Source organism: Carex rostrata, chromosome 1 (assembly GCF_964058835.1).
Source record: "Carex rostrata chromosome 1, lpCarRost1.2, whole genome shotgun sequence".
Lineage (NCBI taxonomy): Eukaryota > Viridiplantae > Streptophyta > Magnoliopsida > Poales > Cyperaceae > Carex > Carex rostrata.
Genome location: NC_135918.1, coordinates 9,038,401 through 9,109,553, shown reverse-complemented (window position 1 = coordinate 9,109,553; position 71,153 = coordinate 9,038,401). Strand labels below are relative to the sequence as shown.

The window sequence follows — 71,153 nt, the reverse complement described above, 5'->3', positions numbered from 1 at the left end:
TTGTGTTGACTGGTACTGACATCATGCCATTTTAAGTGTACTAAATATTGAGCTTACAAGTCCTAACTATTGGGTTTGTTAGCAGGATGGCCTTGCAGTGGTTAACATTACCAGTACCCAGAATTCTCAGTCTTTGAAGAACTTTACCATTTGAAAGTGTGCACAACATCTACATATCTGACTAACATTAACAGTGTTATTTGTAGCAAACATGCAGTGTGATCCTCATTTCTTTGTAATGTACATGTAGTGCCATAGATACTTTCATTTTGTTATTCTTGTACTTGAATTCTTATGGCCTAGGTACTTATAAGGCTTGACAATGGGATAAAATAATCCAGCCTCGCAATTTTAACCTGATATAAATTGTTGCAGGAAAATTTAATCATTTTCTAACATGAATGAACTTGGTGTATGGCAGGTGTCTGTAAACCCAATAACAATCAAATACCCAAGTGGGCTAACAACTGAGACAGCACCCGCATTGGTTTACTCCACAGCCGAAGCAATGGGAGACCCAAATGTAACAAGTCCAGATTTTAACATTACGTGGGTTTTCACCGTGGACCCGACCTTTATATACCTTCTTCGCATGCACTTCTGTGACATAGTTAGTGAGGCGCTCAACATGTTGATCTTCAATGTGTACGTGAATTACGACATTGCCATTGAGAGCTTGGATCTCTCTTCTTTAAAAGGCGGCCTCTCGGTGCCATATTACAAAGATATCATCTCAAACTCTTCTAAGGGATCAACCACACTAACTGTTAGCATTGGAACCGATAATGTGTTGGATTTTAGTAATGCAATCTTAAATGGATTGGAGATAATGAAGATTAGCAATGAATTTATGGCCCTAGATGGTACTTTATCAGTACATGACATTTTGCCAGACTCGGTACCAGGTAAAGGTGTGAAACGGGTCCAGTTTATTGTGTCTCTTGCCTTTGGGTTACTTGTCATGGCATTAGTCTTGGTAGTTTTGAGATATTACTGTCTGACAGTTCGTCAGAGGAAGGCACTAAATTGTAGCAATCCATGGTTGCCTCTCCCTCTGATCGGTAGTGGCACCACACATACAATGAGCAGTAAAGTCTCCATGTTATCGAACAGAAGTGGTACAGCTAGTTGTATCTCTCTTGCCTCAACAAATTTCGGTCGGCTTTTCACATTTCAAGAGTTAATGTATGCCACTAACAATTTCAATGAAACCTTAGTCTTGGGCGTAGGTGGGTTCGGTAAGGTTTACAAAGGAACCCTGGAAGATGGTACAACCATTGCTGTCAAGAGGGGAAACCCTAGATCAGAACAAGGTCTAGCCGAGTTCCATACTGAAATACAAATGCTTTCTAAGCTCAGGCACCGTCATTTGGTATCATTAATTGGGTATTGCAATGAGCGATCAGAGATGATATTAGTGTACGAGTACATGGCAAATGGCCCATTAAGGAGCCACCTATATGGGTCGGATCTAAAACCTCTCTCTTGGAAGCAACGGTTGGAGATATGTATTGGTGCAGCAAGAGGCTTGCACTACCTGCATACAGGTGCAACCTGTAGTATAATACACCGAGATGTGAAGACTACAAATATTTTGTTGGACGAGAATTTTGTGGCCAAAGTTGCAGATTTCGGGTTGTCTAAAACTGGACCTGCTTTGGATCAAACCCATGTAAGCACAGCAGTGAAGGGCAGTTTTGGGTACTTGGATCCTGAATATTTTAGAAGGCAACAATTGACTGAGAAATCTGATGTATACTCTTTTGGGGTCGTATTATTGGAAGTGCTTTGTGCCCGACCTGTATTGAATCCAATTTTGCCAAGGGAGCAAGTCAACATTGCTGAGTGGGCGATGTCATGGCAGAAAAAGGGTCTGTTGGATCAGATCGTGGATCCTGCTTTGTCAGGAAAATTAAGTGCAGCTTCATTAAAGAAATATGGGGATACAGTTGAGAAATGTTTAGCGGATCACGGGTCAGACCGACCCGGAATGGGGGATGTGTTGTGGAATTTAGAGTATGCTCTTCAACTTGAAGAGTCCTCGGTGTCTCTTACAGGTGGGGATGAGAACAGTATTAATAGTGTTCATGGGACTGTTATGGAGGGCCATTTTGGGGATAAAAGTGTTAATGTTAGTTATATAGGTGATGCCTCAAGCTCGGTCTTCTCTCAAATAGTGAACCCAAAAGGGAGATGATGATATTGGTACCATACCAGTACTGCTAACAAGATTCCATGTTTGATGGCAGATGCACTGCTGCAAGGTTTTTTAATTACCTTTTTCGAAATGTTAGGAGGTTTATCATCTCACCTTTTCTGTTTTTATTATCTTATATTTTGCTTATTTTTATATACTTCCTTTTATGGCCTAATGGCTTTCTGTATTTGATCGGCGGTAATTGTAAGGAGACTAAACTTGTAGAAACATGAGTAGGGAGATCATGAGCACCAAATAAAAAGATCTGATCCTTTTCAAAACTTATAGAATAGAAACGTGGTGTTTAAAAAAGGAACTTTGCAATCCCTATCAGTAAAGAAGCAGAATCTGGTACTTCCAATTTTTTCAGTTTTGACTGGTAGAGTTATATGTGGACTTCTTTTGGCTTAATTAACACATGCATAGATCATGATTTGGCTGAATTAGGGATTAATTGTAACTCAATAGGAAAGATTAAGCATATGATATCTTCTGCTACATTTCAAACTGCTTATATAATTTATATATATTTATTTTCATGTATATTACTTTTTGTGCTACTGTTTCCTGAATTGATAACCTCTAAATAGTAAATACCACTGTTCTACTGTTGCTTTATGTTATGCATTATATTTTTATTTAATTTTCTCTCCATGATTTAAAAAAAAAAATATCATGTGTACAAAAATTTAATTGAATTTTTTTTTTTTTTATATAGTTCAGCTTCTCTCATAAAATATCAACTGTGTTTGTAGTTTAGTATAGAATTTCGTTTTATGGTTGTGGGAACTTGAGTTCCCGATTTTTTTATTTATATCCAAAAATTAAATTAAATTTCAAAAACTAACCGAACCGGCTGTCAAATTTTAAATCTACCCAAACCGGTTAACCGTTAACCGGACCAAATTTCCGGTTAACGGTTAACCGGACCCTTTGAAATGGTTCGGTTAACCGTTAACCGGACCCAAACCATGGGTCCGGTTAACGGTTAACCGGATTCGTTGGTTCGCTGAACCGTTAACCGAACCCAATTTTTTTTTATTTTTTTTTATTTTTTACTTTTTTTTAAAACAGAAAATTTTAAATTTTTTTTATTTTTCTATTGAAAATATACATGAAAATTCGTATTTAGATTTATCAAATTTACACCAAAAATTTTTGTAAATCAAATATGAAATTTAAAATTATAGAAAAATACACATACACATACACATACACATATACATATACATATACATATACATAAATAATATACGGTTACCAATTTTTTTTTTTTTTTACTTTTTTTTAAAACAGAAAATTTTAAATTTTTTTATTTTTCTATTGAAAATATACATGAAAATTCGTATTTAGATTTTTCAAATTTACACCAAAAATTTTTGTAAATCAAATATGAAATTTAAAATTATAGAAAAATACACATACACATACACATATACATATACATATACATAAATAATATACGGTTACCAATTTTTTTTTTTTTTTTACTTTTTTTAAAAAAAATTTTAAAAGAGAAAATTTTAATAAATCTAAATACGAATTTTCATGTATATTTTCAATAGAAAAATAAAAAATATTAAAATTTTCTGTTTAAAAAAAAGTAAAAAATAAATAAAAATTTGGTAACCGTATATTATTTATGTATATGTGTATGTATATGTGTATGTGTATGTGTATGTGTATGTGTATGTGTATGTGTATGTGTATTTTTCTATAATTTTAAATTTCATATTTGATTTACAAAAAATTTTGGTGTAAATTTGATAAATCTAAATACGAATTTTCATGTATATTTTCAATAGAAAAATAAAAAAATTTAAAATTTTCTGTTTTAAAAAAAAGTAAAAAAAAAAAAAATAATTGGTAACCGTATATTATTTATGTATATGTGTATGTATATGTGTATGTGTATGTGTATGTGTATGTGTATTTTTCTATAATTTTAAATTTCATATTTGATTTACAAAAATTTTTGGTGTAAATTTGATAAATCTAAATACGAATTTTCATGTATATTTTCAATAGAAAAATAAATAAAAATTAAAATTTTCTGTTTTAAAAAAAAGTAAAAAAAAAAAAAAAAAAAAAAAAATTGGGTTCGGTTAACGGTTCAGCGAACCAACGAATCCGGTTAACCGTTAACCGGACCCATGGTTTGGGTCCGGTTAACGGTTAACCGAACCATTTCAAAGGGTCCGGTTAACCGTTAACTGGAAATTTGGTCCGGTTAACGGTTAACCGGTTTGGGTAGATTTAAAATTTGACAGCCGGTTCGGTTAGTTTTTGAAATTTAATTTAATTTTTGGATATAAATAAAAAAATCGGCTTGAGTTCACACTCTAGTACCATCACAATATGCATGTACAGTTATACACGTATTATGCATTTTTACGTTTCAGCCTCCTTAATCTAAATTTTCTAGTTTTGGATCTGAGATTAAATATTTCTCTATGACTTGTGGAGTTGTCAATTCATGTGAATTGTGGTGATATATGCAAAACTAATCACTCCATTTTTCTGCTTATATATTGTCCCCTTTTGTTGCAATAACTTCTTTATTCTAGGGTAATTTGTTATACTTTTTTGTATTCTTATCGTACAAGACCAAACTCTTTCTATGTCATTGTGAAACGGGAAATGAGATACACTACAAATATGCCAACAGGTGGTTAAATTTTTTTTTTTGAGAAACTGATAGAAGCTATCAGTGAGTAGGTAGTTAGTTTTTTTAGTTTTACACAGACATTATTTCTGATATATCTATCATTTTACACCTTGTTTGGATGGAGAATAAAGAAGGAAAGGAGAGGTGAAGAATGGATTGGAATAGAAAAAAATATTAATATACTTAACATTTTTCGTGTTTGGATGATTAATGATGAAAAATAAATAAATAATAGTAACTTTCATTTCCGTCTTATTTCTTGTTTGGTTGATTAAAATTTAGAAGGTTAACGAGAAATTTGATAACTGTTATAGATTTGTGACAAAAAAACTTGTATGACGATTATACAAGTAAGATATAGTGTTAGATATTTGTGTTATTCTTTCTAAAAATATTTGCAACAAAAAAAATTTCCATCCGTTGCACCTCAAATTGGGAGGGAAACCAATTTTATTGATTATAGTGATACAAGTTAAATCTTTCACCTTCTATACCATTCACTTCCAACATAATTTTATCAACCAAATACGATACGACGGGAATTTTTCTTTTCTTTCCATTCCCTCTCTTCCTCTACTTTCCATCCAAACAAGGTGTTATACTATTTTTATCCTTTTGGGGTAATGTTTGTCTCCTTCATAAATCTTCTAGTTTTATTATTATAGTAATTAGTACTATAGTACTATTATATTATAGGAGGGCTCAAATGCTCCATTGCTTCATACTTCAATCGTTCCTCAACATATTTATCTTTAATTTCAAAGCTCAGACAGACGATTTGAACTGCTCAACATGATATCCACGTTAAAATATGATTGGAGACCAATTTTTTGAAACTTTTTTTACTATTTTTTAAAATAGATATAAAATCATTGTTTTAGATGGTCCATAATTTCCTAAAAAAACAGTGATTTATGCTTATCTTAAAAAAATAGTAAAAAAAATTCAAAAAATATAAAATTTGGTCTCTAGTCATATTTTAACGTAGATATTATGTTAAGTAGTTCGAATCATTTGTTTGAACTTTAAAATTGAAAATAAAAATGTTAAAGTGCGATTGAAGTATGAAACAATGGGACATTTGAGCCCTCCTCATTATATTAATGCATGTGAACGAGCATTGCTGTTAGGCTAAAGATGAAAGAGACCTAAGTTTGATTGTTTTGCTATTATATATCTACTAACATTTTCTGGGACCATTTTTATGCTTCGATTAAAGTAATGATGAGGTATCAATTATGAAAGTAAAAGAATAAAGGCCAAACAAAGCGCTGATAATGATGAGGAATCAAACTAAAAAAGGTAATGACTAAACAAATTAAGTGTTACTACAGAAAATGACAAAGCAACTAATATTTGCATCGGTACTGACAAGAGCAACTTATAAAGAGTAGAACTAGGGTGCTCTTAAGCTCACCAAAGTGTTTGGTGAGCTTGACTCTAAAATCCACCAAATCAATTTCAAATGACGAATCCGAACCGTTGAAACCCGCCTACCTTACGTGTGATGCGTCTACATGTGAAATTTTTAAACATTCGAATTAATTTAGTATAAAGTCAAGCGGTCAAAAAATGTTCAAAAAATGAATGCACTAAAATTAATTTATTAACCTTCTAATTTTGACCGATTGACTTTATACTAAACTAATTCGAATGTTTAAAAATTTCACATGTAGACGCATCACACGTAAGGTAGGCGGGTTTCAACGGTTCGGATTCGTCATTTAAAATCGATTTGATGGATTTTGGAGTCAAGCTCACCAAACACTTTGGTGAGCTTAAGAGCACCCTAGTTCTACTCACTTATAAAATGAAAGGCGTGAGAATATAGCAGGCACGAGGCGCAATTCCAAACGCTTCAATTATCCTATTCCAATTCCAATTCCAATTCCAATAGAATAACTGATCGAATAATTAACCACTAATCACTTTGCAAGAACATGGTATGAGATCCTTCTACTTCGAAATTTTTTTTTCTTTTAAGTAAAGGTCGGAAATTAAGCTATCCAACTATTTAATATTCACAAAATAATTCTGAATTTGCACTGATCAGTGATCATAGATAACTTTGAAATTTATTATAACTGTTTTTAGTATTCATTTTTGTGTGTTTATGAAAATGCATTAACTGTTAAATTCATGAAATATTAACATTCACTTGTCATTTGAGTTATTATATCATTAATTATTCTAGCTTATATTCAATTTTTATAGTAAATATATTGTATATATCTATAAAAATATTATTCAACTTCAAAAATTAACACTAAAAATGTGTACTAAAAAGTTAGATAGAACGTTCATTAAATTTGATTTAATTTGAAATTTAATTGGCTATTCATCAAAAAACCACTAAACCTTAACAGTCAAAAATTATGTTGTAAATTTGGACACTGTGAAGGGTGTTTATAAAATGAGAAGTAAAATATGAAATGGCTATCTGGTAGGTGCTGAGCTGGCGTCCAATAAGTGGGCCCCTTCTGTCAACCTTTGACAGCTCCATTGAGGCGCTGACAACTTCAACGGTGGACTGGGGGATTGATTCCTATAGAACCGAACCAAATTTGGTTTGAAGCGGAAACCATACATACTCTTATCTTCTCCGTTTGCTTACAAATTACAATGCAAAATGAAATCTCCAGTAGTCCAAGAAAAAACCGGACCGGACAAACTGTGGACCGGACCGTGTGAATTTGGACCATGGTCATAGCATGAATTTGAGCCAACTCCTCCAATTTGAACCCATCGGATCCAGACCGTGCCAACCTGTGGACCCGTTAGAACCATGGACCGTGAGAACCGTGGACCGGCCGAGTCCGGACCGGACCAGCCCATTTGCAATTCACCAGTCCAAGGTGCCAAAATTGTACCCATTTTTAATTTTGTAATAAATACAAATTCAAACTAAATCTTAAAGAGATATTAACAATTTCGTAAAAATGATTAACGCAGAATCTTCTTTATTTTAATCTTTTTTAAAAAAAAATTTAAGGTTAGTGACATCTTCCTAAATTTATAAATTCATTAAATATTTTTCTAATATTTTTATTTACAATTTATTCATAAAATTATACAACAACACGCAGTGTGGCAGTGAGTAACAGAGATATTAATTATGCATGGAACTGGAGAGGATGAATTAAGGAGTCAAGTCAACGCTAACTATGGCATCTGACCTTGCAAAGTTATGTTATCTCATATCTATTAAGGATAATTGGATAAAGAGTAAACTGTGTAGATTGAAATTGAACACATTTTATCTGAGGGGTGTAAATGATAAATATTTATTGTCATGAAAAAAAAATTTTTGTTATATGTACAAATAAAAAATATCATATTTAATTTTATATTTACGTATTATCTTATAGGATAATCTTGTCAGTATTCTTACTCGATAAGCAATTAATATTTTTTTGAATAATTATAACAAACCCCCCACTCCCATCCCCCCATTTTTCCCGCACTCTCTCTCTTCCTTAACTGCCATATATCCCCCCACTAATTTCCCTAAAAGTTTCCTTTTATCCCCCCACTAATTATAAGAACCCCCCACTTCCATCCCCGCATTAATTATGCATTCCTCTAATAACAATTCCCGCGTTAATTATTGCTTTAAAAACAATCTGCGCATTAATTATACTGTTATCTAATAACAATCACTGTTAATAAATGCTTATCTGTTAATTGATGTTCAAAAAAGTATTTATCATTATTTCTGAGAAGTATTTACCCTTGTAACATAGAATATTTATCCATGTAACATAGAGTATTTATCATTATGTCTGAAAGTATTTATCATTGATATTTTACTGTAAGTTGCAATTATGTCTGAGAAGTATTTATCTATGCAATACAAAGTATTTATCCATGTAACATAAAGTATTTATCATTATGCATGAGAGTATTTATCATTGATGTTTTACTGAAAGTTGCAAGTATGCCTGAGAAATATTTATCCATGTAACATAAAGTATTTATCCATATAATGTCAAGTATTTACCCATGTAACATAAATTATTTATCATTATGTCCCAGAGTATTTATCATTGGGTGAGAGGATTGTTTATTTAATGGTCTCCAGTTGTGCGGGGACGATTCAAAAAAAAAAGAAATTTTGTGCGGGAACAATTAATGGATTGATTTATTCTTTCATAAATAGAGATCATTGCATAGGGTTTAATACCTGATAAATTCAAGTTAAATACTTTGATGCTTCAAGTTAAATACTAACAGTTTTTTAAACGTTCATTAATGATTGAGTGGTCCCCCCATGTTTAATGGTCCCCAGTTGTGCGGGGACGATTCAAAAAAAAAGGAAATTTTGTGCGGGGACAATTAATGGATTGATTTATTCTTTCATAAATAGAGATCATTGCATAGGGTTTAATACCTGACAAATTCTAGGTAAATACTTTAATGCTTCAAGTTAAATACCCGCAGTTTTTTAAACGCTCATTAATGATTGGGCGGTCCCCCCATGTTTTTTTTGGCAGTATCTGCGGGGATAAATGCGGGGATAAACCTGTGGGGATTGTTATCACTGTCCTATTTTTTTATCCATATTCTTATTAATTGTGCTTTAAAAAAAAGATCATCCATATTCTTATTAATTGATACATGCACCGTATCTTCTTCCCAAATTTTTTATTAATAGAAAAAAAAAATTAAAATATCGAAATACGGTATAGGATTTGAATTTTGTCGAGAATTGAGTAGAACGGGTTATTATAGCCCGCCCCACCGGACGGTACTACACAACCAGTCCCGAAAATAATTAATGGTTAGCGTTAAACTCAACGGAGGAAAGGAAAAAAAAAATCCGGACGGTACTACACAACCCGTCCCGGGTCAAAAAAAGAAAAAAAGAAAAGAAAATCTGGACGGTACTACACAACCCGTCCCGGGTTTAAAAAAAAAAAATTGTCGGACGGGTTAAGTAATCCCGTCCCCTACCGATATTTTCCTTTCCCCTAGCCCGTCCCTTCCCTTCGCTCGGTCGCTCTCTCCTTCGCACATTTCAGCCGCTTCACACCGAGAGGTGCACAACACACCATCTCTTGGACGGAATAAAGAAACCCGTCCAGATCCGTGACCAGATCCGTAAATTTCGCCCCTGCCTCTGTCGGACCCGCTCCTCCCATCATCAATCAAGGTTTTTTTTTATATATAAAATAAAATAAAATTAGTGTAGAAATTAGTTAATTGATAAGAATTTCTAATTTGATTTCTTATCAAATTATTGATTATATTAAATTTCATTAATTTGTTACTCTTAATTTTAAAAGAATTGATAAATTAGGGTTTAAGATTTAGAAAAAAATATTTATTTTTAGACTCATTTGATGTGGTATAATTAGTTTCATTTAGTTAATTTATTTAAATTTGTCCATAGAATAAAATTAAGAGTATTGATAGCATTATTTTAATTATTGTTGAGATTAACTATCTAATTTCAATTATCAGTTGCAATTTATTAGATATGAATAATTCATAGTATTATTTTGACAATATTTTAGCTTAAAGTTCTTCAAACAAAATGAAGTAGATATTCTTTTTGGATTTTTGGTAATGCAAGTAATTTAGGTAATGTATGTACTTATTTTCTTAATCTATTATGAAAATGAATTGAATTAATTAGATTTCATTTTAATTAGGGTTTAAGCATAAAGTCCGGGTTTTTTTTTTTTTTTTGCGCCGGGACGGGACGCCTAAACCCGTCCGTCTTTTTTCTTTTTTTTTTGGGACGGGCCCTCTAAACCCGTCCGGGTTTCTCTTTTGTTTTTTTTTTACGGCGAAGTGGATTAACGGATTAAGCAAAGTGGATTAACTGATTAAGCAGGGATGTAACCCGGACGGGATAATTAGACCCGTCCGGTGGGACGGGTTTACACAACCCGTTCTACCTATATTTCGAAAAAAATCAAAAGTAATCCCGTATTTCGATATTTTTTTATTTTATTTCTATTAATAAAAAATTCAGTATCTTCTTCGACATTTATACCTTCTTTTCGGTGTCTTTGTGATTTTTGTATGTTATTTATGATTTCTGCACTATTTGCATATAACAGTTCTAACAAAAGAGATAAAAAAATTTAAAATTGACTGAGGCGTTAATCCAATTAATTAAGTTTTTGTAAATAAACTTTTTTTAATGAAAATTGTTATCGACGGTATTAATACCGCTGATCATAATAAAAAAATAAAAAATATACCTTATTTTTATTTTATTTTAAAAAAATGGACCTAGCCAACTTTGTCGGAAAATCTTCTAGTTTATCTGTTGGAAGATTCCTGTGTTTTTTTTTAATAAAGAAAATAAATAAAGACAGTTGTACCTCTTTGCTTAAGACTTAAGAGGGTCAAAAATCTGTTGATGATAAACAAATTATTTTAACATCATTAATATCATCACAATTTGGCTATTAAACTTTGATTTGTCCTCTTGAATGTCAGAACAACATAATTTTTTTAATTGTCATTAATCAAAATTAGCTGTGCTAGAAAAAACTTGTTATAAGATTCAGTTTTCAGTTCAGTAGCTAAGCACAGGGGCGGACCCAAGATATTCGTCAGGAGGGGCAAAAAAATATCGAATCGGGTTTAAATAGCTAATCGGATTTAAACACATTAACTAATTAGGTACTCGATAAAAAATAATGTTTTAACTTATACTTTCTAATACTCTGACTTGTGATTTCCGATTCTCTAACATATAATTCTAATTGCCAGTCATAATTCAAAAAAACAATTTTTATTTTAACTCTAAATTTAACTTGAATTACAAATTAAACATTCAAAGGGGAACAAAAAAAATTTAAGAGGGCAAAGTCGATCGAAACATTCCAATTCATACTAAAACTCAAAATCTAGAGGACCGCCTCTGGCTAAGCAATTCTTTTTATGCGAGATATCGCACATTTAGAATTTGAATGACTGGAATTCAATCTTCAACTTTTCTCAAAAAAAATAAATATTCTAAAAACATTTGGAATCTGAATGGCTGGAATTCGATCTTCAACTTTTCTCAAAAGAAATAAATATTCTAAAAACTCTCAATTCACATAAAAAATAAAAGCAGATTTCAATGAATGTAGAGATTATCATCTCATGAAAAAAAAAAAAAATACATACATGTTTTATTATTGATTGGAAGTAAGAGCTTGTCGTTTTGATACCACACCATAAAATTTTATGATTTATTTCATCAACTTATTCACATCACCTTAATTAATTTCCCGCAAAAAATTGAATATGCTGATTAATTGCCATTAAATGTCTGTATGGTAGATCCTCTAACGTAAAATTTTATTTTTAGCAAATTACTACTCGAGCAAGTTGAATAATTGAATAATTGAATTTTCAAACTTCCGATAATTAGACAACGGTCAAAATAATAATCTTGAATCAAACAAAAATTTATTTAGGATGCTAATAAAATTCGTTTATTTGCTTATCTGACCCGCGCTATATATAATAAAACATACAACAATACATTTTTTGTTAGCTTATCAAATTATCAAATAAAATATGGATAAAGAAAATTTCATTAGCTCACAGATAAGAATATTCCATACAATTCATAAATGCAAAATTATGTATAATAGTTCTTTTAATTATTTTTTAATTAACGCGACGTTTATAATTAGTCTTTCAGAATACAAAATCATATATTGATTTCCGTAACAATTCTATGTAATATTGTTTAATTACTAATTTATATTTTCTATACAACGTGACTAACAAATATACAAATTTATTATATTTTATATATCGTGTATATGTTTTAATTTAAAGCAGTATATTTGTTTGAATTTATTTAAATTATTACTTGTTATTTGTTTATTTCTGTTATAGACTTATAGGTAAAGATAAAATATAATAAATTATGAATACCAGGGATATAAAATAAAATATGTTTTAATGCGGTAGCCGTCTAGTTTGACCACATAAGGGTCAATGTTTAATAGTGTAAATAAATAATGTTCAAGGTTAAATAATTTTTACACTTTACAGGGATGTATGTACAAGTTTACCTAGGGAGAAATAATCAGACAAATCCAGCTATTCTTCTCTCTTTTCGCATACGGCCAAGTCCCAACGCGCGATTCCTCTCTACCTCCACCCCTCTCTCTCTCTCTCTCTCTGTATCTCCTCTCTCCCTCTCTCCGCTGCGCCGCCTTAGAAGACGTCGGATCAGCTCGTCTGGGAAAGGTTGGAGTTTTTTCTCGATTTCTTTTGTTGTTCATTTATAATTTTTTTAGTTTTGCAAACTTTATCGGGAGCCGTGCTAAATGGTTTGGTGTTGTCGATCGAGAAACACAGATCCTGATCTCAATTTTAAGTGATCTGCTTAGGGATGTCAATTTTTTGTTTGATATCGAGTAGAAAACAAAACAGAAAAATAAAATAGAGGAATTATAGCAGAAGATGTGATTATTTCCTATGGTTTCACATTTCGCTAGGAAAGCTATTGTTTCTAAAGCTAGATCCTCCCATTTCAATAACATTTCTGTAATCCTTTTAGGAAGAAATGCTTTTCACATGGGATCTGTAGTAGAACTAAAACCAGGGCTGTATGCAGAAAGTGACGTAATAAATTCTTATACAGGAGCAATTTCTGATAAAGACCCATAAAAGCACAAATAGCTCAAAATGTTCTTGTAAAACCATCCCAATTTTCATGCCTAACATACAAAATGACCGGTTAAACTGGAGAACTATCAGGAGCCTTTGCTAAGATGCACCAAGGACCAGCTCAGCACATCGATTATTTTGGGAAGACTGAGAAATTACTTTATTTCATTCCTTTATTTTTTTTTTTTTGTAGGCGTAAGGAGAGAGGATTATGGGTTGCTTTTCTTCAAAGGAGCAACACAATGGTACCATCACTGTTAACCTTCTTCTAAATATTTGTAATACTTGGCTGTTGCCGCATGTTTTCAAACTTTTAGGTTCTGTTCCAGTTCAGATGGTATTGCATCAGTTAGATTATGCCGGGCTGCTCAGTTCAGGCAGTTGCACACTAACCAATTCTGTTACCCAGTACTGGATGCAAGTAGTGCAGTTCTAGATGATACCAGAATTGCATCTGTTGATATGATATGGTCGCATTAAAACTCAAAACCATCTGACAATACAAAACATGACCATAAGCATATGCACCAGTACTCCACCTACTGTGGTACTGGACGTAAAGTGTTAAAATCAGCACAATATTACTAAAGCACCCAGAACTGATAGTCTGGTAATCTGGTATATTTGTGTCGGTTTTACCATTCCAACTGGTTGTAGCATCTACAGGTACTGTTTCATATTAATTCTGTGTTCATTCAATATTTATGTATTCGGATGTTTGTGCCGCAGATGATGCACAGAGAGTGAAGAGACCCGAGCCGGTTCGAGACCATAATCCTGGTAATTTATGTTGTTTTGCACAATTGCGTACATACAGCAAGAACCAAAAGAAAAATAAAAGAACTGTGTAAAACAGCGAGTGAAGTAGACAATAAGTAGGCCTAATATGCCGAGAAGAAAAAAAACATTGAAGAGTTGTTGAAAAGGCTGGGATCAAATTGTGACTCATTGCTTCACATGTACCCTGTAGCATGTAAGAAACAACCAAATTGAAAGACCACTTTTAAAATGATAAAATAATAAAAAAAAATCCCAAATTATAACAAATACAAAAGAATAAAGATATTCATTATAATTTGCTTGGAAGATGCACATAGAACCTATTTTTGGTTAATATCTAACTACATCTCTGAAGTGATATTTATGTTTACACCTTCCTTACATTTTGGAATATGACTCAGGATATAACGGTGGTCCGAATCGCCCATCAGGAGGACATCCAGGTGGCCCACCAGCTCGGGTGCAGCCAATAGCGGTACCGTCTTTGTCTCTAGATGAGATAAGAGAGGTGACGCGAAATTACAGCAATGAGAGTTTGATTGGAGAGGGATCGTATGCAAGGGTGTATTATGGTGCTCTGAGAAATGGCAGAAAAGCTGCCATAAAGAAACTCGATACGAGTAAACAGCCTGATCAGGAATTTCTTGCTCAGGTTAATCATTTGTTTATCTATATTTTTCTTGTGCAATGTTTATCCTCAGGGTATGAAATTTGAGAGAGTTAGTTTAGGTACTTCGGGGAAAAATGAATGGAGATGAGGGTTTCTTTGGGAAAAAGTTTATGGGTGCATTTGGCATGGAACGTGGCGTATGCTGAAAAATGTGACAAGACATTGCGGTTAAGTTGGAAATCCAAAGTAAAGTCAAATAGTGTTTGTGACAAAGGGCTTAGCCTAAAAAGTTGTAATGTTCATTTTTATAACAAACGAGACCAAGCCTTAAGCCGGTTCGAGGGACTAAGATATGGCTGCCTGAACTCTGACCAAGACTAACTTGAAATAATTTACATGACTAAGCTGTGGTGCGTCTGGAAGGCTTTGTCCCTCAAGCTGAGAGTAAATCAGATTTAGGCTAATGCCAAATGCACCCTCTGATATTTGAGCATCATATCATGTCTATGAGAAGTGAGAGATCACATTTGCTTCTGGATCTCCCCCCATCCCCTACAGTGATGCTTGCTATATTTTATTTTATTTTATTGTTTTGCTTTACATGTGAAATAGGTATCGATGGTATCAAGATTGAAACATGAAAATGTGGTAGAGCTTCTTGGATATTATGTAGATGGAAGCCAACGGGTGCTTGCTTATGAGTTTGCTACAATGGGTTCCCTTCATGACATTCTTCATGGTACTTTTACTGTCATATCTATTATTTTTTTTTTTTGAAGAATGGTTGAATTCATAAGCTTTATCATAGTTCTGGCATGGGTGGCATAGATTTTCATTTGCAACGCATAAGTTTTACCGAGTAATAAGCATTGATTCCCACATTACCTTTTACAGTTTTTTAATTTGTTCTGTACAAAACCTTAAAGTGTTATTTATACTTGTGCAAAACAAGAACTGTGTAATATGCCATGCGCTGATAAAGCATGGTAAAATCACCTACAGCTCTTACTTTATCTCCTAATTTCTGTTCATTATACTTGTAGTTCCCTTTCTCCATTATCTATACAAATAAAAATGATTTGGAGGAGGCTTTTGGACGAAATTACAAAAGAGTATAGATGAAAATAGTATCATTTCTATGCTTAAAAAGGTCATACATGACACATTTCTTGTCTTGAATGGGTCGGCATGATAATTTGTGATCTTGTTGGGGTGGACTCTGATATTTGAGGTTTTGCATGGGTACACATGACATAATTCGAGAATGAATTTAAAAGGGCTAGTAGCTTAATAAGCAGCAGCAAAAACTAAGCACCGTAAAGGGATGTTGGAGCTTTATAAGCAAGTATGCTACCGAGAAAAATATATATTTGACGTATATCAGTTGAAAGAATTATGGGAAGATATAATAATTAACAGAAATGTATATCAGTGACTCAAGAAAGGAATTATATTACAAAAGAGGCGTGCTTAAATTAAAATAATTGTACATCATATTAAAGAAGTTTTTATGGGTTAGTCTTTGTAAAGCTACTCTTACTCTCTTATTATTTTTATCTGAATCAGGTAGAAAAGGTGTAAAGGGAGCGCAACCAGGCCCGCTTTTGTCGTGGATTCAACGGGTCAAAATTGCTGTGGGGGCTGCTCGGGGGCTCGAGTACTTGCATGAGAAGGCACAACCACATGTAATACACAGAGATATAAAGTCGAGCAATATATTACTTTTTGAGGACGACGTTGCTAAGATTGCCGACTTTGACTTGTCGAACCAGGCTCCTGACATGGCCGCTCGCCTCCACTCTACCCGTGTCCTTGGCACATTTGGTTATCATGCCCCTGAGTATGTTTTGTAACAGTTTCTTTATCTTTGCAATCGTGGTTTTAAGTTAACGGAAATTTGCCTTATGATTATGCCAACACTTCTCAATTTTAGCCTTTATTAGTTGAGGCTTTCAAGCAAAGAAAATAAAATGAAAGCAAAAGACTACATGAAATTTGAATAAAATGATTTTAGAAATTAGTTATGCTTATACAATAATCTTGTATGTAATTGCCTCAATTGGGAATTGTAGGTATGCAATGACTGGGCAGCTCAGTCCAAAGAGTGATGTGTATAGTTTCGGGGTTGTACTTTTGGAGCTATTAACAGGCCGCAAACCTGTGGACCACACATTGCCACGTGGCCAGCAAAGCCTTGTCACCTGGGTATGCCGTTTCTATATTATTGTTGTTGTTATCAAATAATAGTAATAATAATTATTTTTATTATGTACATTAATAATCATCATCGATTATCTATGAACGTGGTTGTATACTGGCTTGTACTGAGTCAACTTAATATTAGTTGGTTCATTGTTTTTGGTTCCTAATACAGAGCTAGTGATACTTTATAACTGCACAAGCTAACTGATAATCCTTTTTGTGGCCAGTCTGACCACTCTCTTTCCAATATATAGTTTTTCTGGTCTATTTTTTTTCTCCAAGAGAAAAATGACAAAATGACAACTCTTTCTTGTGACATGTCAGTAAAACACCTTTTTTTTGCATCAGTAATTCAATTTTCAAATTTCAAGTGACAAGACCCAAATTGTTGATGTTGTTCTATGTTACAAAAATACTTGGCAGACCATAACTTAATTCCAATGTACAGTTTATTTTCCCACTTCTTGATCTTGTACTAAATGCAGTCTAAAAATTGTAATTGTCGATTTGTCGATGGCATATGCATTGCTTGTGACTTCAAACACATCAGTCCAGACTTTTATAATGGATGCAATAAAGAGTGTTACTTTGTTGTATCACTGAAAAGCTTTTCCAATATAACTAACCTCATTCTGTTTATTGATTTCTTACCACAAAGCACTTCTTATTTCTCTTTTAAACCAAATTAGACTTTCTATTGCACATCCCTTTTTCCTGTGTGCTACATCTACATTCAAGTTATACATTTCTGCCAGCACCTAGTTTCTTATGTTCTCTATTTTCCGCAATACTTGAGTTCCCAATTGAACAGAGCAACTGCAGTGCAAGAGACATTTTATCTTGGAAATAGTTACCTGTCTTTAGTTTTTAAAAGGATACAATATTAGTTAAAGGGAATAATTATATGGTGTTGGTTTGAAATAGGCCACACCAAGGCTTAGTGAAGATAAGGTAAGGCAATGTGTTGATCAAAGGCTCGGAGGCGAATATCCTCCCAAATCTGTTGCAAAGGTACTTATTTTATTTTATTTCTTACTTTAGTTCTATATGTTTCATTTACATAGCCTTGCAATAGGTGCAATTTGTTGTATTACTTTCGAAGCCCTTCCAATTGAACTAATATGACTTTACGATTGCAAATCAATATGTTTGTTCAATGGGTTCCAATCTGCTGCCATAGTTGGCAAAGACACCGGATGCCATTGAGGCACTGAAACACGGCCCTGCTATGTGGCATTTGGGGCTTATCCATCATGGACCAAACAGAGACCCAATGGCACCCGTGACACTACCATCTATGGCATCAGATTTGAATCTGATGTCCAATTGAGTTTGCAATGTGCATATTATTGTTGGAATTTTTTGTTCCATTTTGATCACTCTCAGTCCATGAATCCTGTGTTTGCTGTTGCGGATTCTGTGCAAGCCCCTCTTACAAATTACTGGTGGAAGGTTCTTACCAGCATCCAAAGGAGGCTATCCATAAGAAAAGGCTGGTGGGGCCTTCCCGGAGTGACTTGTATCAGACTCTGTTCTTGGAAGAAACTGGTCTCCTTTCTCTGAGTTTGAGATCTAATAATGTTTCTTTAATATCTCAAACTTGTGAACAGTTTGCAGCAGTTGCAGCATTGTGCGTGCAATATGAAGCCGATTTTCGTCCCAACATGAGCATTGTTGTGAAGGCACTACAACCTTTACTGAACCCAAGAGGGGGGACACGTGGTGGTGAGGCAGCCGGGCTTTAAAAATAAGATGAAAATATTGTTTAAATAACATATAACCTATTTGTTGATTTGTGAGCTGAGTTCCCCTTATGCAAAATTAGTTTCAAATGAAATTTACCTGATTGGGTTGGGTTTTTCTCGCAGCTTGTCATTTTCTTGGTTAGTACTAAATTGTAAAATTACTTCTGGTTGTTATATTGGCTGGCTGTGGTTTCTGTATCATGCTGAAATGGTATATTATGGCGCCTGTCACCTGTGTATTTATATCCCTTTGTATATTGTTTTATTTCTGCTGCTTGCTTTTCATTTTTGGCATGACGATTGTTGGGGAAAACATATTATATTTAATAATGCGTTATATATCAGAGGATCCTCTAAGATTTGTCAAAATTCTTACGCAATAACACTGGTAGTTTGCATGCGTTCTCTTTCCGTGTTGAAACTATGTACAAGTGAAGCTATATTATTACTATATACTTTGTTTATCTTATTCTGTATTTTGTTTGTTTTTGTGATAATTAGTGCTTGAAAACATGGAGAGTTTGGGAAGTAGGATAGATAAATCAAATGGACTCAATAATCACTCTCAAGAACACTTTTAAGCTCCCTCCCTTTTCTCTCCCTCGCCTCAAATCCAGTGAGAAAAATCAAAGCTTGGACACCTTTACAATAAATGTATTTTTTTTATAATTATTAATTTAAATACACAAACAATGAAACAAGTTCCCACATATTTCATAGCTTTACAAGTCCTAATACTATATACACACACACATAACAAGCGAGAATAAATCAAACCCTAGGCATTTAAAAAAAAAAGGAAGAGATAAAATGATTAAATGGGAATCTGGCAATTTGTTGTAAACATCAATGAAAAGAATTATAAACAAATAAAGATGTTACATTAATGCAAATTGCGTAGGAAGTCTGCCACCTCAGTTTCTCCGTTGACTGGTGGGTTTCGAATCAGAATTATCGCTCTTGTCAGTGTCTGAACCCTCTCTCTGAGAGTCGAATTCATTGCTCCCTTTCCTATTGTGACGGCGCCTCCGATCCTATAAAATATTTAAACAGAAATTAAAATAGATATAAAGAACTAATACACAATACATCATCTTTTTCTACTACAAAAAAAGGGAGGTTGGTCTAAAGGCTGTGCTAAAACCAAAACGGGAATCATTGTCCTATTTTTATGCAGAATCTTATTAATTCATAACTTCATTTTACATCTGCCCTTACAAAACACTAAAATATGAAATATAATACCACACATTCTTGAAAACCATTGAAAACATAACCTGGTTCTTATCATACCCCTCTAGCTCTATAATTATTTTAGCACAGGAGGATAGTTTTTTTGTCTTTTGAAAAAAATAAGGAACCCAAGGTCATGAAAACATGATTGTAGAATATCTTCCATATGATAATCTCAATAAGCAGCAGTACTTGTGAAATTCTAAGTTTTGGAGGGTTACATGAAGTAGCTTCTTCCTGTGGGAATGAATTTCCATTTTGTGAATTCCTGAAATTTGTGCTGAAATTGAAAAATAATTCATGCTTTGCTTTGTTTTTTTAACTTTTAGCACCTTTAACTATCAGAAGATTCACACAAATATATCTCATAAGATAGACACATAGAAAAACAGTGGGTTGGAGTACATATATTCTTGATAGTGTAGGCCATTTTGCAGACTGATCTAAAATAAAATTCATCAGAAATTACTGATAGCATAGTTCCATGTACAGGAACAGATCGTAATCCGAAGCTCTGCTAGCACAGCAAATCTAATCTTGATTAATTAATACACAAAACAGGACAAAAGAAAAGAAAAGAAAAGCAGAGGAAAGTAGCTAGTAGGCTGGGATGAATTAAATGTTTTGAACTGAGCCAGGTTGATTAACAGGAAAAAAGAAAAGAACAAAATTAGTATGTGCATAAATGGAACGTACCGAACGACGGATAGGTTCATCAGCGTCAAGCATGCGTACCACCTGACCCATTTTTGGTCTCTTGTCGGCATCTGGATCAACACATCTCAAAGCAGTCAAAAGTGCCCTTTTGAGTGCCCTAGTAGATGGTTTCGTTTCTATGGTGGAGTCCACCACCTCATCCGACCGCCTACTCGCTACCATCACCTTTAACCAATCCACCAAATTTACCTATATCACCCGCAAGGAAAAAGAATCACAGAACTTAAAAACATCAGGGAAAAAGAAAATATTTAATTAATTCCACTGCCATCAGCACCTGGTCAGGCAAAGTCTGACTTGATCAATAGCAGCAGGTATGGAAAACAATTTTGAGTTTCAGAAAACAACATGCAGTGAGAAGAACAGAAAGAACTAAGAAGGTAATGTACCTCATTTTCAGGACGGCCGTAATCAACAGGATCGCGGCCCGTGATAACTTCCAGAAGAACAACACCAAAACTGTATACATCGCTCTTTTCATTTAATAGCCCTGTATTTGCATACTCTGGGGCTACATATCTACCATTGTTTTCAAGAAAATAAAATAAAATAGCATAAGCCAGCAGATCATGTAGGAAACAGTCAAAAGTTGAGTTCTTCTGGGTATATTTATACCCCCCCCCCCCCCCCCCCCCCCCCCCACTGTATACATGGCATTAGAATTAATATGTTCAGCCCCCAACAAATATATTGATAGCAACTGGAATATACTGCACAGTAAAAGGAAAGTCACTGACCCAAATGTGCCCATAACACGAGTGGTGATGTGGCTTTTACCAGCACCTAGTAGCTTGGCCAGACCAAAATCTGATATTCTCGCATTAAATTCTTCATCTAGCAAAATATTACTTGATTTGATGTCTCGGTGTACCACTTTTGGCTCTATAGCCTCATGCAGATACGCAAGTCTAGAAATCAAAAGGAAAATAACACGTCAAGGCCCTGTTACCTGGATGCAATAAGATGGGTACTTGCAAGGCCTGATTAGCAATGGTGGGATAATAAAGTCACAGGTCAATGGGGTCAATTGTACACTGGATAAGAGAGGTTCACAACTTTTAATTAAAGTATTATACAGACACCAATGAAGCTACTCCTCTTCATCTCTCTCCGTACTGCAGTATAGCAAACTTATACAGGTGCACACCAGCTGATGCTCAGAAGCATTGAATTAAGGGTGCAAAAGCAAACATTTCATGTACGCAAAATGAAAGAAGTCTCTTAGTACAGAATAAATGATGCTTACGCTCTTGCGGTGCCAAGAAGGATTTTGATCCGTGCCTCCCAGGTAAGAGCTCCGTGGTGCCTCATTGCACCATGTAGCCATTGCTCAAGGTTTCCATTATTTACATACTCGTAGACCAGAATTCTGAAGTTTTTGTTTTGAAAAGATGTTAAAGAAACAAGATTCCAGAGAGATGAGCAATGATAACAAACTAAAATATTGTTGTCGTGGATATTTAACCGGGGACCACAGAAATACATTTACTCTTTAATAAAAAAAAAAAGGAGTGACCTTTGAGTACCCTCAACACAGTAACCAAGTAGGCGCACCAGATTCTTGTGGCGAACATGGCCTATTGCCTCCACCTCTACTCTGAACTCTTTTTCGGCTTGTCCCCTATGATAACACAATTTCACATCTCATATAAGTTTACCATGCTTTTGCATATTGCACCACATATATTACCTTATCTGCAGATAACACCCGAGATATTTCATGGTCACTACTGATGCCCTTGACTTTTTTACGCTACTTTATTTGCCAAATAAAATCTATGCTTCGAAAGTCAAGTTAAGCCAAGCAAAGTGACTAGCTTTATTTTCTTCAAAGTGTGTTGACCATATCTATGATATAAGCTCTAGGGACCCAACGTTTACATTCATTATTCATGATTGTAGTTCAATGTGTTTAGCGAAAAGAACTACTACTTAGTTTGTGAAAGAATTGCGACCATCAGGGTAAAAGAATACTTGGCCTTAGTTGGAAAATTGAGACATGATTGGTGCTATTTGCAAATATATTAACATTTTTTTAGCTTCCATTGCCTGTAGGCTGAATATACTAAAATAGTTGGTGCAGCTATTTGGATCCATGAATAAGTGCCAGATTGACTGATAGTGATACAGCAGCGAAATCTTGGAATGAAACCTTGAAAATGTTACTTACAAGTTATTTAGAAGCTTCTTGACAGCAACTTGCGTACCATTTATGAGTTGGCCCTGGTACACAACCCCATACCCGCCTTCTCCAAGCACATTCTCCTTTGAAAACTGGTTTGTTGCCACCTCTAAATCTCTTAATGTGAACCAGTGGCCCCATCCAAGATATGACATCTCGGGCAACCCAGTAAGAGGAGATTGTACTGGCATCTGGTATGCATGACCCTTTTCACCTTCTTTTCCATTGGACCTAAATGAGCCCGAGTGAGACTCTGTATCAGTACCTCCTTCAACATCACAGTTCAAGTTCTTTTCTTTCACGTCTGAGCTGTTCGGTGCTACTGGATGCGGTATCAGCACTGGCGCGTTGAAATCAACCCGTACCTCTTTTATTTCCTTTGAGATGGGAGGGATTTGTATGAGGTGGCTCAAAGTGGGACTCCTTCTGACGCGTCTCTTGGGACGGAAATTGATGCACACAACTACAATTAGAAATGATGCTAAAATGAAGATACCAACTAAAATTGTGATTAAGACCCATAATTTGAGGCCAATAAATGTTGATTCAGAGAGGTGATCTTTCAGAGATGACATTTCTTTGTTCTTTTCTTCTTTCCAATACTTGAAATCCTGCATGTCAAAATAAAAGAATTACCAAATTAGAATGTGCATTACAAATGTTCGAATTTTACACATTTTATGAGAGAAAATTCAATATTTAATTTGACCATTGGATCTAATAAGTATAAGTATGGAATGTTTGCTTTGCTTTTAAGCATAGTCCCTGAATTTTAGTACGAAAGTATTCACTAATAAACATTGATTATAACAAAACTACCTATTTTGCGTTGTCAATTGATTTAGAAAACCTCAATAACATTAACATAACATAACCATCCAATCAAATAAATACGAACCAAATTCACCTTAAAAATTCACTAAAAAGTAAAAATTTATAAATCAATATATAATGCACGTGAATTTAACATGCTGGACTGAACAGTACACTCAATTCACCTAAGTTTTAATTTTGTAGTATTGATAGAGCATATAAATCAATTTAATGAAGCAATTAAGAGGTTGTATTATCAAGCGACAGACAGGCGTAACAAAACCGACTTGAACTTGATTCTCGCTTAATTGCATGAATAAATCCATCACTATTCACCTGAAATGAACGAGATCTCAATTGGTGAAGAACGGAAGCTTCAAATGTGGGTCCCCGGGTGGGGAGTAAACCCTAACGGGACATGTCAGAGAGAAGTAGAGAGAGAGAGAGAGAGAGAGCGAAGCGGTTGGTGGCGCTTCGAAAAGAGATCAGAGAAGATTGTAACTTGTTTGAGTAGGGAAAGAAATAGAAAACGACAAAAAGGAGAGTGGTACATGTGATGTGAGATGAGATCAGTGCGAAGTAAGAAGAATAACAAATTCTACAACTATTCAGAAAAGCCCCTTAAAAATTAAAAATTGACTATTAGCTGTATTTTTACGGCCGGAAATGAACTCTTATTTTTTTTAATATGGCATGCTTAATTCTGAAATTTTTATTAATATCTAAAAAAAATTAATTTCAAACCCTATCCAACTTTACATCGGAAATCCAAAAATGGTCAAACCGGTCAAATAATAGCCGGATAACTCATAACTTGCACAAGCCAAGCCATTACTTTGTCTCAACACACGCTGTTATTGCCTTCTCACAAGGCTATCTTTTTTCGAGCTTCACTATTTAGGGGTATGTTTGATGGCAATCTCAAAATAGCAAGAATAATATAATTAACGTCTGTCTTATTAAAATAGTTTGTTTTAATTTTTTATGAGAATAGTAAAACAAACGAGTTCGATTTTCTATTCTTGCTATTTTAATACAATCAAATGCTGAATAGTTTGTTTTGAATAACTTATTTAAAAAAAAAAAATTATTCTCAATCCAACCAAATATATCCTAGATGCTCAACAGTGCACTTCTATTTTTTTTGAGAAATTTAGATATATACCCATCATAACTTTATCAATTAGATATTTACCCATAAAAAACACAAAATTAGTTATTTACCCATCCAAATTCACTTATATTATTAATATACCCATTTGTTGTTGTAATCAATTTAAAATACTAATTAATATTAACAACATAATAAAATGACTTTTTTACCCTTACCTTTTAACGGTCTCTCTCCCTCTCTCCTTCTTTGATTATCAATCTCAAATTTTCAACATCTTCACCGTTCTCTTTCTTAATTTTCCAGCACCTCCGTTCCACACTAAGTTCTATTCTCTCTCTCTCTCTCTCTCTCAGTTCTTTTGGTGACATGGGATCTATTTATAAAAGTAGATGAATATTGATTCCCTATAACATTGTTTAAAGCGGTATTGTACTTGCAATTTCTATGGAGATTATCTTTTCAATTTGTAGATTATGTTTTAACTTTGAACATGTAGCTATAAATTCATGCTGGAATTAAAAGAAGATTAATGGAATTACATTAGATATATCTTTCAAGAGTGGGTCATGAATCATGATACGTTGATCTAAATTTTGAAAGCTGGATATATCTCTTAAGAATGGATACAACTCACCAAACAAACTAAAGTATTTTCTTGTTAATTGTATAATGAAAGATACGTTGACTCTAAATTAAGGATTCATTGATATAACTTAAATTATAAATTCTCATAATTGAAAACGAGGAATGTATATTTACAAAAAAAAAAAAAAAAATAGGAGTATCAACGCAGTATTGTTTCGAAATATCAGGGTTAACACTGGCATGAAAAATTAGGAGTATCAGTTCTGATTCTTTTAAATGAACAAAAGGTTATAATGAAATTCAAAATTTTGCTATCATACTGGTACAAATCAATTTTATGGCACAAATAAATTTTAATGTTGTGTTCATCACATATTCATACATGTCATCCTAATTAGTATGAAAATATCAGAATTTGAATTGTCAAGATGAAAATATCCTAAACCATTGACTAATGACCCTTTTATGTTTCCCATAAACTTCAACTTCTTACGAGTTGGTACTTTTGTTCCTTTTTACCATGGACCATCGATCAATACAACAAGAGATGAAACTTGACTTTCTAAACACTTATTGGATGATTATTTCACGGTCTACAAGACATCATCTGGTTTATAGCAAGATCTTGGAGGAGAGTACTGTGCAAGAAGTTGAGAGAGAGTAGGAATCACAAAAGGAAGTTGCAGGGAAAGAGAAAAAATGAAGGGACCAGTAATTCATCAAGAGAAGGGAAGGGCAAAAGAGTCATTTTATTATTTTGTTTATATTAATCTGTATTTTAAATTGATTAAATCAACAAATGGGTATATTAATAATATAAGTGAATTTGGATGGGTAAATAACTAATTTTATATTTTTGATGGGCAAATATCTAATTGATGAAGTTATGATGGGTATATATCTAAATTTCTCTTTTTTTTTTGACCGGCTTGTGCAAGTTTGCAATTCAGACATGACCAAACCATGTAAAGCAAATTCCCTTGAGAATCTCATCGCCTATATAAAGCAAATTAGATTAGCCAAATGGATTACGTACGTAATTTCATTCTAAATTGAGATAAATTGTCAAAGAGGGTAGCAACAGCTATAAATTCCTTCCATTTCAATAAAATAATTCGATTGTTAATTACTTGTTATTTCTCATCTCTGACTGTGTCTTAATTAAGATCGTCACAGAAAGAGAGAAAGAGAGGGAGACAGGTACGATACTAGTAGTAGTCTAGTAGAGAGGATTTAATGGAGACGACCCTTGAGCTTCCGATTAAGAGGGCGTGTGAGGAGATCGGTTCGGACTCTGGCTCGGGTTTGGAGGCGTCGAAGAAAGCAAAAGCGGACACTGAAAGTGGTGAGTATTCATCTTTTCGTACGTTCGACGAATTCTGCGATCATTATGGTGATAGCTTGGAAGATCCCTTGACAAAATGGAGGGAAAGCCTGCACATTTTGAAGAACAAATGCAAAATCGATGAAATTAAGCTTTATCTTGTGAGTCACTTCCCCTCCTTCCTTCCTTATCAATTCTCAGTCAGTCACCAGATAGATAAATATTTTGCTTTATTGATTTTTTAGATTTCTAAAGGGCAAGAGGATGCTGCAAAAAAGATTCAATCTTTCCAAGATGATCTTGCCTGTAGTATAAAATCTAACCCTGAGTTCACAAACAAGGGATGGATCCTGCGCCCAAATCCGGGCCCTTATGACAACTACCAACGCCTATATGTTGGAGATTTTGTAATTACACTTCTCAACTCCTTTGGTTCATGTGGTTACCTCATTTAGTGGCCTATTCTGTTTGTTTTAGTATAGTGGGTTCAAAATTCATCCATTGCTCCCTAGAATTGGTTGGTATTTGATACGGATCAAGTCCCGGAGAACGAGACCGTAAGGGTTTGGTGGTTTCGGCAGCTCGACTCGTCCCAACCCCGAAGAGCTTGGTACGAGTCTCGCGATGGGAACTTGGGGTAATTATGGAGGTACTCGTACTCTAACCTGTTGGTACCTTTAATTGTCCAAAGGTTCAGCCCCTAATACCTCGGGATTTGGGGCTTATATAGATTATTCTCTGACAATCATTCCGCGTTGTCAGAATTGTCAGAGTCCGCATATCGTTCTTCGTGGCGTCCCTGCGGACGCCCATAGGGTGAGCCAGCCGAAGAGGCCTTCCGACCGGGTCAGTTTTGGGCTCGTCTAGCTTCGTTTGGGACTGCCCTGGATAGGTCTCGGGCCTTGGTTATGCCGAGCAGGCTTGACTGGAGATGAGGGTCTTATTCTTAGTCCCGGCCTGGCCCATTCCGGAATCCGAGACCGGGTTATTCATGACCCAAATCCATTCTTCTAAGGCCTTGTGTACATGGGCCTATCATTAGCCCCCCAAGCCGAGATGCATTCGAGTAAGGAGCATCCGAGCGAGAGGCATTTTGGCTTGAAAATGTCATCTATATCGACGTTGTATACCTGTCGGAGACTAAGTTCTTTGCAATTCATCAGAAAAAGCGGGTCATAAGATAGCATAATTTTAAATGAGTTTCTAGTACATCTCGTGACATGACTTATAATAGATTTTGGATGATACATGAGATATTATAACTAAGCGAGACTGTTGTTCATTGTCTTGCGAGACCGTTGTGTGTGTCCTTTAGTCGGAATCAGAATGCCACAGTTGCGGGCGCTTCTTTGGGTATGTTTCTCGTCTGTATTTCTCGATAGCGCACGCTGGACATGTAAAATACTTAAACCTCCAGTCTTCGTGTGTTTTTGGTGGATAGTCTGAGATGCAGGGTGGGTGAAATGCTTCTATACACTCCATGCATGTGAACATCTGGTGTCGCTTGCCGAATTTTTGGCACTTCGGGCAAAAGTCAACTTTCTCTTGTAGGCGATGCGTGTCGCTGGCTATTTTCATGTGTCTCGCTTGTGATGGAGTTGGATCGTCGTTCATGTTTTAAGATTAGATATTTGGTAGAGGCGGATGAGAGGGTCCTATTCCACCGTGTGGCTTGTTATATATAGCTGTTTGTTAGCACTATGGGTGTCGGTCGTTACGTCGAGCCTCTTTGTTAGCACTATAGCTGTTTTTTTTTTTTTTTTTTTTTTTTTTTTTTTTTTTTTGCGAAACGATTAGCGTAAAATTCTGCAATACATGTCGTTTTCATCGTTTGGTTATTTGATATTACTTTATCGAGAATATAGGTACTTGGTCAGTAAGTCGATCAAATGTCGTATGGTGAAATTACATAATGCGAGTAGCGAGTGGACTGGACATGTAAATAATGCGGAACAATATCAATCCATAGGCAACAATACTAAAAATTATCGGAAAACAGTCATTGAAACATTAATGCAAAGTAAGGAAAACTAAAGTTGGAAACTAGAAAGGCTTGCGACGAAACGTTTCTGGCGTCGGTGTGGAACGCTTAGGCGGAAAGGGCACATCTTGTTAAGCCGGGATCTTGTAGTCAGGTTCCATCTCGGAGTCTGTATCCTCGTAGTGGTCATCCTGTTCGATGGCGGCCTTGGACCTGTAAGTGAATTCATAGCCGGGGTCTATTTTAGGGTCGGGTTTGCATTGTGGGCAGAGCCAGAAACTGAAGTATGGATCTTTGCGGCCGTCTCGTTCGGGCTCGTCGGCACACCAAGTGTGGTACCAATACCCGCACTTGCGGCACCTGACCATATCATCCTTGTGGCCGAAATTGTTGCATGTGATGCAGTGGCGAATAGAGACGGTTTCGTCCTCCGTCTCATCGTCGGTCGGCGGCTGATAGTTATCTCGGAGGAGATCGTCGAAATGGTGGTCATCGAGGGCTTTTCTAGGTGTGGGAGGCCGGGCAGCTTCTTCCGCTAAGACCCGGTCAATGAAGTCGCCAATTTTGGTCTCGTTATTGTGCATGAACCAGTAGATTTCCGATGCGGAGAACCGTCGGGCGAGGTGGTGCCACTCCTCCGGGGTGAACGTGCGCATGGGGTGTACTTGTTGTGGAACGGGTGGGTTACTGGATTCACCTCTGGCGAGACGGGGTTTTTTGCTTTTGTAAGCAATACGCTTGAAATATTTGGGAGGCATGTTTGTGATGTTTCTGGTCGGTCCTTTCTATGATGTTTGTGGGTGTATTTATAGCGAAATTTACTGGCACTGGTAGGCCCCACGTTGCCGTATGATACTGTGACGATGTGAAAGGGATTGAGTACATTAGAACACCGGAGTGTGAGTGACGTGACGAGTTCAGCAAAAGGTAACAAGTTATAATAATTAAATCGGGCAGCATTTTAAAATATGTTCCGCGTACCCTTCATGCAGAGAAACACAAGATAAATGTTAACAAATTCATGAAACAACAAAAGATGGTGGGCAAAACGACTTGCGACGACTACTTATGGTGGTAATGTTGTTGAAACGAAAATATATAAGAGGGCGGAGTTATTCGGTGAAGTCGTCATCTTCGGAGTCTTCACTGTAACTCGCCTCGTCTGACTCATCTGTGAGAAGGTGACAGGCGGCCAAGTCGGAGCAGATAGAGCCGTCGCGATCAGAACTGTCAACATCACTGTCGGGGGGCGGGAAGTCATTGGGACTGGGCTCATCATCTTCATCCTCCGTTTGAGTAAGTAAAAAGGCCGGGATGGTGATGGTGTGGTCGAGGTGGATGACATGTTTTGTCGTGCCTGTGGTGTTATCCTCGTCGCTGGCGTCATCCTCGTCTTCATCATGGAGGGAAAAATCATCCATGTGAATCCAGATGTCGAGGAGTTTTTTGTCAACAGGGTCATTGGATAATAGCAGTTCCTTGACATCTTCGGCGGAGGCCTCCTCGAGTAACCGCTGGAGGTGTGATTGGGGAATGGTGTTCAAGATGTCAGTTGTTTCGATGCGGGTTGAACATTGTGTTGTGTTCAGTAGCTGTGTCGGGGGGTGTTCCGGGAGCGACTCCGTGGACAATATATGTGAACGGGTATCGGGAACCGTAGGGTTAGTAGGAAGGGGCATTGGTCCCTTGGTAGTGTCGGGTGGTGTGTTGTTTTGTATCTGTGTGAGAGAGGCCATGATAAGGAAGTGGTGGGCTTGAACTACCAGGATGCGTATAGTTTGCACAGATAGGGCGACAGATCGAAAATGGAAAGGCGACTGTTGTATTTATAAGTTATGCCGTAATAAATGCTACTGACTACCAGTCAGGAGGTATTAATGACATCAGTCGAGACAAATGCCTGGGGCGATCGAGACAAACATATGGTTGGTACTTTATGAGATAGGTAGGTTTCATACATGACATAGCGTAATTGATGTAAAAATATTCATTACAACCGACATCAGACATAATCATGTAGGATATGATGGTATTCCTACTAATCCTACCCTAAAAAGAGATGTTGCTGCTTGGCGCAGGTGGGGCACATATAACTTCGGAAGCGGCGGTCTTGAGTGCTTTTGGGAAGGCGCCGAGAGACACACTTGGGGTGGAAGCTTTCTTCGCAGCTGTCGCAGGTGAACATGCGTGATGTATGATCACGGGTGTCGCAGACGGGACAGAGGTCCAGGGCCAATCCATTAGTTGACGTGTCGAGTACTTCCGAGGGCGAGACAGTTGTTGAGGAAAACTGGCCAGGGGTGATAGCGTCGCTTCGGGGTTGGCCAAAAAATTGGTGTGTGGCCTCTGCTGCCAAGGCTGTCTTGGTGGGATCATTGGATGTTCGATACCGAAGTACCGGGTGGTTTGCTATCGTTCCGGTCGCGTTTGGTTTGGTCAGGTCCATCGCGTGTACGCCAGTCTTGCCACGTGACGGTAAAAACTAGGTATATATATACGCTTGCCTCGGAGTACGTGATCGGACGCGACGGTTGGAGACCGTTTTGCTGAAGTCTACGATTTTTTACGCACCGTTGAAAAGGCGTACGCAGGGGCGATTCGTGGGAAAATCTTGACTATGTGGCACCGACAAACTGTTTACGTCAGACTACGAGCGCCTATATAAGCGCGGTCGATACAGTAACGCCGTATCGCATTTTCATTTACCGTGTTCAGAAAGGTAACTTGTGACTTTGCTCAAAGAAAGCTTCGTTTCCGAAGTCATCAACACACTTCGTCAATTGAAAAAAGGTAAAAATTCATCTTGGGGGACGCTATCGTCTCGTAATAACTTTGTATGAATTGTAGTGGAATCATTATACTTTACGAGACGGTGTCTCGTATATACATATCTAAAAATGCATAGTCAGATCAGCACGCTTGGGTAAGACATCGGCATGCACTGTGTGTTGGCAGTCTTTAGTGGTCCTAAATAACAACTGACATATGGAACGTTTCGTAGGTTGTCTGGGATGTCGGGGGAAAAACCTGTAGAAAGAGTAATGAATCAAATGCCGGACATAGGTGAGGTTACAGGTACCGCAGGGGCTGTCAGTGTGGTGGACGTCTTAACATGTCCTCTGGAAGATATTAATTGGAGCGTGGTGGAGTCTGGGTTTGAACTTCCTAACATTGTCTCTCCTCTTCAACTCAGGTTTGAACAAATTCTTGATACGATGTCGAGAGGAGACGTAAGGGATTCGTTATCCCCATCTAACCCTCAATATTATACAACTGGCGATGACAGGACTCCTTCAGAGGACGCGGCGTCGGGATCACATTTGGGTGAGCAGGAGCAAGGGCCCTCGGCGTCGAGCCTTTTGTCACGAGAGAGGGAACCACAAAGCGAGGTGGTCTCTCCCATGAAAGATGGCGCACGGGGGAAGAAACGGAAGAAGTCAAACTTGACTATCCAAGCAGAGAAACGTAAGCGGAAGAAGGTGATAAAAGATGAAGATCTCGTTTTGCGGGCGCCAGATACGGTGTATGACTTGGGCGAGAAGAGACTGTGGCCACATATTGGTGAGACGAAGTCGTATTGTCCAAAGAAACAACCATCATATTGGGAGGACACATTTTACACAGAGTTAGTGTCGAAGGGCAATCGAGACGAAATCCCCATTGACCGTTTGGGGTTTGTGAAATCTACCGAGACGGATCGTGCACACGATTGGGCAAAAGGCTTGTGCCTGTATTGGCAGATGCCGAAATGTGGATTTAAGCTCCCTTTGTCTGACTTCTTGGCATCATTTTTGAAGACTGTGAACCTGACGCCGGCCCAAATTACAGCGTCTGGGTGGTGCTACTTGTCTAGCTTTGACAGAATTTTCTCAGATTTCGGAGATGTCTTCAAGGGTTACCAGCCGACAGTGGCGTTGTTTTCGAAGTTTTTTAACTTGTGCAGATCGAAGGACTGGTTAAATGTCAAGAAGAAAACAGAATATACATTGTTCGATATTGAGAATACCCCTTCGCTGAAGAAAATTACGGACTGGAACAGATGTTGGGTTTATGTGTCGGGTTACCGGGACGTCCCTTCATTGAAGGATCTGCGCGTCACGTGGCTATGCTTGGAAGCCGACAAGTATCCCAACTTATCAGGCTATAAATTGAGCGCAGCGGACGAGCTAGCAGCGGAGAGATTGTTACAGTTGATTGGTATATTTTCGCCCCTTTCCCCACTATATTCCGATCGACTTGCCCTTATTCGTGTTATGTTTGTATTTTTTGCAGGAGAAAAACGCATCATGTCGTTCAGCTACAAAGGTACAAAAGCTGCTAGCGAGCCGATCGCCTTGCTCGAAAAAAGGGGGCCGACAGCGAAGCCTAAACCTGCGAAGGTGGAGCAGGGAGCACCGGAGACATCAGATGCCGAGAGGACGCGAAAAAAACTGAAAACCAGCGCGGTGGAGGAAGCAAGTGAAGTCATACTAACGGGGGCTGACGAAGGAGTGTCGGCGGAAAAAGCCGAGACGGTCTTACTCGTTGGTGGAGGCCCTGCTAGTCCCGAGAATGAAGAGGTTCCGTCAGATGTGGTGATGACGGATGTTCATACCGAGATAATCCCCATCTTGGCATCTGTGGGGGAACAGAGGTTGTCAGTATTGGTAGGCCCATTGTGAATGAACCAACCATGACCTACAAATTCCAAACATTTCAATGGTCATCGTACATAATCCCAATTTTAATTCTCCCATTGAGTGTGTGCGTCTTAAACAACTAGTAGGAGTCTTGCTTGTTGTGCCGGCCCTAATACTTTTCTTTTAAGGTCCTTCTTGCTTTAGAATATAGTATAGAAGATCTTATTCAAACGCTGATCGAGACTCCTCTCTATGTTTGAACCAAACATCTCTCCATCAAAACTTACTCTTCCCTTAAAAGTACAGAACAAAACTGAAATGGAATAGAAAACTTCCATTTTGATCGAAGCAGAATTTTAAAAGTCGTGCTATAATATAATTAGTAATTGTAGGAGAACAAAAAATAGCTCCATATGATATGTATAAGGGATATTAGCAATAATTCCCGTCCGTTTCCTGTTCACCTTTTTTCAGTATGACATTGAAGAAATGACAGGTGATTATTACTGTTTTTTCTCGACATATAGTGCTGACCTTGCTTTCCTGGAACTTTTCAAGGAGCTACAATCCTCAATCAGGACTCCTATAATAGCACCTTGGTATAAAAGGGACTGAATGGTGTATCTGTCCAGAGACGATCTCAGCCTTTCATTTATCAGATCCAACTATTCTAAATCATTGTGTTAAATATGAGATATTATATATGTATTCTATGTATCTATTTGTGTACAAGTTTGAAATTAATTATAACCCAACGTGCTACATACAAAACCACACGGTTTCTCCCTTCCTCGCGAATCCTCTTCCCTTACACGCGAAGCGGATCTTCTTCCGAAATATTTTTTCTCTTCTCTCGGCTGGCGCCGCATCCTCTTTTCTCTCTTCTGAATCTTCTTTTCTCCCTTCTCCGTTTGCATCGCGCCCGATGCCTAAACCTTCGCTGCCAGATGCGTAAATCTAGATGCCGCTCTCTCTCCCTCTCTTTCACTTCTCTTCTCCTTCTCTTTTTGCCTCCAGTCATGCCCCACCACCGATCTGATCTGCCTCCGCTATCAGTCCTCCGCCACGAAGCCACCAGTCCCGCCCTCACAGCCGATCTGCCTCGCTCTTCCATCAGGTTAGTTTACTCCCTATGTGTTATGTTTTCTTACGCGATTTTTGTGCGATATGTTTGCATGAAACCCCCCTCTTTCCCCTTTTAATTTTGCTCAAATCAGGTTAGGGTTTCCTTAGATCCTTCGTTTCTTGTATAGCCATGGTGATTACTTCTTTTTCTATGAAAATAGAAATTAAATCAACAATTTTGTTTCTAAATGTTGTTGTAGTTCGGATGCTATAAGTAGATCAAGGCAGATTGGTGCTATGATGTCTGAAAAAATGAAGTGTATTGAGTGAGAAATGGTATATCAGGGGTAATTTCGGTATGCTTTGTGCTTATTTTTTTGTCCTAATTATCTGCATTTAATTTAATAAAATTTCAGTTTTGGCAGAAGCGGTTTCCATTTCTTCTTCTGTTTTTGGGGATTATGCGATGGTTTCGGTTGAGTACCCAAGTATGTCTTTTTGATCCGTGCCACTTTGCTGGTATTCTGGAGAGATATGTTGTGCCCTTGTTCAGGTTTCTTCAGTTGTTTTGTAGGAATATATAGTGATATATTATCTTGAATGGTTTCTTAATATGATTGTGCTGAGCAAAGATTGTTGTGTTTATGATGTTAACACAAAATTTTACCCAGCATATTTTGGTACTGTCATCCTCACAAATTATTCATTCAGCATAGTAATGATTGATGTGTCTGTTGGAGTGGGTAATGTGATAGTGTAGCCTACTTTAACAATTGAGTATTTTACAAGCTACAAATAAATTTGAGACCTATTTTGATAGGTTTCAAAGTGTTAATCTAATATTAAATCAGATTAAAGGAAGCTTAGATGTAAATAAACTTGTGGAAATAATGCATCTGGATTCCTCAGGATAACATCTATTTTTGCCATGACAGGACTTCCATCATCTCCACCAAGTTTATCAGAGCCGTCCATAGGAGCGGGTCCCACCAGCAGTAGAGGCATTAACCAGCAGCCACATACAACAGACGTTGGGGATACTTCCAAATCCCAGAAACTGAACACTTGGATAATTGCCGTGATAACAGTTTCTTCATGCTTTCCTGTGTTACTCAGCATTGGTGTGGTCGTTTTCGTGTTGAGGTGGCGCAATCTCAGACAACATGGGAGAGTTCTATAGGCCTTGCAACTACAATGCCTACCACCAAAAGATCTGGTAAGAACAACCTATTACAGTTTTCAATAATTGGAATTTTGTAGTTAAACAATTTGCCCTTTATATAGTAAGTTAGAGTGGAAATGAATGGGAGATTGAAGGTCCAGTAATTGCCAGCTTGATTCCCTCCATTGGCATATGCGTCCGTTCTTCTTTTGCTGGTAGTTTCGATCAATTTATCGTTGACACAACACCGAGTGACATCGGATCAGATGACCCTGGAGAAGATCCTGATGGTATTGTTGAATTTCCCTTTCTTTTAGTTTTTTCTGTAATGTTAGTTCACTTTGGTTTACACGTATTGGCATTGCAGTTTATTATATATGGTGATAATAATCTCTTTGTTTCGCTGCTTATGATTTTTATGTAGTAATTGGTTTAGTTTAAGAGAAGACATTTAAATTAATCGGATCCTAGAGCATGGCTTCAATAGCAGGTCTCCTTAAATAATTAAATCTGACCCAAAGGTTGAGAACGAGGATATCAAAGTGCGGCTTATACACTGACAACAAATTGTGGGATTATAAGGGGTTTACATATCCGCCGTTGTTTAAGGATAGCTTTTAAATAAATTTTAGGGAATCTTTATATTTACAATCAAACATGTGTATCTCAAAATAAATGTAAGCTTACGGTCATTTGAATGCAAACAAAAAAAAGGAAAAAACTTGGGAATGTTTACAACGTGTCTCCTTATTTATCTATGTAATTACATTTAATATTTATGTAATTTCTTTGTTAAATTTAATGGTGACTTTCTGTCACGATTAACCACAAGAAAAGAAGTAAAAAAAAAACAGCATATATGTGAGATAATTAATAAATCACATGCAACAGTATAAATTCAAAATAAGATAATTAAATTTAACAAAATATTTATTAAAGTACAAACGTCACATTTAAAGAAAATGATCAAAACATATTTTTAATTTTCACGGCAACGCGTGGCTGGCACTTACTAGTTAAGGTAAATGCTTCTACTTTAGCAAATCTTTTGAAAAATTGTTGGGAAAAAGAAGGAAACACACAAATCAATCATGAATTGCGTGCAAATCTACAAACTCTGCTTTTCGAGTTTATATTATGTACCATGTCAATTTTCTTTTGGGTGTTGATTTTACCAATCAATTTATTTGTGCAAATAATATGTTGAATCAATCTGAATTTGCTACGAGTTGTTCTTCCAAATGGGGAAAAGAAACAAACTCTCACCTCTTTCTGATTGCTTGTTTGCATAAATGGTTGGTTTTGACTTGCTATGTTTTATTTTTATTTTTTGCCTTGATTTCATTTGCTCTAGCATGCAAGTTTCTCACAAATTCAATTGCTTTTCATGGTTCAGTGGGATATAAGTGCATCAGAGTTAAAGAGAACACACTATGAAGCTTCAATGAGATACAACAGCATCCTTTCATCTTTATTTGTGGAGATTATCACTGGGGTTCATCTCTTTTCTTGTTAATATTTCTTGGCATCCTATACTTTGTGGAAATAATGTTCATTTGTCTGTCTCAGGAAATACATTTTTTGAAGAAAGCAGAACAAAACGCGAAAGAGTGGGTATCATTATGTACTAAGTTCAGGCATGAAGTAGCACAATCGGAGGTTCTGTTTTCAATCCCCTGGATCTTTTTTTTTTGTTTTATGCTTTTCTAGGGCTTGATTTAAGCTAATCAAATGAATGTACTTCCGTTTAGAGGGATTATATGGAAGTGTTGATTGATATGAAAAAGAAAGATGTAACCTCCTTTCCCTTCATAAAAAATGGAAACCACGACAGTATAGTACATACCGTAAGCTTTTTTGGGTTTCTTTATTTATATTTAAACCTCAATTGTAAACTTTTAAGTCTCATAATCTAACATGGGAGGCTGACTCTTTGTTGCATGATCTTTTCAAGCTTAAAAACGTCATGAAATACATCAATTCTGCTACCAAGGTATATTGTTGTTACCTGTATTTTTCTTATCCTTTTCATATGAACAAATTGTTATGCTTGTAATTCTATTTTCTTCTTATTTTTCGTTCCTATGCAGGGGGAATATTCGGAAGAGGAGCTTATAGTCAGATATTTCAGTCGGGTGATTTAAAAAATCTTATGTAGTTTTTTAATATTTTTGTTATGAGAAATCTTCGATGAATGACACTGATTTTTCATTAGGATGGACCATTATTTGTCTCGCTCATACCGGATACATATGCTGACTACCTTAAAGAGAAGATAAAAATCGCTTAAAGAGAAGATAAAAATCGCTAAGAATTTGGGCCTCATTAATGAGAGATCGGTATTGATAAAAAAACAGTTTTTGGATTAAATTTTTGATGGAAGTTTTTGTTTATTTATGGTCTTATGGTTTGTCTTTTCCTGATTTGCTATGATATCATTTCCAGAAGTTAAGAAGCCGTGGTGATTTGGCAACAACCTGGTCTCCACCAATTGATAAACTTCCCTTGAAACCATGCACTCGTTAAAGATGTGAGTTGTTGTTTCAATATTCGCACGACACAAGTAACATATACTCACCAAACTAAAACCTCTTTTGTTTAGATTTTCAGTCGTCAAGATCCTATTTAATAGAACCAACCATCCAAAGATTCTGAAACGAGGTGGGGCTTTGAGCTTCCAAATTAGTGGAAGAACCGATTTGATCCTAGGACCATTTTTCAGTGCAAAGTAGGCTGATTTCACAGAGAAAATACCCACTGATTGAGCTGTCCATATTGCATCATCCCGATCATCATTTCTTAACATCCGTCTTACGCCTTGGACTACCCCGCACATATCCGATAGTTGTTGCCGTGCAGTCCTTGATAAAACTGGTCTGAATAGATCAGACAGATCGTGCTGCAGCAAAATTTCTTCCAAAGTGACATCCTTTGACCATACAAACGTGTACAGCTCAGAATATTTTTGCTTCATTACGCCACAACCCCAATTCTCATGCCAAAACTCAATTTCTTTTCCATTACCCACAACTCTGTGTATAAATGCTTGAGAAAAAGGTAGTAGTGTTTTCAATTGATTATTGAATAAGTATGAGTGGTTGATATTGCCCCCCGGCCTTGTGTACAGCTCTTGAAAAATTGATTTCCATAGTTTCTGATGCTTTGAATCCCATTGCCAGATCCATTTGACTAATAATGCCAAGTTTAACATTTTGAGATCGAGTACGCCTAAACCTCCAAGTTCCTTAGGTGTACAAACTAAATCCCAATTGACTAGATGAATTTTCTTCTGACCTTCTTGAACACCATGCCAAAGGAACCGCTTCCTGATTTTGTCGATTTCAAAGATAACCCATGAAGGCAGTTTGAATACCGACATAAAATAAATCGGTATAGAGGACAAAACCGTATTTGTAAGTAGAACCCTGCCGGCTATCGAGAGAAATTTAGCAGCCCAACCTGACAATCTGTTTGCAATCTTTTGGATCAAAGGTAAGAAAGCCGTCTTTGGCAGTCGGCCATTTGTCAGTGGTAGACCCAAATAACAGAAGGGAAATGTGCCTGTTTTGCAACCCATGATTGTAGTTAATGTTTGAGATAGCTGTTCTGTTACTCCCGATATCAATATCTCAGATTTCATCATGTTAACATGCAGACCCGAGATTGAGGCAAATGTTAGAAGCACAACTTTTAGTAATTGGATTTGTTGAACTTCAGGTTTCACAAAAAATAACACATCATCCGCATAAAGCAAACACGGATGCATCCGTCGTATAGGTAATCTTATTGCATCTAGAACCTGAAGCCTCGATAGCCACCTTGGAAGGAAATCAATCGCCATGATAAACAAAAAAGGTGAGAGAGGATCTCCTTGACGGACACCTCTCTTGAGAATGATCTTTTTTCCGAGTAATCCATTTACTAAGACTTGAGATGATCCCTTTAGAACCAAATGTTATTATCTTCGGATGTTGTATTATCTATTCTAAAACGTTATTTGCTTCCAAAATGTGCCACCTAAGTCAGCTAGGAATATCATAGTCTTAACAACTTATTTGGTGGTTTATTGAACAGACAATAAGAGGAATTAAGCACAAAACTGGATGCCAGATGAGGAAGAAGCAATAGAATCAATTCCACTGAGAGTTTGGATGCCCGGGAAGTAGTATTGGGGATTAAAAGCATTTCGCTAGATCTTGTATTATATGTGAAATTAATGTGGACCTTCTGTTTTCCTTAGTTTCTAAACTGATGGGATCCCAAGTAATGATAGAAGGTGTGCCCATTTAGTAGCTTAGGTGCATTTTTTTAATTATTATTTTAAGTTGCAAAATCTGTTGTAACTTGCTATGGTATTTTATATAAAGTAAAAGCAGTCATGCTGTAGAATAAATATATTTGCATCTAAACTTGGAAGGTGAATATGCGCAACAGGCAGTTATTTTTTTTATTTTTATATTCTTTTAGGGTAATGTTATAATAATGCCTGTAATTTTCTTTTTGGGCATAATCGCATGTATTGAAAGAAGTGAAATTTTTTAACAACCGTCAATATTTTTTATTTCATTTTTTTTTTTGGAAAAAAGACACGACACTGAACCAGCATTAGACAAATTGCCACAATGTAATTATTTATTTTTTAACCTTTCGTGTCATTGCCTAACTGCCTATAAATCCAAACAAAAATATATTTCATTTTTTATCTTCTCTAATTTAGTATTGCTCAGGCCTTTATCTTGTGTGTGGTTCTCTAAGTGCAAATCTAATTGTGACTTTTAAGTGACTACTTTCAATTCGCATCGATTTAATGTGGCACCATGATTGATCGCTAATGGGTTAATTTACTGCTTATGCAACAAGGTCGGCAATCGATTTAGAGATGCGTGGTTTGAAGTAGGACTGGCAAAAAAGCTCGTGGCTCGTGGTCCGCTTGGTATTTGCCCGTGACTCGATCGGTAACAGCTCGTTCGTTAGTGGATCGAGTTAAAATTAGCTCGCTCGCTACATACTCGAGCCAAAATTAATGAGTTTGAGTTTGGCCTGGCTCGGCACGAGCCAGCTCGGTCGTTAACGAGCTATTTAATATACATAGTTTAATAGTTTAATCGGATCCGTTCACTTCAGATTAGAGATATTATGATTTATGAATGTTATAGCCAATGTTATGACAATTGCACTTTGGACTGTGTTTAAGTTTATTGGTAATTTTGTATGGAATATGTGTGAATTAATTATAAGCAATTAAGTTAATTTGTATGAATTTGTTTGATTTGGTATCCATAAATTTATTCTGTGAATATGTTTGTATGAATTTAGGATTTTGATATATTTGTATGCATGAATTTAGCTGTAAAGTTAATTTATAGTAGTTAATTTGCTTAATTACAATTGAATTAAGAGTATTCCTCAATAATTAGTCATATAAATATTATTTTGTTTTAGCCATAATTGATAAGATGTGTTATGAAAAATTAAGATATAGCAGGAAAAAAAATATACAAATTTATAAATATGCCAAGTTAGTAACGAGCTAGCTCGGCTCGCTCGGACAAGCCACGAGTCGGTCTTGAGCAATAGTTTTAGCTCGGGACCTGAAATTCAAACTTGCTCGCTCAGCTTGATACACCAACAAGCCGAGTTTGAGTGTGACCTAGCTCGTTGCCACCCCTAGTTTGAAGGATTGTGAGTTAACGAGTTACCACTATTTTGTTTTCCTTAAAGATATGGACGCGTGGTCTGAAGGATTATGCCAAACATCCTATAAGAACATAATAAATAGTACTTGTTTTTTCTTTGTTTCATCATGTTAGGTTCCACTTGCTATCAGAATTTGACCAAGGCAAGCGCAGTTGTTGACATCGCATGGCAGGGCACAATGAGTGACACCGAAAGCTTCCTTCTGGGCCATTCTCTCGTACAAGACCATTCTCGCCATTCTTCCATGGTTAGAATCTCTTTTTAGCTTTTTTTTTTTTTTTTTCTGAATTCTTTGACATATAGATTTTAGACACAAATATCATTTCCATATCTTGAGTTTGGATCATTCTGACATGATGTTTTGTTATTTTTGTGTAGAACAGATCATAGATTCAAATTGGATGTTTTCTTGTGTCTAAAATTTCAGGAAGTCATGATTTACACCCACAATTAATTTCAACTCACTGTATTGCCTAGAGCTATGCCAAATTTATGGTTTTCTCAAATCAGTTTTGGTTGTACCAGATTTTATTTTATGACAAACAATTTTGTATAATTTGTACAAGACAAACTATAACTCCAAATTGAGTGTTCTTAGTACTGAAATTCTCAGGATATTAAGATCTTTCACCATGATTTATTTCACATTTTTACGAATTTTCTAAGTTAAATTTGGGGTTTTTGTATAGAGAAGATTTGCAGCAGCAGCACTATTGTACCTGTTTTTTGCATTTTCAGAAGCTAAACTTTGAGAATTCATTATAAATCATAGAAAATTTCAAAAATGAAAAAGTTTGTTTATGTTATAAGACAGTAACCGTCTTGTATTATTTTTTGAAATGTTGTACCAGTAATTACAAATTTTCATTTGACTTTTGTAAGAATTGTCTACTTTCAAGTTGAAGATATCAATATCATAATTTGTTTAATTTATTAATTTATTTTACGTGGATAGGTGGATGTTACAATCTTGCCAGAATATAATTCTTGTATTGAAGTGATATTGAGGTGTCTGGTTGTAGAAGGCGACAACATAGGCTTTCATGAAGCAAATGATGGAGGCCTCTTAGCCACTGTTATAGTGTTATGGCTGATGGTTTCGAAGGTTATATAGTCTTTATTATTTCCTTTTTAGCCTTTGTGGAGATTTTTCCAGTCAAGGCCATATGTACTTCCATATAAAACATATGGCTCCTTAATTTCTCCCCTCTTTTAAATAAAAAGTTTAGGAAACAACTGTTGATCCTTTACTCTATCCCTTTACATATGAAGGAAAAATGAATGGGGTCAGTTTTAGTTAATTTTTGAAGAAAAAGTATTGATATTGATAAATTATGTAGTCACAAGTATTTTTTCCTCTTATTTGACAATTTATGAAATCTTAAATAATGCAGGTGGGCTGAATCAGTTTCAATTTGGAGTTACTATGGAGATCTCGAGAATTGATGCTCGGTATACTGACAATTACTGCTTGGCGAGACCCCCTGCTACATATGTTGTAAGAGGACTTTTCCGGCGCTGTTGCATACCAGAAACTATTCTTTGTTGTATGCAAGTGAGATTCAGATTGAGATGGTACCATTGGTTAAGCTAGGGACTCCAAATATCAAACCTTGTAAATCAGATCACACAATTAAAATATCAACCATCAATGCATATCTTGCAATCCATTGACAATGAATTAACTTTACAATATTGACAATTATCAGATTGCCTTTTCTAACCACATAATTATAATATCAACCATTAAATGCCTTTTCTAACATTTTCCTATTTTGTGTTTTTGTTTTGTAACAGGTGTTTACACAAGAGTCATTTAAAGAAAGATCTTATGTATTGCTTGCATTTGTCAAAATGTTTTTTTTTTTATCAAAATTAAATAGATTGGCTAAGTTCAAAGAGCAAAAATTATGTTTTCAATTAAATGTTTCATTTTAAATATCTTAATTAAATACTGCTTGCTGATGTCATTCTAAACTTGTCACACCCCAAACCAGGAATTTTGGATTAAGGTGTGATCAACCTCGCCTCGTGTTTAATTAGTCATTAAGCACGCAAGGCTAATCATCAATAATAAATCAAACAGCAGCGGAAGCAAAATAATATAAATATCAAGCATCAGTCATATAGCAAATAAATAAACATACACATACATAACATATAATTCGATCCATCTCGGATCCAAATCACACCATCTATAGAAGGGGATACATGATCTATCGAGCCCGTATATATATAACACAGAAAATACGGGACTCGTAAACCTAATCAAAAGCATAATCCTAACTAGGTCAAGTGGTGTGGCCCTCGGGGACAGCTCCTGACATCTTCTGCTGCGGACCGCCAGAACCTGTACCTAAAACCCACGAAACAACTTGTGGGTGAGCGACGAATCGCCCAGTATGTGACCCAGAATTATCCCCTCAAGGATCCTCTACGGTCAAAGCACTTTTATTTATAAAATGAATACAATTAAAATATGCACATGTGTGAACCTATATTAATAACTAATAGAATTTATAATATTTTTGAATGATGTCATGATGCGATTATTCTATTATGCCAACATGCGAAATAAACCCAAAATAAAATCAAGGTGTAATATCGGATATAAATCAAGTCGGAATCCAGTACTCCTTGCACTGTGTGCCCAAATACAATAATAATAATAATAATATGGATAAAGTAATCACCCCGTGCCGTGCCAATAGGATCAAAAAGATCCAAACAATATAATCCAAGGACTGTGATCAGAGTGCAATGATACACGTTGCCTAGTGACATCGAGCATTGCTCCACAAGATAATAGCACACTAGCCGATGGTTATATCAAATCCAATGTGTCATCTCACCTAACGATTCATCACCCAAACATATCCAATAGGAGAAATCATACAATGCAAGTCGTAAAAAGTTAATCTCTTCCCTCATGAGCAGGAGAGAACTCTACCGTCCGGCCAGACCAATAGGATCAGGGGCTCGTCGACCCCGTGCATCAAGGCTCGTCGACCCCGTGCATCAAGGCTCGTCGACCTTATGCACTTGCACATCATTCCTCAAGGCCTGCATTGGACTTGGGAACTTCCGTTCTAGGCAAAGTAGCTCCTAATGTAGGGAAGGAATAAATTCCCGAATCGTATCGTGCCACAGAACTCGAGATCGGAACTGCTCACGTCAAATAGTAAAATGATCGAAAATGATATATAATCAAGTTTATACATATAATATAAATCCTAAAGCCATCCAAGGATCAAGTAACCCTCAGCTCAGTGGCTGTCGGGCCGTCCCATGCCAAGTGACACCAAGACGGAACGAAGTCACTCGGCTCTGCTCAGCTCTCACCAATGCATGCGTATGCACGTAATATAATAATAATATATTGTCTCCACGAGAAGAAGACAAACTAGTATCCTAATATTCTAATAATATAAATATAGTATTATTTAATTACTCTACTCCTACAATACAGTAAATTCAGGTTTTTTTCGGGGCTTATGCAATTCTACCTATAGTGCAGAAAATGATAAACATGCTCTACAGTTTTAATGCAACTACTTAAAAATAAAGTGCGGATGTCAGGTCAGATGGATCGACTGGTAAGAGTACGCCCACGAAAAAGATAATTCAGATATCCCACACCTGAGGGGGCTGGAGTCTCTGTCGCTAAAAATCAACGTGCTCCACGTATGCTCCGATCTGCGGGTCAGTCGGATCGGCCCACGGGTCGGACTCGTACGGAGTTGACTGATCTGTGATCACGTGATTTAAACTAATTAAAATCTATGCTAATTTATTATAACTCTCGTCCCAGTTAATGTGCAATTCAATTTCTCGATTAGTTCGATTTTATAAAATTACCGATTCAGTCAGTCTGACCGATCCGGTTAGGCATATATTAATTATTTAATTTCATGTCATCGAGCTTAGCGTTAATCTTAATTTCTTTATAAGTTCGTTAGATATTGATCATTCACTTTGATCTAATTTAATCTAATTTAATCCTAAATTAATTTATATATTTAATAATTTAATTTGAAGATATATTGCTTGTAGAAATTCAAATGTCGAATTATTCGTAAATAAAAATAATTGTTCGAGAGCTATGGTAAATTAGCGGGTTTTACTTAACTAATATATTCTAATTGCCTATCTACTTTGATTTATTTTAAACGGACTACAATTAATTTTAATTGATCAAAATTCGATTTTGAAAGTAAATTTATAATCAAAAATCTCTAATGCGAATATTTTAATAAAAATATATTGATTGCATGGTCATTGCAATTTTTATAATCCGTTTTAATATAGTTTAGTTATTTTATATTCTAGGTGTATAATTCTTTTATAAAATTTTTAAAAACAAAACCTTTAATTATTGTACGCGTTTTCTAATTAATTTATTCCTAAGTCGCGCAATTCGTTCTTTTTATAACTAAATTAATTTCTACATTTAATTAGTCGTTTCGAATCTATGTCCAATAAATACTTTTCGTTGCTAAATAAATTGGTCCTTTAATAATTAACAACGAATTTTTGTACAAGTTTGAAAAATGTTTAAAAGAGTTATTTTAACTTTAAAAACTTTTTATAAAACTTTTATTTTAGTTTAATGTGTTGGGTGTTTTAATTTGGTTTGTTTCGGGATCATACAGTTGTCCAATCGGGTTATTTTAGTATCTGCTCAAATTATGTTATGAGTCATCATCGAGGCATCAGACCCTGGACGGTATAATCATTTCCCAAACTAGTTCAAGTTTACGTAAGCATCCGATTTTAATTCGATTCCTTATAAAACTCAAACTTTAAAAGCCGCGTCTTAGGTCCGATAATTACGCTTCTTGGAAAAATTCCAAATACCATAATTATAATTAAAGCCAACTCAATCTATCTCTTTTTATTTTACGTTTTCTGCATAGGCCCAAAAGAAAGGCCCAGTTCCATCCCTCTTTATAATTTCTTATATTTTACAAGGGCCTTAAGCCCAATCTCAACATTTCAGCCGAACCAAACAAGAAAAAGGCCAAGCCCATATACAATAATATTGCACCTTGACCCCTCGTATTTATAAAATTCCCAAGGGTGTGCATTTTGCACAAGCAACCCTCAATTTATTTTATTTATGATTTGGTCCCTGTCAAGTCAAGTCTGGTACACAAATAAATTCAACACAGTACCAGTGGTATCACTGAACCAGTACCGATTGATACCAGCATCACATGTACATCAACAAGCACAACCAGCAAAACAGAACAACCCATGCCAAACATCAATAGAACCAGCACAACAGAACAGACCAGGTCAGCATCACAGAACCAGCAAAACAGAATAGACCAGGCCAGCATCAACAGAACCAGCAAAACAGAACCAAGCCCCAGATCAGAATCAGATTAGGCATGCCAGAAATCAACACATGGCTCAAGCCTCAATTCAGCACCATTTGCCGGGAAAATCAACAACCCGAGCAACAGTGTATTTATCTAAAAATTCCCAACAAAATCCGACTAATTGAATAAGAGGCATTGATAATTTACCCGATTAGAGCTAGCCCGGTATGGAGAGACTAAAAAGGGAAGGGGGAATCGACACCAGCGCAACAGCAACCAGCACCAGTACAGTACAGCACCATAACAGCACTAGTCAACAGGCGTACCAGAACGGCGTGCCAGAACAAACCAGAATGACAGAAAGAGGGAAAAGAGCAAGAACAGAGAGAAACAAGCAAAAGCCTCAACGCATGAGAGAGAACCAGAAAAACCAAAGAAAGAGGTAGAGAGGGTTTATATACTCGGAAAAATGAGAGACCACACGCAATAGACAGTACGACCAGCTGACAATGGAAAAGTAGCGACGACTCTCGCCGTTTCGCAATAAATTCGCCTCAAAGGGGCGTGGGCGCTCTGACATCGGACGGGACAACGCGAGAGGGAGCGGGAAAACGATCCAAGTTCCTTCTCCTTGAAGGAAAGTAAAGAAAAGAGGGCACGGGGGTGGGGTCGTGAAACCAATGGAAGAACGGGAGGTGGGGCTAGGTTTGGCAGGGAGAGAAGAGAGAGAGAGGCATCACCTCTATCTTGCGCGGACAGGAGAGGAAGGAAAGAGGGAAAGAAAAGGGGGCTGTGGGGTCCCCTGTCGGTGAAACACGGAGGAAAGGAAAAAGGAGAGAAACGGAGGCAGGAGTGATATGTGCATGGATCCGAAATTTTCATTCAATTTGATTAAATCTTAGTTTCAATTGGATTCAAAAACAAGGCATGAGATTAAGTCAAGATTCGTGCTAGATTTAATCCAAAGGTCCAAACGAATTCAGAATTTCAATATGAATTTATTTAATTCAACATCAAAGGTTTAGATAACTTCAAAAGCCGTGCTATGAGGAGATCCAAGGGTTACAACAATCGAACAATAAAATGGGGTTTCTAATGAATATGATTGGATATAACAATTGGATTCTAACAAAAATTGGTTTGGAAAAATTCGTTATAATATTCATTTATGCATATAAAAATCTAATTTGGCTATATAATTTATTATGAACGAGATTTGTAGCTTTTAAAATTTTGTTTGCGTGAAAATTCATATCCTTGCACATTTAATTAAATCCTGATTGATTTATCTATTTACACAAATCTTATTGTTTATTTTCAAAGTTTCATAATTTATATATATAATATCTCAAGATTTCTAGTTTATATTTTAATTTGATAATAAATAATTTCTAAATGACCGTTGGTTTAATAAAATAGAATAAAATAAATTATTTGAGTAAAACTTTTAGATTAGTATAATTAATCATGTTTTAAATTTATGGGATATAACAAAACTTTTCCAACGGTAGCTTCATGTAATATTAAGTATAACTATAAAATAATATTAACTGGATCAATAAAACAATTCCATGCGCTGGCTCAGTATTTTCGTGAGCCTTTATTATAAAATTACTAGTATCGTGCCCGTGCGTTGCAACTTGCAACGGAGTTATGTTATAGGATTGAACTTTAAAATTTAACATATAGATAAATAATAAATAGTAATAGAAGATAGCATACACAATTTTTCTTTTTTTTTTCAGGATTGTTTGCAACATAAATAATCCATGTATACTAAATTCGAAGAAGGAACAAATAATTATTTTTTCCTTCAACACTGATGGTGAAAAACATATTCTTATTTATTTATACCAAACAATTTTGGTTATTAAAACTAACTTAATAAAGATAAACATAAATTGTTGTCGAAATAAGATGAGTGAAACTATAGTAAATTCTATCATTTTCTCCAGATTATTTTATTGCATTTCAAGATTTTTAATCAAGAGATTTTGAAGGTTGGAACCACAATTGGCCAGTATTGTTCTGGTAATCTGGTTAACGGAGCGACACAAACAGCCGTTAAATATTCATTCACTGACAATAGGCCCCAGACAATTAAAAAGGACGTTGTTAAATACTCGTCAAGTCAAATGAAGAATAAAGCGGGGCTGAAAGATTTACCTGGTGCTGAGGTGGCAAATTCCCTTGAGAATCTCATCGGCCTATATAAAGCAAATTTGATTCGCCAAATGGTGAAATGGATTACGTAATTTCATTCTAAATTGAGATAAATTGTCAAATAGGGTAGCAACAGCTATAAATTCCTTCCATTTCAAAAAAATCATTCGATTGTTACTTGTTATTTTTCATCTCTGATTGTGTCTTAATTAAGATCGTCACAGAAAGAGAGATAGAGGGAGACAGGTAAGATACTAGTAGTAGTAGAGAGGATTTAATGGCGACGAACCTTCAACTTCCGATTAAGAGGGCATGTGAGGAGATCGGCTCGAACTCGGGCTCGGGCTTGGAGGCGTCGAAGAAAGCAAAAGCGGACACTCAAAGTCCTGAGTACTCGTCTTTTCTTACGTTCGACGCATTCTTCGATCGTTATGGTGATAGCTTGGAAGATCCCTGGAAATCATGGACGGAAAGCCTGGAAAAATTGAACGAGGAATGCAAAATCGAAGAAATTAAGCTTTATCTTGTGAGTCACTTTCTCTTTCTCTCTTCCTTATCAATTCTCAGTCAGTCACCAGATAGATAAATATTTTGCTTTATTGATTTTTTAGATTTCTGAAGGGCGAGAGGATGCTGCAAAAAAATTCAATCTTTCGAAGATGATCTTGCCTGTAGTATAGAATCTAATCCTGAGTTCAGAAACAAGGGATGGATCCTGCGCACAGATCCGGGTCCTTATGACAACTACCAGCGCCTATATGTTGGAGATGTTTTTGTAATTACACTTTCTCAACTCCTTTGGTTCATGTGGTTACCGCATTTAGTGGCCTATTTTGTTTGTTTTAGTATAGTGGGTTCAAAATTCATCCATTACTCCCTAGAATTGATTGGTATTGGTAGGCCCTTTGTGAACGAACCAACCATGACCTACAAATTCCAAACATTTCAATGGTCATCATACGTAATCCAAACTTTAATTCTCCCATTGAGTATATATATGTGTGTGTGTCTTAAACAACTAGGAGTCTTGCTTGTTGTGCCGACCCTAATACTCTTCTTTTAAGGTCCTTACTTGCTTTAGAATATAGTATAGAAGATCTTATTCAAACGTTGATCGAGACTCCGCTTTATGTTTTAACCAAACGTCTCTCCATCAAAACTTACTCTTCCCTTAAAAAGTACAGAACAAAACTGAAATGGAATAGAAAACTCCATTTTGATCGAAACAGAATTTTGAAAATCGCGCTATAATATAACAAGTAAAGTAATTGTAGGAGAACAAAAAATAGCTCCATATGTATAAGGGATATATATTAGCAATAATTCCCGTCTTTTCCTGTTCACCTTTTTTCAGTATGGCAATGACGACATCACAGGTCATTATTCCATTTTTTACCCGACATATAGTGCCGACCTTGCTTTCCAGGATCTTTTCAAGGAGCTACAATCCTCATTTAAGGTAAATGCTTCTACTTTAGCAAATCTTTTGAAAAATTGTTGGGAAAAAGAAGGAAACACAAATCAATCATGAATTGCTTGCAAATCTACAAACTCTGCTTTTCGAGTTTATATTATGTACCATGTCAATTTTCTTTTGGGCGTTGATTTTACCAATCAATTTATTTTTTGCAAATCAAATGTTGAATCAATCTGAATTTGCTACGAGTTGTTCTTCCAAACGGGGAAAAGAAACAAACTCTCACCTCTTTCTGATTGCTCGTTTGCATAAAAGGTTGGCTTTGACTTGCTATGTTTTTTTTTTTGCCCTGATTTCATTTGCTCTAGCATGCAAGCTTCTCACAAATTCAATTGGTTTTCATGGTTCAGTGGGATATAAGTGCGTCAGAGTTAAAGAGAAAACACGATGAAGCTTCAGTGAAATACAACGGCATCCTTTCACCTTTCTTTGTGGATACTATCACTGAGGTTCATCTCTTTTCTTGTTAATATTTCTTGGCATCCTATACTTTGTGGAAATAATGTTCATTTGTCTGTCTCAGGAAATACTTTTGTTGAAGAAAGCAGAACAAAATGCGAAAGAGTGGGTATCATTATGTACTAAGTTCAGGCATGAAGTAGCACGATCGGAGGTTCTGTTTTCAATCCCCTGGATCTTTTTTTTTTGTTTTTTTTGTTTTATGCTTTTCTAGGGCTTGATTTAAGCTAATCAAATGAATGTACGTCTGTTTAGAGTGATTATATGGAAGTGTTGATTGACATTAAAAAGAAAGCTGTAGCCTCTTCCTCTCCCTACATAAAAAATGGAGACAACGACCGTATATTACATAGTGTGAGCTTTTTTGGGTTTCTTTATTTATATTTAAACCTTAATTGTAAACTTTTTAAGTAGGGCTGCTAATGATTAAGGTTCGGCTCAAACTCGGCTCAGCTCAATGAGAGAAGCAAAATGATTCGGCTCTAACTCGGCTCGGTTCGGTTTATGTAAGCACTTGGCTCGACTCAGCTCGGCTCGTAAGCTCGCGAGCCGGCTCATATTACATGTTGAAAAAATGATAATTTAACTATTTTAAAGAAATGATCGAAGTGGGATAGAGATATTCTTTTGAATTTAAATTACATGTTGAAAAACTTTGATTATTTTTTAAAGAAATGATATAAAGAAATTTGAAAAAAAGATAATTTCTTTAAAATAATTTCAAAATGCCGGCTCATATTACATGTTGAAAATTTTGAAACTTGAAAAATGAAAAATTTCAAATTTGAAAAAAATTAAAATCTGAAAAATTTAAAATCTGAAAAAATTTGAAATCTGAAAAAATTTGAAAAAAGTTAAATTTGAAAAAAAGTTCAAATTTCAAATTTTTTTCAGATTTCAAATTTTTCCTTTTTCAAAGTTTTTCAACATGTAATATAAGCCGGCATTTTGAAATTATTTTAAAGAAATGATCTTTTTGTCAAATTTATTTTGATAATTTCTTTAAAAAATAATCAAAGTTTTTCAACATGTAATTTAAAGTCACAAGAATATCTCCGGCCATTTTTATTAATACCCAAAAAAAAAAATATTTTTACCAAAATAACCTGAAAATTGGTTTTTTTTTAAAATCTAACCAGACCGCCAGGATCACTGGCGGTCCACTTCCATACCAGACCGCCAGGGATCTGGGCAGTCCACTATGGACCAGACCGCCAGTGATCCTGGCGGTCCACTATGCTGCATATAATCCCTCTCTCCAGCACACAGTATCATATTAAACCACAGAGAAGAAATATTTTGGCGATTTTGGCGATTTTAGGCGATTTAGAGGCGATTGCTACAGGTATTTTATTTTTTATTATATTATTTTCTGTTTAATTTTTAGAGCCGAGGATCACTATGTCGCTGACATGTATCGTACCGATTACCTTGCTTCTACTTGGGGTGGATCTTTCCATTCTTATCCCAACCAGCATGAGTGGCCTGCGTATGTCGGTGATAGAACCTTCAGAAGGATGGATAAGGAAGGGGAGGAGGAGACACAAACGTGCTGTAATGACCATGGACGAGATGGGTGGTAGGAGGCCATCGGGAAATCAGGCTCGCCGTTCCGTTTCTAACAGGCGCAGGGCAGGTATGTAGCATTTTTCGAAATTAATTTATGATTTTATTATATTAATAACTGAATTATGTTGTTATGTTCAGATGCTATAAACAAACACAATGAAAGAGAAAATGCGAGAGTTGTTGCTGAAGCAACTGGTAGAACACAACCACCTCCTGCGACCCAATCATCTAGTAGCCAAGGGTCTACAAGTACTGCTGCACCTGCAGCTGGCACCAGAAAATCTTCTCGTCTATTGGGTTTATTCCGACGTTGTGAAAGATGAACTTATTATTTTGCGTGGGTGAACTTATTTTGTTTGGTTTGAACTAACTTATGAATATTGGTGAACTTCAGTTGTATCATTGAACTTTAATTGTATTCGCGAACTTTACTTGTTAGACTATGTTAGACTACTTTAGAACTACAGTTATATTATCTAGCATATTCAATAATTAATTCAAAGATAAATGATAAATTGTCTGACAAGATGATAAAATACATTAAGAAACATCTCACAACGGAAAAACTAAATTGACGAATTTAAAATCCTATTTCTTAGCCGTCGGCTTCTTACCAACTGACTTCGTAGCAGCCGGATTCTTAACAGCAGTATTCTTAGCCGCCGGCTTCTGATTGGTGACACCCGACGATGTGCTCGCCGAATTTTTTTTCAGACCATATCCATATGGATTTTCAACAAAGTCATCGTCTGAAAGGGGTGGATTTTCAATGGGACATTTGACACCAACTCTTTTCAAAAGAAGTACTGCATTACAGTGACATTTGGCAGCATGAGTACCTCTTTCGCTATTGTCCATCCTATTCAACAGAACCACAAACATAGACTAATTGTACAGTAAACATAGACTAATTATAAAATAATTACAAAGGAATGAAAAAAAAATTACCTGTAGATTTAGTAGTGGAGGAGAAAATCGTCCGAAATCGCCCAAACAATCGCCCAAAAAAATTACCCGACGATGTGATCGCTGTTTTTTTTTTTTTTGGGTCTAGGCTGGTTCGCTAAACAGAGAAGAAAGGGAAAGGGGGCGGGGCAGATTCGGATCCGCTGCATTAATCCCCACTGGACCGCCAGGGATCCAGGCGGTCTGGTCCCTACTGGACCGCCCAGGGTCCTGGCGGTCTGGTATGGAACTGGACCGCTAGTAATCCTGGCGGTCTGGTTAGATTTAAAAAAAAAAAAATTTCAGGTTATTTTGGTAAAAATGTTTTATTTTTGGGGTATTAATAAAAATGGCCGGAATATCTCTATCCCACTTCAATCATTTATTTAAAATAATTAAATGATCATTTTTTTAACATGTAATATGAGCCGGCTCACGAGCCGACTCGAGAGCTCGCGAGTCGAGCCGAGCCGAGCCGAGCTTTTTTCTTTCAAAAGTGAGCTGAGTCGAGTTAGGACATTTTTTAGTTTCGAGTCCGATTCGTTATGAAATATTGAGCCGCTCAACTCATTGATTCGCGAGCCGGCTCGACTCATTAGCAGCCCTATTTTTAAGTCTCAAAATCTAACATGGGAGGCTGACTCTTTGTTGCATGATCTTTTCAAGCTTAAAAATGTCATGAAATACATCAATTCTGCTACCAAGGTATATTGTTTGTTACCTGTATTTTTCTTATCCTTTTCATATGAACAAATTGTTCTGCTTGTAATTCTATTTTCTTTTTATTTTTTGTTCCTATGCAGGGGGGAATATTCGGAAGAGGACCTTATAGCCAGATATTTCAGTCAGGTGATTTAAAAAATCTTATCTAGTTTTTTAATAATTTTTGCTTTGAGAAATCTTCGATGAATGACACTGATTTTTCATTAGGATGGACCATTGGTCTCGCTCATACCGGATACATATGCTGACTACCTTGAAGAGAAGATAAAAATTGCTAAGAAATTGGGTCTCATTAATGAGAGATCGGTATTGATAAAAAACAGTTTTTGGATTAAATTTTTGATGGAAGTTTTCGTTTATTTATGGTCTTATTATTTGTCTTTTCCTGATTTGATCTTCATTTTATTGTGCAGTAGGCAACAACAGCTGTCCGAGATTTCAGAATCATGCTAAGACTGCCTTTAAAAAATCTCTTTGTTTGACTTGGTAACAGTTTTTTTTTTTTTTTTTTTTGAGGGATAGATTTAATTTTCTTGTAGCTGTCTTTGTTTTAAGAAAATGAATGTTGCTGCTTTTCTTTTTGGGGCGTCTGGGGTAGGATACCAGGAGCTTATTAATTTCTGTGGTTGGTACCGCTTCCAAGAGGCTGTTGGATGGATGCGTGCTGTACAGGTGTTTCTTTAGCTCATTATTTTGAACTGAATTCATTATGGATCTTGTTTCAATGACTTAAATAGATACACTCTTATTATCATTTCACTTTGTAAGCATATGTTATTATCTTCGGATGTTGTATTGTCTGTGAAATGTGGACCTTCTGTTTTCCTTAGTTTCTAAACTGATGGGATGCCAAGTAATGATAGAAGATGTGCCCATATAGTAGCTTAGTTGCATTTTTTTTAATTATTATTTTAGGTTGCAAAATCTGTTCTAACTTGCTATGGTATTTTATATAAAGTAAAAGCAGTCATGCTGTAGAATAAATATATTTGCATCTAGACTTGGAAGGTGAATATGCACAACAGGCAGTTAATTTTCTGATTTTTATATTCTTTGATGGTAATGTTATTAATAATGCCTGTAATTTTCTTTTTCTTTTTCTTTTTCTTTTTTTGGCATAATCGCATGTATTCAAAGAACTGAAATTTTTTAACAACCGTCCATATTTTTTTATTTCTGTTTTTTTTTTTTGGAAAAAAAGATACAACGCTGAATATGCACAGAGCTAAACAAAGCAGGGTACGCTATTGCCACTTGACAACATGATAATTGCTTGTATAATAAGAAAAAGAGAATGCATTGTGCAAGCGGGTTAGGTTATCAGTATGACCGTGAATTAGCATTTAAGTAGAAATGACACAATCTATATGTAGAAACACTACAAAATTAGATCTAGAGGCATTTCCATAATTTTATGAAAAGCTAAATTTTTAGTTCGCAATTTCTTGAAAACAAAACCTAAAACTCCATCCTGATTTTAATCATTGCAATTTGCCAGCACAGTACTACATGAAATTTTTCCTTTATGATAACAGATATTTTGATCATGCTGTCACATCATAAAATAACTCAAATCTACAAATTAACAAACACAACTTATATACTAGTTTCAGGGTATCTCAACAAAGTAACAAAACTAAAAGTACAGTATAACTTCCTCTAATTACTTTTAACATGGCATCGTACAAAATTAAGAAATACTGAAAACCACAATTAAATTAAAGAAAATACCTTCCTAAGAAGGCTACCAAGAAAAATGGAAATATTGGAGGTGCTGATCATGTATCAACCCTGATCCTGGTTGGGGTAAAGAGTTAAGAAGGTGATCAGGAAGTTTTCTTGTCGATGAATCCCCCGAAAAGAACATTGTATGTTGATCCTCTAGATAAAACAAAATCAAAATATGATTAATTGCCTTCCTAACTGATATGCTGAACTTTTAAACAAATTTTCAGGTTGTGGTCAATGCAATTTGTGATTAAGTAATTAAGCTTCCTATTTGAGCTTCCTTGACCTAGCTGACCTCAAGTCTTAGAACAGTTAAGAGGACAATTGAGAGATTGGGACTTAAACATTGAGTCATAATAAAGTTCAATTCAAAACCACCAAAGATTGTGGAAAATCAAGATTCCAACGAAGCTACGCATCTTCATATGGCTACTACTAGATAACAAAATTCTCACACAACAGGTGCTCATCTATAGAGGATGCACTGTTCAGACGGGTTGTCATTTATGCGCAATGGACACCATGGAAACTAGAGACCACCTCATGTGGACTTGCTCCTTCTCAGCCAGATTTTGGAGAGGTTTGCAAGCACAACACAGAAGGTGCAGCTGGGATGTAATTTGAGCGGCAGGTGTGTGGGCATTATGGAGAGAGAGAAATAGAAGGCTTTTCTCTATTAAGCATAAAACATTGGGACAGCTGATAAACGATGCAGCTTTGGAGATAGAGAAATGGCTAGATAATGGCTAGAGTTAACTTAAGAATTTCATGTACAGTTAATGAGAGTTAGGAAGAGGAAAGTGTATGTAATTATCTTGTAATTAAACTTTTTTATCAATATATTTGTTAACGGTAATCCGTTAACCTTAAAATAAAAAAAGTTCAATTCAATATTAGACATTCCAAATTCCCAAATAATCACATATCAAAATCTCTCCAATGAGATTCCGGCTGCCATTGAGCTTGGGGCTTGCATGGCTGAGATCGGCCTTGATGAGGGGAGTCGACTGCACCTATTGTCGGCGGTGGAGGATCACCGGAAGTGGCCCTACTCTGGTACCGGTCATGGTATCGGTACCAAGTTATTTTCTTGCAATTTGAGCGATTTTCTTGATGATTTTGGATGCTTTCTTCACTGCTGTACTCTATATGATGAAGGAAACTTGATTGAAGCATCAATTTGGGTTTCTATCTGAGTTTGCGTATGATTTGAATTTTTGACTCTCGGTTTGGTACTGAATGTCATTTTCTTCATACAAAACTTAGACTTTTATTAAATTGGTCACTGAGAATGATTATTTATACTATAATAATCATCTACATCATTTCTAGATCATATTTGTACCCTTTTTATTTTATTAAATTCTCAAATTGAGCAATTGCAAATTTTATTACATTGTTCATGCTGGTAGCTCATGATCAGATCATTGAATCTTGATTTTTGAATATGATTATGTGTTTTTATCACAATCATCATGTTAGTCATGTCAGGCACCTCTAGCTCAAATTTCACATTTTTACAGATTTTAATTCTATTTTTAAATCATGAATATATCATGCAAGGTCATCAGTTCATCATTTTCTGTCCTTTGTTTGTGAATTTTATTTTGAGCAATTAGTTGCATGAATTTTAGATTTCTTTTCATGAAAATGTTCATTTGGACTTGAATTACTTGTGTGATTTATTTGGTGATTTTCTAGCTTCCCTACAGTGTGCTAGTACGGAGTTCAGTACCATGGTCCTTGTGTATGTACCACCAATAGAAAAGATGAAGAAAAATGAAAATTTCAATTTTCTAGAAAGTTGAACTTCAAAAATTCATTAAAAATATTACAAAAATCATTTTAAATCAAAATTTGGACCTAAACTGCATGGAATTGAATTCTCTATTTGTCTGTCATATTTATTTTACCAGAATCAAAGTTTATGCCCTCTTATTTACCTGTTTTAAGTATTAAGAAATGGTATTATTGAAAAAAATTGGAGATCACTGAACAACAATTTGAGCTTAATTAAGCAAATTAATTCAATAAAATTTGTTATACGTTCCCGTTACTTGTGCAATGTGATAAATACAATCTAAGTCATAAGAATAATGATTTACTAAAAAAAACAATGAAATTGTGATTGACTGAAAATCTAATTGAGCTTAAGATTAACTACCAAATGGATATCATATTGATTGCACATGTACATTGAATGATAAGGCATACAAATTGCATGTTCAAGTGTAAAAGAAATGAGTGACACCAAATTTCTTTTTCTATAAATAAAAAGTTGTTCTAAAAATGTCACTTGCTTATTTTTATGTTTTTATCAATAAAAAAACTACAATAGACATAACAACAATAATATTCTTTATAAATACAAAGTTCTACAAATAGTGCTTTCTTCTTATTTAGATATTTTAAAGAAAATAACTTGAACCCACATAAACGCACACTTAAGATCGTTCTAATTAGCCTAGAAAATGTTTTTGAGATATTGGAGAATTCTAAACAAAAACAGTATAAATTAAATCTCACTTAATGAAGTTTTTAAATTTTGGAGTCATATCTTCACCATTGTCAACTAGCTCTTCTCTTTTCATGTTTGAATAGTTTTGAAATATTTCTGCATATATTTTCTTGGTAAGTACGCTTTTAGTTTTTGAATCAAAACTAATCAAACTCAAAATATTCTGAGAAATGCATTTGAGAATCGTATTTAGTTAAGGAAAAGCTTGTCCTAACAAGACATTCACATTCATCGTTTTTGTTGCGATAGTACGATCCTTTATAAAATTTTGAGTTCGTAGAAGACATCCTCTATTTTTCTAGTTGACCGCCAATATTGTATAGTGTCTTTACATTATTTTTCGCTGTACAATAAAAATAACCATAAAATAATATCAAGGAAGAAGTTAGTTAATATAGAACAGTGATATTGTTGGAATACACAAACAAGAAAGAGAAATACAAAAAAGACAATAAATTAAGTATTACCATTTCTTTCATGAGTGCACAGTAGGTGGCCTCATCAGTTCTTCTATATTACATAAAAAAAAATCATTATGTATAGTTCTAAACAATATGATAGAGATTTTAATTAGTGTTGAGTTGTGATTTTAATCATCATGTATAGTTGGATTCTGAGTTATTGATTCCGGTTCAAAAGTCACTTCTAAGTAAATACATAAAATATTGTCATCCTTCTAGTACATTTAATTTTTAAAAAGTTGTATCTATTTTTGAAATAAAACAAAAATTTTAAGTTATTTAATGATTGTTATTCAAAAAGAATTATCAAAATAGATACAATAACTCATAAAGAAATATATTAATTTTTCTTACAATCACAAAAAATTCAGCATGAAAAATGTTGATCTGGATTATTTGTAGCAGTTTTTCTAATAAATTAAATTATATAGTATTCCATTAAAGAAAAATATAAAATATTTTTAATATTTCAATACAAAAATTAAATAAATTATAAATATTTCTATTTAACTAAAATAAATTAAAAATGCAAAAAAAAAAAAATTGAAACCTCAAAAAATTATAGCGGTTTTTTTTTTGAAACCGTAAAAAAAAAATTGCGGTTTGGAATTTCAAAACAGCAAAAAAGAATTGCGGTTATTAAGTCTAAAACCGCAAAAAAAATTGCAATTTGAGTAAATTTAAAAAAAAAATACGAAAACCTGAATAGTTCTGAAATTTCATTTTTTTTTAATATTAATAAAATTTTCGGAACATATAACCTCTGTATTTTATTTCCAAGCGTGCAAACATGATACATTTTTTTGATGCAAAATTACAAGGATGCATATCAACTTATCAAGCATAGACGATATTTGAAAAATTGAAAATGCATATATCATGCGTTAGTTTTTATATTATTTTTTTAATCAATATGAGCCTCAATTTTAATCCTTGAATCGTCTAACTATATCATGCGGTAGTTAAGTAATATCTTGACTACTTAATTGGTCATATAATCATATTTATTCATGTATATGCCAATTTTAAAATCTACATCAGCTTTGCGCAAACATATATAGGATTTATGTTATAACCCGACATTTTAATTATTGTTAAATAATTATAAAACAGGATTAGTAGTAAATTTAAACAAAATATTGATAATAAAATCAGAACTAATTTAAAATTTTGTAAATTTTGAAAGATAATTCTATACTAAGGCCTAATGCAATAAAATCTACTAACGAATTACTTTAAATAAACAGTTATAAAATTATAATCCGTAACTAAAATCAGATTCAAGGAATAGAAACAGTGAACGATAAATGCCAAAAATACAGCAATTGAAAGGTTCTGATTAAACAAATTTTAGACTTATAAATTTATAAGGTAATTATTAAACCCATTGGGAATCATGAACTTGTGAAAATTCATATTAATTGTCATACGCGAGTATCGCTAATTTGTTTCGGTTGTAGATTGGGTAAAAATAAAATATACAAAACTTTGAACAAATTATAAATTAAAATAAATTAAAAATAATAACGACGAATATTCGTATAGAATCTAACTAAACTAAAATAAATTGAGTTCTAAAATTGGAAATATAAGTATACGAATTATTCATACGAGATAAATTATAAAGTTTACAAATCTTGTTCATTAGGGAATTATAAAGGTTTAATTATATATATAAATTTATCATTATGCTTAAATAAAAGTTTTAATTAAATTAACAATCGATCAGATTTTATCTGACTGATTAAAACGAATTTAAAATTTTGAAATATAAATGAGTTATGAAATTATGTATATTAAAAATTAGAGATTTTAAAATAAAATAAGATATCACTATGATTAAATTATAACTATTCTGTAAATTCGTAACTTAGAAAATTTGTTACATGTTCTTTTGAATTTTAGAAAAAGAAGCAAATACATTGATTTAATTCGATTCGTGTAAACAAATAAATAAGTTGAGTTCTAATTAGGAGAATAATTATACAAAATTTTCGTACGAATAAAATTATATAAAAGTTACAAATTTTATTTATTTAGGAATTATAAAGATTTAATTTGATAATTATATGTGTGTGTGAGTATATATATATATATATATATATAGGAGAGTTCAAATGCCTCCATTTTTTGTGCCTCCATCATGCCTCCATTTTTAAAAACTTTAATAACTCAAAATTTAAATTATAAATGTCAAAATAAAACCGTTAGATATGATCTATGTTATTTTCTTTATATGCTCATCAAATATTATTACATTTTAATTTTGGTTTTATGTGAATTAATAAGTTCAAAAATCAACGTCTAGAAATTATCCACATTACTACATTTTTTTTACAATCTTTTGATGGAAACCAAAACAAAGTTGAAATGTCATAATATTTTACATGTGCATAGATAAAATGATGTAGATCATATCCAACAGTTTTATTTTGACTTTTAAGTTTCAAATTTTGAGTTATTAGAGTTTTTAAAAATGGAGGCATGATGGAGGCACAAAAATGGAGGCATTTGAACCCTCCTCATATATATATATAGAGAGAGAGAGAGAGAGAGAGAGAGATGGGCTATGGTGCATTGCAATGCATGAACCCTCTTATGCATTGCACTATTAATTATGGATTTAAAGTCCAAACGACCAATCTGAACCGTTCATCTTGTTCTTCATATTAATATGTGCTTGGGGACCAAATTTTACATTTTTTGGAATTTTTTTACTATTTATTAAGCAATTTTGAAAGTCGCTGATCTGATGGTCCAGAAAATTTTACTGTTTTTACTGTTCACAGCAAAACAGCAATTTTAAAAAATGCTTAATAAATAGTAAAAAAATTCCAAAAAATATAAAATTTGGTCTCCAAGCACATTTCAATATGGATTAAATATTTAACGGTTCGGATCGGTCGTTTGGACTTTAAATCCGTGATTATAGTGCAATGCATAAGGGGGTTCATGCATTGCAATGCACCATAGCCCATCTCTCTCTCTCTCTCTCTCTCTATATATATATATATATATATATAAAGAGAGAGAGAGCATGGCTAATTTGCTGCCGGCAGCACTTCGACGAAGTGTTTACGGGGCCATATCTTAGTATTTGATGTTCAAACGACAAATTCAAATCATTAGATGTTCAATCTATATTAAAATCTGCTTGGAGACCAAATTTTACATTTTTTGGAATTTTTTTTTACTATTTATTAAGCTGGTTTAAAAACCGCTGTTTTCAATGTTGGAACCGTTTAATATTTCTTGCTCTAAAGAGGGAGATGCGATAAATTTAGCATTCTTTTGGCATATGCATGAAAATTTTGCTCATAATCCTTATGTTTTAGATTTTTCTTATTCTTCAACTTTTCTTCTCTTTTTTATTATTCTTTTTCTTACGGCAGCAGTTGGTGCCGCAATATTTGTACTCAGGTAAAGGGGTCAGAAATCTCTCTCCTATCTCAGCGATTGCCGTTCTCCCGTTGTCTAGATTGTTTATTGTTGGGACCGAAGATGGTGTTCTCAAGATATGTTCTTAGCTCTCCTCTTTCTCCAAACACACTCACAAGTCTGTATTTTGTCATTATAGTTTGTGAAATTTGGCTTATATTATTTTTAATACCTAATAGCAGTTTTATTTGTACAGTTTATTTTTAATATCTTTCTCTCTCTCTCTCTTTTTGTGTTACTAACGGTGTGTTGGTTTTCCTATTTGCTATTGTAAGATTTTTTTTTTTTTTTAAAGACTTATCTTATTAGAAAGGGTGTCTTACAACTTACAAGAGTATCGTAATTGATTGTCATATATATCACTTATCTTGTATTTTCGCTTATAAATGTTAATTATATACAAATGTAAATTTATATATGATTCGTACTTGAAGTATACTTGTTCACACTGGAATCTGTACTTTGACAAAATAAATAGTGTGACACTTATCTCGCGCTCCAAGTGGCGTGACCCGAGATAAAATTGCTTTATACGACAAAAATCATTGATACCCTCGTATATAAAATTAAAGGAACCCTCATATTATACATACTACAAATTACAAAAGTTGCCTAATAAGATATAAGATAGCTAAAGCATAGTGCCAAAATCAGTGATCAAAAATTGTTCTGAATCATATGTCAATAGTGAATTGTAGGGGTGCCGTGCCATGTCTAGGGGTGTCGTGCTTATCTGTGTCTGACACTTGTATTGTTTTGTGCTAGCACGGCTAAAATTGTCTGTGTCATGTCATGTTGCAATGTGTCGGAAACAGACACAACACTGTGTTGTGCTTATCTTCTTCTTCTTCTTCTTCTCAATGACACTATATAACCAAGGAAAGGGGATAAATCCGTGTGTAACTGTTGATTTTATTAGCGATAATCTGATTTATTGTGAGAAAAGCCTCTGAGACCTGAACTTGTACTATGGTTTGTGTACAGAGTCCTTTGTGTACTATCAGTTAAAAAAAAAGATAGTGTACAGGGTTAAAAAAAAGAAGAAAAAAAAAAAAAGGGCTCCTCTGAGACCTGAACTTGTACTATGGTTTGTGTACAGAGTCAATAATTGCGAGAAAAGCCTTTTTCATGTCTGTTCTCTTAACCATGGTCAATAGTTAATTGAGATTGGAGGCAGCAGTACGAAGTTAACCCAAGCGAGAAGGACATGTGGTGAATAAACCTGGCAAGAATTTGAGGTCTAAAGGTGGATTTGAATCTTGGATGGCCATTGCTACACCTTAGTTGGAGTTGGTACCTTTTTATATAGAGAGTTGGAGATCATGGTCCTTTTTATTCTTTAATTAGACTCATTTTCTGATACCGAAACAAGGATGCTGGAATTACATCTACTAGTGTTTGCATTGTGGATTTTGATTTACCTGCTGTATGCCTGTATTCCTACACAAACCATCTAAACATGCCTTGAAAACACCTGCAAATATCTCCTGAAAAGATAAGGTGAAATAAGATTTCCATTTATTAGCTGTCTTCCTGCTGAGAAATATATATGCTAATAAACACAAACATTAATTTAACTGAAAACAAGAGTAAGAGAACAAAACATAGCAAATCTAACAGTGTAGTCTATCAGATCTAATTTCTGTTACAAAAAAAAAAAAAAAATGCAACTTAGAACTTAAATCTTCAATTTCAAATTTGGATCGGATGGGAGCACTTTCCCTCTGTGGTTGAAAATCATAAAGTCCAAATTGTCCGGGAGAGATACAACCCTGAAAATTTTTGAAGTTGAAGTCAATGTTATAACCATTGTGAGAAATTCAAGGTAATGAGCATGTATGGCATTTCGTAGAAGGGAAGAATGTTAAGAGAAGAACAAGAGACTCATAGTAATTTTATACCAGTCAATACCAAACCGATTAAAAGGTAATTTGAGTTTCTTATATTGTTGAAAAAAGTTTCTTATATTGTTGAAAAAGCCCCTACTGTAAGTTAGCCTTGAGGGTTCATGTTCAACAAAACAATTACTGAAAACAACAAATTTAAGATCTAAGAGAAAGTGAAGAAGGCTTGATTTTAAGGCTCGTTGTTACAACATTTTAAGGACTAGATGATGACTGGAGTTGAATGTTCTTATAATTATGCTGTTTGAATTGTTAATAGTTTGTTCAAACCCATTAAAAACAAATAAGACCAAACGTATCAAAAAAAACTAACAATAGGGGCCATTTTAAATTTCTTCATCAATGTCAAGGTTGTTCTGCAAATACTGAAGCGTTCTCTTTGCATTAAAGAAATGTGCAAGCTTCTTAGAAATACAGTTGATACAGGTTTTACTTTAGAGGAAAGAACATCAAGCTCTTGCTAAAACAAATAGTAAAGAAATACTGTACATGCACCAAATGGAGCTTAGTAGTGCGGAGAGGGAGAGAGAGAGAGGTACCTGTTCTCATCAGAGTCAGGAACAATAGAAAGAAACTTTGTGGGTACAGCTACACCGGCCCACAGGCAAAGACCCAATCCTACAAGAAGCTCTATCACTACCTGGATATCAAAATTTCAGAAACAAAAAAGGAAAGAAAAGAAGATTATGAAAAGTTAACTTCATTAGTAAAATATATAACCCTGCACAGCATAACCATGGTACACAGCTGCACACTACACCCATATTATGAAAAATACCCTTCATTTCTTTATTCCGCTTCTATAAAAAAAGGGTGCTCTAACTATTCTACAAAAATGAGGGGAAGGAGGGGCATTTCAGTAAATTTTTCAACAAACTGAGAGTCTGAGAGAGGAAAAAATATGAGTTTACTGTTTGAAAGGCACATATCAGATATATATCCTTTATAGAGGAACATGGTCAAAATATTCAGAACAAACTGAAGTAGTACCAAAATAAATACTGCCCAAAAGAACCACAAAAATTGTAAGAATGTCATTCATTGTTCTGGGTTTAATTATCTACCAAGCAAAACTCTGATAAACTAAGCAACTTGGGTAATTGATGTTTACTGATCTTTTCGTTTTCACTTATGCTTGTTCTCTGATAGGATTGGCTTATGTAAAACTTCTCTGGATTGACATTTTTTTCTCCTCTATCAAGACATAGTTATATTCCTTTCCAATTTTAAGTTCATGTATCTCAATTCCATGTCTGTGTAACTAATTTAACTCCAGTTGAACAAGCTCAAAGAGTCAAGGTTAGATTGATCTAACCCTAAAATAGCCCTCAAATAAGCAAGTAACCACCAATTTGATTCTAATGTGGGAGTTAAACTTATAAACTGTGCCAGTATCCCCCATTGAAAGTCAAATCACACACAATTAAACCCAATTGGAACTCGATTTTCCTTCAGTAAAAAGCCTCACAAGGCATATGAATTTGAACATCTATTAAAGAGAAGCAATATTTGTTATATAAAGATGGATAGACAGTAAAATACATTGAAGGGAGGTCCAGTGAACAGCTCCTGCGTTATCTGCAGCTCCCCTCTATCTGCATAATTACAGATCCACCCAAGACATCAGCACAGATTAACCGATCAAAATTTAGAGATTTAAAAAAAAAATGGTGAAATAAACCAATTGAATACACAATTTTGATGCCCTTCGGCATTCTCTTGAGATATAACAAAATTCTGTTGAGACTAAAACCGATCAAAATATTAAACTATCCCGAATAACAACAGATTTGGCGAGAGAGAGAGAAATACATTGAATAGTAGAGAAGGCAGCGTGAGCGAGAAGAAATCCGCCAACTATTCCTACGAGGAAACCGAGCCCCATTTCTCTTTGTTTATCTCCCTCTATTTCAACTCTATCTTCGATTCCGACACAAGGGAGACGAGACTAAACGAGAGAGAGAAGCAGAGGCTTTTTCACTATTTGGACCCTGTATATACCTTATATTTGCCCAGAAGATCCAACCAAGTAGATTCCGTGAAGATCTCAATCGTTCATTTCAGATCTGATCCAGCAGCTGTCTGTATTTAGTACCAGATGTGTGTTCTATATTTACTGTTCGATTTGAATCAACGGCTGCAATGAATTTCCACGATGGATAGGAGCTTAACTTGCAACTTGCAAGTGTATTCTTGGCGATGTACCCGTTTTAGACCTTTGTTTTTGTGAACCTAATAATATATATATATATATATATTTTAATTTAGTTTTGCATTTTTAGGATTTGTCCATTTGCATGGAGAATAAATCACCTTTCTTTATTTATATTTTTTTTTCATGTTTATATTGCAATATTTTGTGAATATTTCATGTTCAAACTAATGATAAAATGATGTGACCACTTATTAATAAAAAAACATATTAAATAACATGCCTAACCTTTTAATTTGATTTGATGGCATTTTATTGTTGATGTTTTTTTCTTCCAAAAATAGAGGGAAAAGAAAATAAATGACTTTTAAACCATCTTCAGCAGATATATACACCTCCAAATAGCCACGGAGATTGTTACCCATAAATCCATAATAAAATGAATAATTATAACAAACCCCCCACTCCCATCCCCCCATTTTCCCCGCACTCTCTCTCTTCCTTAAATTCCATATATCCCCCCACTAATTTTCCTAAAAGTTTCCTTTTATCCCCCCACTAATTTTCCTAAAAGTTTCCTTTTATCCCCCCACTAATTATAAGAACCCCCCACTCCCATCCCCGCATTAATTATGCATTCCTCTAATAACAATTCCCGCGTTAATTATTGCTTTAAAAACAATCTGCGCATTAATTATACTGTTATCTAATAACAATCACTGTTAATAAATGTTTATCTGTTAATTGATGTTCAAAAAAGTATTTATCATTATTTCTGAGAAGTATTTACCCTTGTAACATAGAGTATTTATCCATGTAACATAGAGTATTTATCATTATGTCTGAAAGTATTTATCATTGATGTTTTACTGTAAGTTGCAATTATGTCTAAGAAGTATTTATCTATGCAATACAAAGTATTTATCCATGTAACATAAAATATTTATCATTATGCATGAGAGTATTTATAATTGATGTTTTACTGAAAGTTGAAAGTATGCCTGAGAAATATTTATCCATGTAACATAAAGTATTTATCCATATAATGTCAAGTATTTACCCATGTAACATAAAATATTTATCATTATGTTTCAGAGTATTTATCATTGGGTGAGGGGATTGTTTATTTAATGGTCTCCAGTTGTGCGGGGACGATTCAAAAAAAAAGAAAATTTTGTGCGGGGACAATTAATGGATTGATTTATTCTTTCATAAATAGAGATCATTGCATAGGGTTTAATACCTGACAAATTCAAGTTAAATACTTCGATGCTTCAAGTTAAATACTAACAGTTTTTTAAACGTTCATTAATGATTGAGTGGTCCCCCCATGTTTAATGGTCCCCAACTGTGCGGGGATGATTCAAAAAAAAAGGAAATTTTGTGCGGGGACAATTAATGGATTGATTTATTCTTTCATAAATAGAGATTATTGCATAGGGTTTAATACCTGACAAATTCAACGTAAATACTTTAATGCTTCAAGTTAAATACCCGCAGTTTTTTAAACGCTCATTAATGATTGGGCGGTCCCCCCATGTTATTTTTGTCCTTTTCTGCGGTGTTTTTTGCGGGGTGGAGGGTGCGGGGACTGTTATCATCGTCCTAATAAAATATCTATATTGTTTCCATTTTTTTTTTCACAAGGTCGGTATGGTGCCTCAAAAATAGTTGCATATAGTGATGAGAATCCAATTTTTCAAAAGTGGAAACCTATAAATACGACATACACATGATTAATTATGCGAATATATTAAAATGAGTGTTTGATTGTACCGCGAGAATAGTTATGAAAAATCTTATTTTTATTTTTTAAATACTTGATACCAATAAAATTATATTTATTAATAAGTATTAATATAAATAAATAAGATGATTAAACAATGACATAACAATATTTATTAAATGGGAAATTTGATAAATTGTTCTACTTTTTAAAATTTTCAAACAAAATAAAATACCCCTCGTCTAAAATAATTAACAAAATGCCATTGTGAGGCCTCATTTCCCCCTCTCTCTCCCTCTCTATCTCTACCTCCTATTTACTTTAATATTAGACTTTAATGAAAACATAAAAGATTTAAAAAAATATGTAATTCAAATAAAAAAAATTGGTAAACATGCAACGAATATTTCAGTTTAGTAATATATATATATATATATATATATATATATATATATATATATATATATATATATCGAATACATGTTTTTTTTTAAAGTATCTATACTAATCTGCATCATGATGAAATTATTTACAAGATTATCCGGTATATTATTAGAAAGATAAACTCTTAAATTTGTATTTTACTTATTTGAAGAATAGGATCATATATTTGTTATTTTTTTTAAAATGCTAATTATAATAATATAATTTGAGAAATTTAATTTTTGTATTATCGATGAGCATATATGTATTAATTTGATGTATTGCGATTTAAATTTACAAAAATGAACCTATCCCAAATGCAAGAATCAAACACCAATATATATTCTCATTTCAATCTACTAATTGGACACCATCAATGCCGAAGATAATTGTCATTTTCATCTAAGTACTGTCTTATTTGTAATCAAACGGAGAAGAAAATATCTTGACAATATATAATTTTTTGAGTTAAAATATGGAGATAAATTATTTTTGTATTTCATATTTTGTACTTCTTATTTAAATATCAAAAGCATTTATATTTTCTTTTGTAAAGTTTTCAATCTTATATTTTTTTTGACTGATTATAAGAAAGTTTAATTAAATGAAACACTGTTAAATAAGTAAAATATAAATTTGAGAGTTTATCTTTTTAATAATGTACTGTATAACTGTGTAAATAATTTCATCATGATGCAGATTAGAATTAATATTTTTACAAAAAAAATATATATTCGATATATATATTATCTATAAAAAAAATTGTTGAATGTCTACAAATTTTTTTTATTACATATTTTTTAAAATCTTTATGCATTAATTAAAGTCTAATGAGAGATAAGGAGGTGTCAAACTTGACAAGAGTAAATAGGAGGTAGGGATAGAGAGAGGGAGAGAGGGGGGAAATGAGGAGTCCACAAGGGCATTTTGTTAATTATTTTAGAGGGGTATTTTGTTTGAAAATTTTAAAAAGTAGGGCAATTTGTAAAATTTCCATTCATTAAATATTGATTATTATTTCTTAAATTAGAATTTCGTCAAAAATAAAACCAACTGTTCTTTTAAAATGCATTATGTTTCATAGAGTATCGCATATAGGTTTATTTTTAGTGTAATGTTTCAATTCTTATATTAATGATTTTAAACTATTAGCTTAATTACAACACGACAAATGATAAAATATGTATTTTGTTTGTTTTACGCACTACAGACAAGCCAAGAAGCATCTAAAATTTTCAACTATTTGCTAAACCCAGTTTGAAATTAATAATTATAATAAAATAACTTAATCACATCAAAAAGAAAAACTCAACAAAGACCATTAGTACACTTAAGGAGTCCAATAGTGCACCACAACAGCAGGGAAACAAACATTGTCAAGCCTCTTTTGATGTGCAGTCCGGCCTTTTCAAGATATTATCCTTTGTTGTGCCAATATTGGATAAGATTCAAACCAAGTTCTATTTGGTTTCCGCTTATTATATATAACACTTTTCCCCTTATAGGAAACTTCCTGATCGCCTTCTTAACTCTTTACCCCAACCAGGATCAGGGTTGATACATGATCAACACCTCCAATATTTCCATTTTTCTTGGTAGCCTTCTTAGGAAGGTATTTTCTTTAATTGTGGTTTTCAGTATTTCTTAATTTTGTACGATGCCATGTTAAAAGTAAGGGTAATTATATCTTCCCCCGTGTTTCCATCCCCCGTTCTGTCCCCCGTCAACTCCAGTCAACGCGCATAACTGTCAAACTCATTCGTAGCAATATCCCGTACGATCCCCTCTCTCAGAAAAGAAAAGAAAAGAAAAATACCAAAACCTGATCACCTCTCAAAGTCGTAGCAATCACTCATTACCACTCAAAATCAAATTCCTTATTTTTCTCCAAAATACATCACGCTCTGTCTCTACTCCACCGCTAGCTCCGCCGCTGACAATCTTCTCACGCTTTTCCCATCGGAGCCCTCTGACTTCTCCACCCTCCTTCGTCTTCGGCTCAGCGTCTCACTTCTCTCCGCCTCCTCCGCCTCCTCCGCTCCTCTCACCTCGGTCTCCGGCTTCGGCACCGATGAGTCGATTTGCCTCTTGAACCACTATCTTTGGTCTCAAGGTGGAAAACTTGGACCCGATCTGTCTGGATCAGCTTCGAACTTTCTGGCATGAGCGAGAAGTGCAGAGGAAAGCGAGGCAGAGTTCAAGGTACTGATTCTATGTGATTAGAAGACAATCTTGTTGATTTTGCAAATTCTCTAGTATCAAATCACTATTTTGCACAGATTTGATACTGGTTATTGAAATCAGAAGTAAATCTGAATTAATTTAAAGGTTTTTTCAGATTATAAATTAATCGGGGACTTCCTTTGAATTTTGCTTCATGCTTGTCAGACTTTTAAATCTCAAATGACCTACTGCCAACTCAAAAGTAACTTTGGCGCTGAGAGTATTTGAAGGATGTCGCCTCCTTTTGCAAGGATTGTGCTGATTCAATGTACCAGTAGCGTACCAGTGATGTACCAATGGTGTACCAGTGATGTGGCTACAGCTTGCTACCAGCATGGACATCACATTTGAGGCAGGATTTAGAATTACAATTATATTATTAAAAATACTTAATGTTGTGCTTACATTTGTAAATCTCTTTGCTTAGTTTTTACAGGTGTAGACATGCTTTCATTTTTATTTTTACGTGTACTTTCATGCCTGTAGATAGGTTATCTCATGAAACTGATGTAATGCATATTTGGTTGTTTATAAAAGCCTACGGGATGTTACATCAAAAAGGGAGCTTATCTTTTGTCTAATAGTCTATTGG

General features: G+C 34.8%; 6 protein-coding genes and 3 long non-coding RNA genes across 12 annotated transcripts in view; 6 read left to right on the top strand and 3 right to left on the bottom strand.

Moving 5' to 3' along the window:
• The window catches only part of THE1 (protein kinase family protein), a 3,307-nt gene extending 948 nt beyond the window's left edge, over positions 1 to 2,359 (top strand). The window contains exon 2 of the mRNA XM_078305081.1: positions 422 to 2,359. Within this exon, the coding sequence (XP_078161207.1) occupies positions 422 to 2,197 (1,776 nt within the window). The 3' untranslated portion in view covers positions 2,198 to 2,359. The remainder of the gene's footprint in view (positions 1 to 421) is intronic.
• A 10,555-nt stretch (positions 2,360 to 12,914) lies between these two features.
• On the top strand, positions 12,915 to 19,121 carry LOC144556721 (pto-interacting protein 1-like). Its single transcript, XM_078305129.1, has 9 exons — positions 12,915 to 13,076; positions 13,693 to 13,744; positions 14,229 to 14,279; positions 14,681 to 14,931; positions 15,502 to 15,628; positions 16,456 to 16,729; positions 16,962 to 17,094; positions 18,016 to 18,102; positions 18,702 to 19,121. The coding sequence occupies exons 2-9, from the start codon at positions 13,711 to 13,713 to the stop codon at positions 18,834 to 18,836; spliced, it is 1,092 nt and encodes a 363-aa protein (XP_078161255.1). The 5' UTR covers positions 12,915 to 13,076; positions 13,693 to 13,710; the 3' UTR covers positions 18,837 to 19,121.
• A 364-nt stretch (positions 19,122 to 19,485) lies between these two features.
• Positions 19,486 to 24,309, bottom strand: LOC144556714 (putative receptor-like protein kinase At5g18500). Its single transcript, XM_078305116.1, has 8 exons — positions 24,118 to 24,309; positions 22,957 to 23,579; positions 22,303 to 22,407; positions 22,033 to 22,155; positions 21,524 to 21,694; positions 21,176 to 21,305; positions 20,766 to 20,975; positions 19,486 to 19,870 (listed from the first exon to the last, which is right to left on the bottom strand). Exons 2-8 carry the CDS (start codon positions 23,541 to 23,543, stop codon positions 19,751 to 19,753), a joined length of 1,446 nt encoding a protein of 481 aa, XP_078161242.1. The 5' UTR covers positions 23,544 to 23,579; positions 24,118 to 24,309; the 3' UTR covers positions 19,486 to 19,750.
• Positions 24,310 to 26,550: 2,241 nt separating this feature from the next.
• Positions 26,551 to 34,019, top strand: LOC144555474 (uncharacterized). The gene is made up of 3 exons (XM_078303856.1): positions 26,551 to 26,965; positions 27,050 to 27,211; positions 33,879 to 34,019. The coding sequence occupies exons 1-3, from the start codon at positions 26,717 to 26,719 to the stop codon at positions 34,017 to 34,019; spliced, it is 552 nt and encodes a 183-aa protein (XP_078159982.1). The 5' UTR covers positions 26,551 to 26,716.
• Positions 34,020 to 34,153: 134 nt separating this feature from the next.
• LOC144565855 (uncharacterized) lies at positions 34,154 to 36,041 on the top strand. 3 transcript variants are annotated; one of them, XR_013515039.1, is made up of 4 exons: positions 34,154 to 34,521; positions 34,730 to 34,805; positions 34,886 to 34,957; positions 35,405 to 36,041. It is a non-coding gene; the product is annotated as an uncharacterized LOC144565855 (long non-coding RNA). The 3 variants fall into 3 exon arrangements; XR_013515051.1 differs by lacking the exon at positions 34,886 to 34,957 and having other exon boundaries at positions 34,156 to 34,521; positions 34,730 to 34,816; XR_013515048.1 differs by lacking the exon at positions 34,730 to 34,805 and having other exon boundaries at positions 34,164 to 34,521.
• A 944-nt stretch (positions 36,042 to 36,985) lies between these two features.
• Positions 36,986 to 54,826, top strand: LOC144556581 (uncharacterized). Its single transcript, XM_078304969.1, has 7 exons — positions 36,986 to 37,126; positions 37,201 to 37,290; positions 37,383 to 37,478; positions 37,586 to 37,624; positions 37,722 to 37,766; positions 54,196 to 54,294; positions 54,405 to 54,826. The coding sequence occupies exons 1-7, from the start codon at positions 37,019 to 37,021 to the stop codon at positions 54,468 to 54,470; spliced, it is 543 nt and encodes a 180-aa protein (XP_078161095.1). The 5' UTR covers positions 36,986 to 37,018; the 3' UTR covers positions 54,471 to 54,826.
• LOC144546261 (uncharacterized) lies at positions 43,441 to 47,235 on the bottom strand. Its single transcript, XR_013508734.1, has 3 exons — positions 46,860 to 47,235; positions 44,968 to 45,077; positions 43,441 to 43,684 (listed from the first exon to the last, which is right to left on the bottom strand). It is a non-coding gene; the product is annotated as an uncharacterized LOC144546261 (long non-coding RNA).
• Positions 49,016 to 53,982, top strand: LOC144565854 (uncharacterized). Of its 2 annotated transcripts, XR_013515018.1 has the most exons (7): positions 49,016 to 49,341; positions 49,427 to 49,590; positions 50,170 to 50,274; positions 50,643 to 50,741; positions 50,816 to 50,905; positions 51,007 to 51,105; positions 53,932 to 53,982. It is a non-coding gene; the product is annotated as an uncharacterized LOC144565854 (long non-coding RNA). The 2 variants fall into 2 exon arrangements; XR_013515007.1 differs by having other exon boundaries at positions 50,816 to 51,105.
• An 8,857-nt stretch (positions 54,827 to 63,683) lies between the features above and the next one.
• LOC144556570 (membrane magnesium transporter-like) lies at positions 63,684 to 66,010 on the bottom strand. The gene is made up of 4 exons (XM_078304960.1): positions 65,850 to 66,010; positions 65,580 to 65,632; positions 64,577 to 64,677; positions 63,684 to 63,905 (listed from the first exon to the last, which is right to left on the bottom strand). The coding sequence occupies exons 1-4, from the start codon at positions 65,920 to 65,922 to the stop codon at positions 63,812 to 63,814; spliced, it is 321 nt and encodes a 106-aa protein (XP_078161086.1). The 5' UTR covers positions 65,923 to 66,010; the 3' UTR covers positions 63,684 to 63,811.
• Positions 66,011 to 71,153: the final 5,143 nt, after the last annotated feature.

Coding starts and splice junctions, on each gene's coding strand:
- LOC144556721 (XM_078305129.1), top strand. CDS start 13,711: ATGGGTTGCTTTTCTTCAAAGGAGCAACACAATG. Junction 14,932..15,501: donor ATCAGGAATTTCTTGCTCAG/GTTAATCATTTG, acceptor CATGTGAAATAG/GTATCGATGGTATCAAGATT. Junction 15,629..16,455: donor CCTTCATGACATTCTTCATG/GTACTTTTACTG, acceptor TATCTGAATCAG/GTAGAAAAGGTGTAAAGGGA.
- LOC144556714 (XM_078305116.1), bottom strand. CDS start 23,543: ATGTCATCTCTGAAAGATCACCTCTCTGAATCAACATTTATTGGCCTC. Junction 21,695..22,032: donor CTTCTTGGCACCGCAAGAGC/GTAAGCATCATT, acceptor TTTGATTTCTAG/ACTTGCGTATCTGCATGAGG. Junction 20,976..21,175: donor ACGGCCGTCCTGAAAATGAG/GTACATTACCTT, acceptor CGGGTGATATAG/GTAAATTTGGTGGATTGGTT.
- LOC144555474 (XM_078303856.1), top strand. CDS start 26,717: ATGGAGACGACCCTTGAGCTTCCGATTAAGAGGGCGTGTGAGGAGATC. Junction 26,966..27,049: donor ATGAAATTAAGCTTTATCTT/GTGAGTCACTTC, acceptor TTGATTTTTTAG/ATTTCTAAAGGGCAAGAGGA. Junction 27,212..33,878: donor GCCTATATGTTGGAGATTTT/GTAATTACACTT, acceptor ACCTTTTTTCAG/TATGACATTGAAGAAATGAC.
- LOC144556581 (XM_078304969.1), top strand. CDS start 37,019: ATGGTTCAGTGGGATATAAGTGCATCAGAGTTAAAGAGAACACACTAT. Junction 37,625..37,721: donor ACATCAATTCTGCTACCAAG/GTATATTGTTGT, acceptor GTTCCTATGCAG/GGGGAATATTCGGAAGAGGA. Junction 54,295..54,404: donor GTCTCATTAATGAGAGATCG/GTATTGATAAAA, acceptor ATTGTGCAGTAG/GCAACAACAGCTGTCCGAGA.
- LOC144556570 (XM_078304960.1), bottom strand. CDS start 65,922: ATGGGGCTCGGTTTCCTCGTAGGAATAGTTGGCGGATTTCTTCTCGCT. Junction 65,633..65,849: donor TGCCTTCTCTACTATTCAAT/GTATTTCTCTCT, acceptor GTAATTATGCAG/ATAGAGGGGAGCTGCAGATA. Junction 63,906..64,576: donor CCTGACTCTGATGAGAACAG/GTACCTCTCTCT, acceptor AAAAATTTTCAG/GGTTGTATCTCTCCCGGACA.